The 72,089-nt window shown below is 39.6% G+C and overlaps 1 protein-coding gene across 2 annotated transcripts; it reads right to left on the reverse strand.

Annotated features, from left to right (window-relative positions):
* Positions 1 to 780: 780 nt before the first annotated feature.
* tbx3a (T-box transcription factor 3a) lies at positions 781 to 24,495 on the reverse strand. 2 transcript variants are annotated; one of them, XM_036580176.1, is made up of 8 exons: positions 24,365 to 24,495; positions 7,941 to 8,538; positions 6,799 to 7,066; positions 6,207 to 6,353; positions 5,123 to 5,199; positions 4,392 to 4,549; positions 2,924 to 3,555; positions 781 to 1,888 (listed from the first exon to the last, which is right to left on the reverse strand). In XM_036580176.1, the coding sequence occupies exons 2-8, from the start codon at positions 8,336 to 8,338 to the stop codon at positions 1,451 to 1,453; spliced, it is 2,118 nt and encodes a 705-aa protein (XP_036436069.1). In that variant the 5' UTR covers positions 8,339 to 8,538; positions 24,365 to 24,495; the 3' UTR covers positions 781 to 1,450. The 2 variants fall into 2 exon arrangements, with proteins under 2 accessions (XP_036436069.1, XP_036436068.1); XM_036580175.1 differs by lacking the exon at positions 24,365 to 24,495 and having other exon boundaries at positions 7,941 to 8,860.
* Between the last annotated feature and the right edge of the window lie 47,594 nt (positions 24,496 to 72,089).

A 72,089-nucleotide genomic window follows, 5' to 3' on the forward strand; every position in this document is an offset into this window, starting at 1 on the left:
GGTTAACATCTAAACCTCCGTCGTTGCATTGTAGAACGTGGTTTGCTTCTTTATTGAAATTCTGAAAAAGACTTTGCTGTTTAAAAAATGTAAACAAACTCTATAATTTACGGACCTTATAAAAAACAAGACACAGATGATCAAGAAAGCAGGCTTTTTTTGAATATTCCTTAAAACCGTTCAAGGAAAGCGTTTTTGCAGAACATTTAAAGAAAGAAAGGAAGTTATGATCAGCTCGACGCCACTGGTGCAATGTGCTGTCGCCTTTAATTCGTTTGAACAGAAGCACTTAAAACACAGACAACAGTAAAAGGAACGATGGCACATGATTGTGTCCGCTAGAAAACCTAGCAGTGCGGGTATACTTTTTTTGGGGTACATTACAATCCATAGAGGGACGTAAATGAGAAAATGTCATAAACAAGGCTAATACCTCACAAACTATTTTTTTTACACAGGTATATCAACAATAAATTAAGGACAGCTCCCCAAGAAGAAACAAACTCCATTATATTTACACGCAATATCCATATGAAATAATTACATAAATATTTTGTAGCTACAGTATATGTCACTATTTACATTATAGTCATTAGAACCATGTCCGTGTTTAGATTCCCTTTTCCCGATTAATCTCAATGCTGGATTCAGTGATGCAGTTCTTGTACCGTGGTAACCTACAGTATAAATGGGTTGAACCAATGTCGCCAGTGTGTTTGCTGACTGATTGGGGCAACTTTTGGACTTCTTATAACATGGCTAAAAACTTTGTCAACCTCATTCTGTTATTTTCTCAAACTGTACTTCCATGAGGTGGAAGTAAACCCGTTATGTAATATTGCAAGCACTGTCTCGCTTTCTATTCTCTATTTGGTGTGTATTTGGTAATCCAAAATAAAATAAAATAAAACTAAAAATAATACAAAAGAAACTGTAAACCGGCAGCTGTGACGTGGTCTTATAACATGCAAACCGCCTGCAGGAACGTCAGGCTTCCAAATCGTTAAGAACTAAACATTTCAAACACAGCAGTCTTTATGAGATAAAGAGATATCCAATAAACTAAGACCCTATGTAGAGTGCATATTAAAGTAATCCATTGTCACCCCAACAAGTTGACATGAAACGTAGGACAGCAGCAGCTTATTTTATCTGACATCCTCAGCCAAGCTGTTCATTTTCAATACTTCTATGGTAGCCTATTCAAATAAGGAGGGGAAAAAGATTCATTGTTGGTGTTTTAATTTAACAACAAAAACGGGAGACATACATACTAAATGGTTTTGCCTTGTGTATTACCAAAGTGCATTTGAAAATCAAACTTTTTTGTTTGTTTGTTTGTTTGTTTTTCCAATGTAGGTCCGTGTTGTAAACCCGCTTTCGCTAGAAGGGCGTCGTCGTACACAATCCGTATGCAGTGTTCGAGGGGGTCACTCGAGCCGCGGTGACCTCACGGGGACACGCTCCGCGCTCTCTCCTGCTTCGATTCGAGTCCACTGACCAGGCGTTGGATGCTCTGCAGCTCGCTGCTCGAGTCCTTCTCGTGCGCCGTTTTGGGCGACAGCGACACGGAGCCCGAGGACATGGTGGACGAGCGGCTGGTCACCTCCGAGGTGGAGTCCAGCGTGGCCGACGCGGGGCTCGAGGCCATGCCGTCCGCCTTCAGGTCGATGGCGCCGCCCCCCACTGGCGGCACGGCGGTGGTGAGCAGCGTGCTGTCCGGCACACCAGGCAGGGAGTACGGGCTGTACCGGAGGCGCGGGCGCACGGCGTTGAGGAACGGGTGACGGTGAACCGAGGAGGAGGCCGCGGAGGAGGCGGCCGCTGCGGCTGCCATATACGTGTAGGGGTAGGGGAAGAGGCCTCCGAAGGGGGACATTGCCAAGCCCTGGATGGAGAAGATGATGTGGAGAGAGATCTTTAGAGCAACAGTCCAGAAAGCAGTGTGCAAACCAACCATCCAAACAAATGCACATTAGATTAGAAGAAAAATTGTCGGTCAGGCAAAACGTGAAGTTTGCTTCTTTAGTTTTGCAACCGAGCTGCGAGGCTAATGCAGCTAACAAGTAATGGCAATCTGCGCTACCACATTAGCTTCAGAGCGCCACTCCAAAACCAAAGAAGTAAACTGACACCAAATATGCCTGGGCTATATTTGTATAAATGTATATAAAATTGGGTAAATTTGATTTTTTGCTAAACCATTGCTGGATATCCTGAAATAATTTCTACATGCCTTAAGTTTGACTGCTGAGTTGTTTTGACTTTTAATTGGAGTGAACTACCACATTACATGGCATTAAAACCTGTACAAACACTGTACTATTCAGCAAAATGAACAAATCGCCGAATCACAGCCTGCTAAAAAGGACAATAGCCCTGTTTCATGCATTCACCTTTTAATTACTGCCAACAAGACATCAAGGCAGTGGCTCTCAAATACACGCACTAAAAACATCAGCACTTTGGTGTTTTGGAAGCCAGAACATTCATTGCCAATTTCCCAGGCATTTGTTACATTTTCCTTTGTGGATATGCTTGCAAATATTTTGGCCAAATATGTTCTCTCAAAAAGGACTTCCATTCATTAAGTTCGGGACTCTTTTAAGCACAACAAGCAAAACGTTAACAACTCTCCAACCATTATTGCTATAATGTCATTATTATAGCCATCTAAAAACAGACTAAACACAGACAGTGCTCTGAATATGCATGTTTTACTGTCGAGTGTAGCATGTTGTCATGATTTATTATCATGGCTATTAAAACACACTCTCAAGTCTCAAGTCTCAGTCACACCTTGACTTATCAAACTTAACGACAAAATCATATAGCCCAGTGGTGTCCATACACTAAATAGTCAGCACGTGAATGGCTAACAAACACTCTCGTCTCGAGCAAAAAGAATGAATGACTCATTTACCTGCGACGCCAAGACGTGTTGCTGCAAATGGAAAGGGAGACCTGGGCCTCCCGTCAGGTTTTGCGACGGTGACGCCATGCTGGCCGTGTCCATGGTGCTGACCCCTCCGGAGGACACGGCCGCCAGTAACGGCCCCATCCCCGCGGCCATGTTGGAAAAGGCGCCTCCCATGTTGAACTGGCCAGGATGCAGGAGGAAGGGGTGGGCGCCGCCCAGGTGGTTGAAGAACTGCTGGCCGGCCAGGCCCGGCGGGAATCCGAAATTGTGCAAGGGGCCCTGGTTTAAGTGCGCGCCGCCATCCGTCTGCACGGTCAGCGGCATATAGCTGTCCTTGCTCAGAGGCCGGGGGTCGTCCGCTTTGCTCTGCTCACGTGCCGGACTTTTGAGATCTTCCGCCGAGCGCGTGGTGCTGGAGATGACCGTGACGGGGCTCTGGCGCGAGTCCGCCCTGCTTTTCTCAGTCCGCAGGCGCGCCGCCGAATCGCCGTCGCCGAACAGGCGGCCTTTGCTGAGCGCGGCCTCGTGCTCCTTGGCGTCGTCGGTGGTGGTGGAGATCTTGCTGGAGTCCGGCCCTTCCTTCACGTGCCCGTCTTTGTCGTCGTCGTCGCTGTCCTCGTCGCTGTCGCAGAAATCTGTGGCAGGAGTTGTGGGAGAAGGAAACATGTCACGTCGGTGTGAGCGTGAAGTTGATGTTCCATCAACATTAGGCTGCTTAACAAGGTTACATCTACTGCTTCAGCTTGTTTCGCGCTTGTTATAACCTTATTAATCAATGGTATAATTAATTAATACAAAACAGTAGCTTGAACAGTAGAAAGTGCTCTCTCTCTCTCTCTCTCTCTCTCTCACACACACACACACACACACACACACACACACACACACACACAGAACCTTCCTAAAGTTTTGGGAAATTGTCTATATTTAACCCACATATTATTATAGGGTTATTAACTTATATTTTCTATGTATGTTTTATTACACACATATTATACAACACACATAAATGTACATACTGTGGAAATTGTATATGTTTAACTGATATTTTATTACAGGTGCAATAACATAATATATATGTTATACATGTTTTGTAACATATGCATTACACATTATAACGTATTTTTATAATAAATTAACTGCAAAGAACGATAAAATGACCTGTAAATATGATGATATAATATTATATAATGATATATAAAATGTTCTGGACGAAAATGAATTGTTTTCTAAGCTACTATCGCCCCATCTTAACTTACTATTTTGCATTACAACAGGCCTGCATTAGAAATTAGACCACTCTCCTTAAACTCATTTGGCCTATACACACACACACTCACACCCACGTGTACAAATATTAGGAGTCATTTGGCATATCGTTAGCTGAGCAAGTAACAGGTAACACAGCCTGTAGCGGTTTGTTATTTGGATAGGGATCAGGGTGGGCTCGGTGGCTGAACATTAAGGCTACCTTTTAAGTTGGGCTGGCCCACAGTGGACACCGCGGGGGACGAGGCCTGGCGAAAGGACTTGAAGGAGGCCTGCTCGCCTGAGGAGTCGTCGGACGTGCCGTTCTCCTTCTTCTGCTGCTCCTCGTACGATCGTATGGATTGCAAAGCCAGCTGTTTCCTGCAGCCCAATCGCGACACACACGTTTAAAACACAACGCTGCTATGCCCTGTTAGCATCACGTGCATTACTCTTCACAACACACACAGTTATTCTATTGATTCAGTTATTAATGCATATAAAGTCTTAAGCACATTACTTAAAGCTATTTATCTTTGTAAAAGGTGTTTTTGCGTGTTAAATCTCCATACAGCATCACAGCAAATGCAAAAAAAATGTAAATACAATATATGTTTTAAAAAAGGAGAAGTTGTCTTATGAACTAGTTTGAAAAACAAAGTTTTGTTCCAGATTTCTCCTCAGTGCCTCCAGATACCGTATAGATGTTTTAAATCCCATCGCCAGCACCCTTGATTTAACGAAGTATTGATAATCCAAACTAATGAACAATAGCTAATAATAATACTGCCACCAGGAGAATAACGAGCATGCATTCGTACAATTAATAATTATTGTATTAATGTTGTTTGTATTTGTTGTAATATGTGTTCAGCAAATAAATACTTATATACGTAGTTTTATAACAATGTATACATTTCCTATATAAATATACATATGTTTTTTTTCTCTCACCTTTTCTCTCTTCTTCCATTGCCAGTATCGCGAAAGCCCTTTGCAAATGGATTGTGGTCGATTTTCAGCTGTGTTATCTAAAATACAACGAAGAATAAACAATGAATTAAAGTAGCCTGTCTGTATATTTATATATTACCCACACGAACTAGTCTGAACAAATCAGTGTGACCACAGACTCTCCGTTTATTTACACATTTAAACATGAGCACTGAACGGCACCTGTGAGCCTAATGATATTTGACCAAAAAAGTGACGCTAATCGCACTTAAGTCTTTTCAAACGAAGAAATTCTGACTGCACGACTCTCTGGACGATGTTTGGCGCAATGGATATCATAGATTTGTTGGTCTACAGGGTTTTTTTGGCCAAGATCACGCCTGTATTGAGTTATTGCTTGGACCTTTTCTCAATTAATTTTTCACAGTGACCTAACCTAGGTGGTCTGGGGAGCTGCTTCCTCCACTCATAAAAAATACGTTTACATTCACAGCTTCGCAACACCCCCACACACTCACCCACCACACACTGCATCTTATTTAGCTCTGACATGCAACAAACTGTTTTGCAGCTAAACTATCAACCTAATGAATAAACAGCTGGTTCACCTGAAACATATTCAGCTCTGGTAGGAATGAAATCACTTTCTCTTAACTATGCTCCCGTCCATAATCTGCTTTCCCTCCCCTTACTTCCCTCTTTCTCTCACTCTCTCCTACACACACACACACACACACACACACACATTGCAGTGCTGGGATAGTTTGCCAAATACTCGACCTCGTGTGATTAAACATAATTAAGATAACCTGTAAGACATACATTCTTGAGATGTCTGCCCATACTCTGAAGGAGGGCTTTTATGATCGTTTGGGTCATACAATGGAGCACAGACTTACTGTGCACAGGAAATCAAAGTGCTCTCAACGATTTCACCATCGCTGTACAGTATATGCAGCTATACTAACACTTTCATTATTGTCAATGCAATAGTATAATGAACTGTAATCCATTAAAAACATGGTGTTGGATTCATAAACAGCAAAAAAACACAGCTCAACACATAAAGCACGTCTTGACCTACCTTGTCGTTTTGGTATGCAGTAACAGCAATGAAATCAGTCTCGGGGAAAACGTAAGTCCTGAATGTGCTGTAAGGGAGCTTCAGAATGTCGTTGGCTCGCACGATGTGAAATCTTGGCTGGTATTTGTGCATGGAGTTCAGAATCGTCTGCAATACAAAGGAGAGCTGCTTTTTAAAGATTTTTACAGTAGCTGACAGATTTACCATGCAAGACCATTCTACCACCAGCACCCCCCCCCCAAACTCCTCATCGTGCTAACAAGCTGAGGCCTAGCAGGCTTCATTCAGCAAAGCTTTTCCACTCGAGTGAAACAGTGAAACGTGAGTAACTTTGGATTCCACTAAAGATAGACATTTCAGTCAAACTTTACAGTATTTAATATACGGGATTTTACTGTATTTGATGTATAATTAAAAAAAGTACTTGGTGTATAAAAAACGTGCCACCAGTTCGTAGGCGTATTAAAAAAAGATAATGAAATAAAAAGTGAATTAATAAACCAGAAGGCCACCACTAACAATAACAACAACATCAACAACAACAACAACAACAATAATAATAATAATAATAATAATAATAAAAGCCACTTACAAATCCATGCTTGTCGGAGATATTGTTCGTCAATTTAAGTTTGTGAAAGTTGACGACTTTGGACATCCACTGCTCGCCAGTGGCCGGACTGTCGGGGTGAATGTACATCCGCTTTGGCATTTCGGGGTCAGCCTTGCCTGCCACCATCCAGCGCGAGTTGTGAAATTTATACCTGCAGTCGTCAGCCGCCACGATATCCATCAACAGAATATATTTGGCTTTCTTATCCAAGCCAGTGCACCTCACTTTAAACGGAGGAAACATTCGCCTGCGAAGAATGAGAAAAAAATAATAAGAATAATAATAAGAAGAAAGTTTTGAATGATCTTCAGTAACCTGTTTGTTTTTCGGGGAAATATCATTAAATATCAATAAACTATTTGAGTTAAACCTAAATGGCCTGCTTATGTGCATGGTAAAAGCATTAAACCATAACAATATTTTGGCTTGAGTAGGCCTAACCCTCATCCTCTACCTGTAGAGCATTCTCAGACTCACAGCACGACCGAGCAAAACAGCAGTTTAAAAGTCAAACGATACCTAATGCATTTCTACTAAATTAAATTCATTCGACGCTAATACAAAGACATCAATGATTAATGTCCTCGAAATATATATATATATATATATATATATATATATTGTTAACTCCACATTAAGGCTGGTGTGATTTTTAACCCTTTAATATTTCCAAGCAAAAGCAAACGTGAACTGTACTGAAAATAAGTCCTTTCTGATAAATTAGGTCTACGCAGTGCCTGAAGCAGTCGTAAAATATGACTGGGTTAAATTGTTGCCATGGGTGAAATCAAACCAACATTTATAGTATAGGCTGGGCTGTGTTTGAACGTTGTAAAGATTACATCGACATGCTAGGTGCCCATATACAGATAATAGCCCACATAATAAAGTCATTCACAACTAAGCCTGGCTTAGCCTAATCTTGTGTGCTGATAAGTGCTGAACGTAAAGAAACCCTGAAAGTCTGAGGCACCCAAAAGTAAAGGAACTCAAATCAATAAATCAATGCAGTCAGTCTCCGTGTCTATTGATAACTCCAATCACGACCATGTCAATTTCTGAACTGGCCCAATTTTTGTTTGTTTGTCCTTTTTTTGACCCCACAATAACTCCATGTTTACCTTCCTGATTTCGTGATAACCATTTCTGTGCCGCACTTGTGGAAGAGTTCCCAAAGCTCCTTGGCTTCGAGGTGCACTTTGGGGTCGTCTTCCACCTCCTCCTCGGGCTCCAGGGTCTTGAGCGGCCTGAGGTGCGCGGCGGCGGCGGCGGCCTGGTGGCCCAGCGACGAGAAGTGCAGGCCGGTCTCGGCGGCGCCCATCAGCTGCTCCATGATGGGCTTCCCCAGCGCGCCCGGCAGCGATAGAGAGCCGCTGGGCGGCAGCGCCAGGGCGGGGAAGAAGGGCGGCTGGTGGCCCAGCATGGCGCTCATGGCAAACTCCGGACCCCGGTGAGGTAAAAACGGGTGGTATGCCATGCTCGATCCTTGTATGACTGGATCTCTCATCAGGAAGCTCATTCAAGGCCAGCTCGCAGATACGTTGTGCCTTGAAGGGAACGGCTTCTACTTTAGCTGCTGCTCGGATGGTCAGAATCCAGTTTTTTTTCAGAAGTTCTCCACAGAAAAAAAAATCCTTCGCAAATCGGTAAGCATCCACCGGCTTCGCTGCGGAGCAGGCGCGTTTCGCTTTATTCGTTAGACGGGTTCCCACGAAGTGGCTGCAAGAGAAAACAAGAAAAGGCCATCCATTAAATCTTCGCTGGTAGAGTTTGTCTTCAGAAGCGTCGGCGTGTGAACGGAAAGCGAGGAGCAGAAGAAGAAGGAGAAGAAAAAGGAGAAGAAAAAAGAAACCAGAGCGATCGCGCGAGTCAGAGCGTTTCTACTTGACGTCCGACATTCTTCCGCACGCGCCTTTTGGGTCTCCTCGGTTCGCGAGTTCGGACTCTTCCTCACGATAATTCCCGAGCTCCGGCCCGATCGAGGCGTGCACCTTCACGCGCGCGGACACTCTCTCCTTCTTGGCCGTTCTGTGCGCACGCACATTTCCGTGAGGGGAGCGCGAGGCGAGGCGAGGCGAGCTGAGCTCCCAGCAGCACACGAGACGCTCCCGCCGCTTCTTCTGAACTCCATAAAGCTCGCTGCGGCGCGGACGTGTCGACGCGTCGCGGGGACGCTCGCCTCGCGTTGATTGGCTCTTTGACGCTTTCGGGACCAATTGTGGGCCTCCGTAGGCGTGGTTTTAACAGGTCGGGTGGAGGGGAGAAGACTTCAGACTTATAAAAAGGTGTTTGGAAAGTCCGCGGCTGCCGCGGGAACGGCGCTGCCTCGCTGCGTGGCGTGTGAACGGTGGCGACGTCATTAGGGATGGAGGGAGTGCGGGGACGGGGGGAGCCGGCGGGAGGAGAGAAAAACTAAAGCGAAGCGAAGCCTCGGCCGCAAGAAATCACTGTCTGCAGCGTCACGGCTAGGGCCCCCCTCTGCTTTGTTTTTCAGCGATTCAAAACACTTTACGAAATAAAATTGACAAAGGTTTAGCAAATGATTAGACTAAATCATTCATTTCAGATAACAACTGCCCAAAATGCACGATTATCACTAAGCAATTTTTTATGCCGATGGTTGAGTAATTTTTTTCTTTAATTATAACACGTATATTTCGTATCTATTAAAATATATTAAACAATGACTGTGTTGGTGCTGGTAATGTCGAATTTTTTTTTTCTTTTCTTTTCTTTTCTTTTCTTTTCTCCCCACCGATTTTTCATTCCAGAATTTGAATACTACCCTTTTGTCGCATTTCTGTTATTGTATCATCATCATCATCATCATCATCATCTTCTACCTTTTTTCTCTCTCCCTTTTGTTCTTTTGGGCGAGTGTATATTTGAAAATTACAGAGCTGCGCGCGCGTCCACTGCACGTTAATGAGTTTTGACTTTGCAATCATTAAATGGGCAGCCGTTCAAGAAATTACCGAATATGCTCGAATTCGGACTTCTTACTGTATTCCTGAACACGTTGAGCGAAACAGAGCTGACTCAGGACTTGGTTCAGATTCTCTTCGGAGACCCCCTCCCCTCGGCGTCCAATTATATTAGTCTATTCTATTCTTAATATTCTGACCAGCATCTGTTTACACACGCAGACCTGATCCACAGCTAGAATGTCACAAACGCTGTTTGAACTGGTACGCAGCGACTATATCCAATTTCTGCAAACTCAAGTCGAGGTTAGGTTGTGTGCACATGACAAGTTTTCTGTTTAACGTTGGAGACAAGCACACATGGCCGGATTCATTTGCACGTAAATAACAGCTGGTTGTGGCTAGTCGTTTGAGTTGAGAGGCAAAATTGGACGATGACCTAAACATTCTCTCTTGCTCCACAAGAGGCGGTTTTCATGCCGAGGCTACTTTGCAGATAGCACTCATCAAACCAGGGCCCTCTCATATCACAAACTAACCCTACACATTTAAAAAACATGGTTCTTTCAGGTTATTTAGTAAATGCAGTGGTTCTATTTAGTAACATGAGTTGTAGAACCATTTGCAGTGCTAAAATGGTTCTTTGCATGGTAAATTGCTTCTTTAGATTGATGGAGAATGTGGTGTACATGGTTCTGTATAGAACCAATTTGAAAATGGTTCTATATAGCATCAATTACAAAAGCAGAACAATATTAATAATGTAAGTTTAAAAATCCTTCACTTTTGTAAAGGTTCTAGAAAGCAAAAATGGTATTGATTGGTATAAAAGCTTATAATTTAACCTTTGAAACGTTCTTCACCCTCACTAATTTTCAGCCATCCTTATTTAGGGATCCAAGTGTGGCTCTGCTATGGTATCACTCAAAGAACCCTTTGTGGTACCTTTTTTTAGAGTACAAAGAACCATTTTAAGGATGTATTGTGTATATTCACTCTTACGCTTTTCATACTTTTCTTATTTTTTACAAGTATGTCTTCAGAGAAACAATTACCAAATACAAGTTCAAAAACTGCACTAACACAATTGGAATGAAATGCATCGCTGTAATAGTTCCTGTTATCTTTGACGGCTACTTTACTGGCCTTCCAGAGAAGTTTACTTGCAACATTGTATGCAAACTTGACCACACATGCGGTGAGGAATACAGCCTTCTTCGTCTGTGTAGCTGTGTTTGTTTGTGACCTCTAGCCTGTTGTAATTTCATGGCTATTCTTTAGACATCTACCCCTATTAGCAGAACATTCCAATTTAGCAGGAGGTGTCACATGGAAGTGTTGACATAGCAGCACCCTCTCATTTTCAACATCCACCAGGCTTAATTAAGTAAACAACCCTCAGAGAATGGTCAATACACTGTCCAAAGTTTTACAGGGTTAAGGCTCTCTGGACTCTGAGTGGTTATAAAATACCAAGCCCAACAAGGCTGATTGATGAGAACTGGTTGTCGATGTTCCATATATCTGTGCTGATGCATGCATATAAAAAATCCCCCCACATCCTCTGTATTTAGAAAAAGTATAAGACTTGGTAATTAATAAATATGCATAGCATGTAAACATCAGCATGTCCAAGATTTGCAACATTCCATACTAGTTCCTGACCTAAAATTTTGTTAATTTCTTCATTTGCATACTTATATGCATTTGTTTTTCTCCATGCTGGCTTTAGTTCTCAAGATCTCACCCTTCTGTATAATTCTGTCTCACACGAGCTGGAAAGACTGGTCTCAGTAACCAAATTTGGTCATTTTACATATCACTAGGTAGTTTGATTTAACACATATTTGGATAATTAACTTCCATTTCTCAACAAATTGAGTAGTGTGTTCTTTAAAATTCAACAAACTCTTAACTAAAGGTTCCTAAATGGTTCTTGGCTTGGACCTACTGCTTAGGAAAATCCTTTGATTCGTATAGAACCTTATATTATGTGGAGGTCCCTAAAGTTTAAAAGACCCCACATGATGTTCTTTAAGGTTCTAAAAGGTTCTATATTGCACATATCATTTGTAAACATCTTAAGAAATCACCTACTGAAAGTTTCCTCAGGGAGCCAAAAGTGGTTCTCTTAGGTCATCGCTCCAAAAAACAGATTTGGCAGCTTTATTTTTATCAGTGCTCACTATTGTTTAATGATTTTGTAGAGATTTCCAAAGAACCTTTCAGTGGATGGTTCTTTAGGGAATATTTTTTATAAATTAAATATATAAGGATGAAGAACCTTTTAAAAGTTAACATAACCTCCACACTATGGAAAGGCTCAGGGAAGAAGCAGAAGAATAGACTATTAACGGAGGTTCCGGGCTTTGGCCTACTGTTCTAGACAAATTATTTAATTGGTACAGGTATGTACTTTGGTTGTTTATAAATGTTAAAGAATCACCATACAATGTAAAGGTTCCTTATCGCATATCTTTTGAAAGGTTCTTCAGAAAACCAAAAGTGGTTCTTTGATGTCATGGCTCCAAAGAAACCTTTTTTTCATCTTTTTTGAAAGAGTGCTTGCTATTGTAGCTGGATTATACCGGAATAATTATGAGCTACAATGGCAAATGCAAGAAGACTATGCAAGTCAGTAATGGATGAATGATCAGGAGGCATCACACTAGACATCAGAGCAGGTGGGTCAATAAGGAATGGGCTGTGAGTTATGGTCTCTGTAAAGTCACACATGTACACTGTGACTTGTGTGTACCACCCCCCCATTGACATCCACTTCATCGTCTTGTCTCTAAGACATTGTAATGACAGATGCTTTGTGAGTGCTTAGCCCTACCCGCATCTCCTTTACTTAAAGCATATCAATAATTGGGCACTGATTAATGGGCATTCCAAATGTAAATGGAGACATTGCAGTGAAGCTGTCCACAGCACTGCCTGCAACATGATTCACTTTACCTGTCAATGATTCAGACCTGTCTGTCATTTTTATGCGAGTCCTCTCATGCTTTCATCACTTTGTGCAATAACTTGTTACAAGTATTGATGAAAACTATTTTAGTTAATTAGGGGATGTGTTCATTGACTTCTTTTCAAAGAGATCCATTGAGGTCTAAGAGATGTACATGGCTAAATAGAGGCGGGGAAAGCCCACTCAAGCCCACAGTTGACTCAAGTTGACTCAAGTTCTTCTTATTTTAAATTACTTTTAGGCACTCTGGCTCAGAAGGCGAGCATGAAACCTTCCCTTTTTGATTATGTGACATTTGAAACTTTCAATGAATTTATTAATATACTAAATAATTATGCTTTTTTATTTTAGACAGCAGAATAGCAGGACACAGTGCTGTCCAAACTTCTTATGTGTGGACTACTTCTATGGGTGGATCGCGCTAAGATGATTGGCCTCCAACTGTGCAGTGCCTACTACAGCTTGTGGTACTTGAACATGTATGTACATTGAAGGGGAATTCTTCAGATTTTTCAAAGTTTCTCAATAATTATATAGTTAAGATGTAAACGAAGTCATTCAGAGTGGTTTGATGTAAAATGATTAGTTCTGGAGAGTCATAATTGTTCATAGTGATGGTGATAGAAACCAGACATCTGAAGAGGTTAACACCTCTGAAAAAAGTCCCCAAATAGAACTTTTTTTTTAAATTACCACTTTTTTTTTTTTTACCATTATCAACATTGCATATATAAACTCAGAAGATGTGTAGGCTTACTGTTTTGAATAGTAAATAAAATGGCTATAATTGCATTGTTGACATCACAAGATCTGGTTCTTATCACCACCACTGTCAAGAAATCCCCAGCTCATATCAAACTAATCAAAAATCTGTATTCCCTGTATAGGCCACTTGTGTTTATAAGATATCTCAATCTGGACTCTTATGTTATGACCCAGATACTTAGCTGCTTTTTTTTTTTCTAAACAAGGGCAGCTGGACATACATATTTTCTGTGATAGCTCTGTGTCAGTTGATGCTAATCTGCAAGTCAGTTGGCACTGAATCAGGAGCCCCTCCTTTCACAGTCCAGAAGGTGGCACATGCCAGACTAGGAGGGCATGCCTATATCAGTTAATATGTGCCACAGAGTCATCTTGAGTTACACTGGTTTGGTATTTATGTGACAGACACCTTTGAAATGGAGACTTGAAAGAGACTGTTAAGGAGACCACTGCTCTATGGCTTTTTCAATGACAGATTTGTTGATTGCTGTGTTGCAAAAGTATAGTCCTTTACCAATAATCTCTTTCCCAAAGTTCCAGGTTTATCATCCGTTTCAGCCATCGAGCAACTCCCTTTTCAAACCGTAAACATAAATGCCACCAGTTATGCTCAGAACCTTGCTGATAAATGAACAATGTTTTTGATCCCAGTGCCTCAGGAACCAAAACACAAAGATCTGGGGTTCATTTGTTAGCATGGTAACCCTAATTATAACAGCAAGCATACACAGTGGTGCATTTTTGTCTGCTAATTGTATGCTTCCATTCCATGTGCTCTATACCATAGGTTCAAATGGCTGTGTTTATTATGCAGGATAGAGGATCATACCACCTATATGTTTAGTCTGCATTCAATTGGAGGAGCAGCAGACCCTTATACTGTTCCAGGTAATGACTTAATGCTGCAAACTTGTTCACAGTGCCAAGTGCCCCTTTATTCGTTTTAAGAGAAAATCTTGGGCCTCTTGTTGTTTCCTTGTCTGGAGGCCATATGACCTGGCAATGGGACAGGGCTAGAGCTAGAGGGCATGCTAGATACAATACATGTGAGCCCGATGTATGCTCAAGTTAGCCTAATTCTCAGTAGTAAATAATATAATCAAAAATAATGGAAGATTTTTAGATCAGCAGCCAAATGCCAGTGTCTCTCAGAGCTCACCAGCTCATCTATTATGTTTGAACCTAAAGAAGCTTTGGTTTCCAAAATACAGTGATGCAAGACTTCTTATTTGTTATCTTTTTATGGGTCTGAGACTCACTGCCATTTTATATATAGGTAAGGTATTCACTTTACTTCTAATAATGATGATATATGCTTGTTTTGTGTGCCCCCCCACCCCATTTCTCTCTCTCCAGACAAAATAGAATGACACCTTTTTATATTTTGCTTAGAATTGTTTCTCTAACAGGCTCAAAGAAAATGAATTCTGGGTTTGTTGCTAATGCCAGTGTGTTTTATCATCACTCATATTTTCACTTTCAGCAAATTTCCTCTGAGTTAAGGGCTTGATGAGTGTATTACGACTCTCAAATGGTGCAAATTACCATGTATTTTTCAAGAAAGAAGGCCAAACCTTCTGCTCCAATTTCATGTGCCATAAAATCCTCTGCAAGCCTAATGTTTCAAAAAATTCCCTTGTTCCAAAATAAAAAATAAATAAATAAAAAAACTTTTATATACAGATAAGGCCTAGTGGTGACTTGCATAAACATTTCAGTGATTTTTTCCTTAAGTTTTCCCTTTATCTTAAAGCTGTGTAAAATCCAAGCAACTTCAGGGGGGTTAAGTGGAAAGTGAAAAAAAAGTATACTGAGTTTTAGACCCTAATTTCAAGCGTCAGCACTTACGTTTTGAGAATTGCAAAATTGAAATGTAAAATTACAGGTTATATTCCTTAAACATTTAACTAATCTGTTTCTGTGGCAAGATTTCATCAGTATTGATGTGCAGTTCTGAAGAGGCTAGTTTTGACATATTTACAGGCTTTATTTATCATAGCAGTAGTATTAACTATTGTACTCTGTCTTCATTGCTCTGACTCAAACGTCCCCCACTGGTTCTGCTAGCAACTTGGACGGTGTTCGCTTGTCATGTCACAGGAAAACTGAAGTCACTTCCATACATTTTCTCTCTGAATGCTAAGTCTGTTATTTGGAAACTGGACATACTCTCTTATCATATGGCCTGAATCGTGTGTGGCTGCGAATAAAGTTGTCCAGCGACATTTGAAACTTCTGTTCAGTCTCATACTGAAAATAGCGGCTCTGCAGGCAAGTAGGAGCGAGTAAGATGCGGTTGGCAGTAACTTTCATTCACTGAAATTCCCACAGATGTTTTGCATAAAGGCGTTGTGCAGGCATGGGGGTTGGGTGGGGTTGGAGGGGGGGCATTGCTGGAGCTTCGGCTGAGTCTGCTTGGATGGAGCTTTTCTCGGCACCTGAATGTTTCAAGTGGTAAATATAAACACGAGCTGTAAAGTCGCCCGAGTTTTCCAACAGACTGGAGATTTTAAGGAGGTGCTGAGCAGGCCTGACCCTTTTTGCGTCTAGTTCTTCTTCTCTGGATAGACTTTCTCTTTGCTTTAATTTGTAAAATTGAAGGCGGATAGAAGTGCCCTCTTTACAATATTTACTGATAGTCTTTCTGGGCGTCCTTATTTTAGTCGAAGTCGCTATTTAATATTTAATAAGTGAACAATCCCGACACAAAACTCCACACTCAACACCAAACTCGGACGTAGCTCTTCCAAGTTTCGATCAACTGGGCAGACACACGCCCCACACACACACACACCACACACACACACTCCTAATTCAGCTAAGCAATTAAAATCCGATTAGAAAACATCTTGGTTTTCAGACCAAGGCAGTGAAAAGCCCATAACCTTTCAGCGCCGGGGTCATACCCTAATAAGATCCATTGCCCACACCGAGGCTGCAGACCTTCACAAATGCTCCTGGCGACCGACCGTGACCCGGAGACCCCATTTGACACACATTACATATTAATTGCTCACTGTATCAAAAAGAAGGTGGTATTCCAGTTAATTAGTCGAGAAATGAATAAGTTTAAATATTATAGGGTGTGCAACCCCCACCCCCTCTGCCACAGCCCCCTTTGGTTTGTTAGTGGGGATTTGGGGTGGATCAGCTTTTGTCTGTGTCAAATGAGAAGTGAGTAGCGTGGTGCCCATGTACAGTGTCGTTTTGGGAACTGGCGACAGCTCCGGTCCATGGGAAAAAAAAAACTTAAAGGAGCTCATTATCTCATTTCTCTCGCCATCTTTGGGGAGCCAGCCCTAATCAAGAGTGGCACAAACCCGCATAGTTTTCGCCTGCCTTGCGCAAATTTGCGCGCTTGCTCTCTCTCTCTCTCTCTCTCTCTCTCTCTCTCTGTCTCTCTCTCTTTATATATATATATATATATATATATATATATATATATATATATATATATATATATCGTTATTTAGGTGTTAAACGTCTTTATATTTTGTTGCATTACTCGAAAGTTACTGAGTAATGTTCAAGTTTAAAAAATATTCGTTTCAGTCTGGGTTGCAAATTTAAAATTCCAGAATTACTTTGTTATTGTTGTAGCTGTTGATTTTTCTTTTCTTTTTTTTGCTCACAAATCTAACCTGTTGCTTTCTTACTTATCCTCCCTTTTTCTCGTGTCATACTTCACTTTTAATCATGCTTTGTTTCTGGTTTTTCTTTCTTAAATAATATTGTTAAGCACTGTAATGAATAGCAGCACTAAGTCTTCATAAAGCGGAGCACCACGTTTCAAATTAACATTCTCACACCGAAACAAGGATACAAACATACTACACAATGTTGACCACAGAGCTGATAAGTGTTGTTGCAGTGCAAGTTTTTTTTTTTCAACAAAGCCGCCAAACTGGCACCGTCAGCAACGCTGAGCAGTAAGTTACGAATTTCAAATGATACCATCTCAAAAATGAATTCTTACACCCCAATCAAACGTAGCCTAAAGACTATTCAAGAGATTTACACCTGCCCGTGGTGCCTAATCACACACACACACACACACACACACACAGCCTCGTAGCCTCGTAGCCTACTGGAGCCAGGTTGTCTGGAACCCGTGAGCCACTTTCGCTCTAAATCCGGATTAAACGCGACGAAAACGACCAAAACGCTGCTCTCGCTCTCTCTCTCTGTCTCTCTCTCTGTCTCTCTCTCTCTCTCTCTCTCTCTCTCTCTCTGTCTCTCTCTCTCTCTCTCTCTCTCTCTCTCTCTCTCTCTGTTTCTCGCTCTTTCTCTTTCTAGGCAAAAAACCCGAAACAACTTAAACAGTAACCCCAAAGCCGCGAGTGGTTCCGTACTTTGTCGGTCCATTACTTTTCTTTCTCTCTCTCACTATCTCTCTCTCTCTCTCTCTCTCTCTCTCTCTCTCTCTCTCTCTCTCTCTCTCTCTCGTGTGTGTGTGTGTGTGTGTGTGTGTGTGCGTTCACGGCTCTCCCTCCTCCGTCTCCGCCCCGCAGCGCGAGCACCAAACGCTTTCCTCGTCATGGCTCGGAGATTAAGGGAAGTCCAGTCCGCGGCGGCTGACCGGGCTGATGACCAGCACCGGCCGGATTTTAAAAAAGGCCGAATGGACAGTCAGAACTAGTGCAGTGATGCACAGTCTTATTCCGCGGCGAGGGAGCACGTGACTCTTCACCGCCAGCCTCAGAACTGAGGTGTAATATTCTGAAATGGAAATGTATCACTCTTCAAAAGCTCAACAGGCTCCAGCAAACTTTTCACAAATTATATGATTTTTTTGCATTTCCTATTTATATATTTAACTGTATAATTTGACCCTTTTGCACTTGTTTAATGGGAAATTTAAAGAAGTGCAATCCTAAATTTTTATACGTTACAGAAATAGAATTTTAACTATATTTGGTGTCGTACTTCTAATAGTAATGTGAGTGAGATTCATAAGGGATTATTTTTTTTTCATAATATATTTTTGTAGATACTATTCACTATAAAGTTGTGGAATTTCTTGTTTTCTACTTCTAATGATTGTCATTCTAAAACCCTGTTGAACATACATGTCACATCGTATTAAAGCATGTAGAGGTTAAAACTGTTACTCTTCACTGTTCTGCGCTAAAATGGAGGCTGATATTCTGCAACTCAGATGTTGGAGGAAGAAAACAGACAGAGTCTTCTATCCAAACGCCCGCTGGATGCCAAATGGGCTAAATGATTAAGCCAACAGATTGCTTGGGCTGGAGGAGCTGAGAGGGCTTCTGCGCCGATTGATTATGAGTTTTTATTAGGTTACGTGTCTGTGCGGACGCCACTAATGGAGGAATTTTCACTGTAATTTAATTGCAACGAAATATTTCATCCTTTCGCCCAACGTGACACGAAAAAAGAGCAGCACGCGGCCTTCTAATGAGCACAGTCATAGCGTGATAGGTCAGTTATAACATGCTAAGTTATATATTTGACCGTAAGGTGCTCTTGTTTCTTCACGGGAACTTCTAGATGAATGTTGAATTTGTAACTCTAGGCTCTACTAATACTGTCCAAACTACTGGACTCTACAGATGGTCAGGTGCGCTCTAAATGCCTGTCCATCTTTTCAGGGGGTTCGGTGAGGGGTCAGTCCTCAAATCCTTTAACGCAGTGAAAACAATTAGCGGGATTAGAATGAACACGGAAAGGCCATTAACTCATTACACAGCCAGACTGTAATCCTGTAGAAGTTCAGCCTTCGTTAACAAAGCAAAATACATGTTGACATCTATCTCCTTACCATACGATGGAAACATCCACATAACAACAACAACAACAACAACAACAACAACAATAATAATAATAATAATAATAATAATAATAATAAAACATGTAAATATTTAAATAAATAAATAATAGGCAAACTACAGACTGTTCTCTTGGATAGTAGCAAATTAAAAAACAGCACACATTATAAATTTCTAAAAGTTTAAAAATAATTAGTATTTTATACATTTCTTTCAATACATATTTGTATATTTGTACATTTGTAATTTGCTCGAACGTTTATGTATTTTTTTAGACGTTGAAAAATTACAAATTAATTACAAAAAAATGGAATTAGAGACTTCAAAATAATTAAACAGTTACTTTGATACCTGCACAGCACCTTCAATGTATGACAGTATATATATATATATATATATATATATATATATATATATATATTGCTGTCATAAATTGAACGTTTACGTATATGTACCTATGTATAAAGTTTTAGCAAATGTCCAACCACATTTTAAGTTGCAATTATCGTATATTTGCTAAATTTAACATATTGGGGAAAAATGTCAATTGTAGGTAAAACATATCATTTGAGCGAGGTGTTCAAACTTCTGCACAATTTTGTACATGTGTACCTATCTATCTATCTATCTATCTATCTATCTATCTATCTATCTACCTATATCTGTCTGTCTATCTGTGTCTCTCTATCTCTCTCTCTCTCTCTCTCTCTCTCTCTCTATATATATATATATATAAAACATTTATTCATCAGTGAGTCATTTGCCAAATGCAGTGTGTCATATGCATTTCTTAAAAGTTTTGTAAAAGAGGAAAGAGCGCTTAGCAACAGTGGGTGACATTTTTACATTCACTAGTCGAGGTTTTGTCCTTGTTTACTGTGCTAGCACTGACAGTACGTGGTGGTAACAGTGTACAGTTTAGATGGTGGTTCCCAGCCTCGTTGCCCTCAGAAGCATTTCATGCTCTGCGTGAACATAATTCACTTTGACATGGAACCGGCAGTGTGGAAGTCTCTGATGTCTCCCCGTAATTATAATGCATCAACAAGTTTCTCTCCTATTTGAGAAGCCCTATGTGCTGATATATAGCTTGTTTGTGCCAGATCTCCAGATTGGTTGACAGTCACCTTTCCTTGACCTTTTGCTGACATTTCCCAACATATATGGCACGCGCTGCATTTTACCACTTAGCCATTGCTATTAATTGCTTTCATTTTACAAAAAAAGGCTCCAAAAAGGCAAAGACATGGCTTTGTGCCTGTTTTTTAACATTATCCCTCCTTACTGTGGAATTTTAACACACACAAAATAACGGTGCAATGTTATTTCCCAAAAATGTGACTTCATTCACGAGAAAGGATGGTTTACTGACCGGGCCGGTGCACGGGGGCATGGGGGGCGAGGTTGGGGTGGGGGGGTGGTCAGACCACTAGGCCTGAGGCGGCTCAAAGACGGGGGACACTGAACTGCATATGCAAAAGTTAGATAAACGAATAGGTCTTATATGGAATGACTAAATAAATGAAATAAAAGTCCCTCAGCCTATACACTGCCACTACATTTAAAAAAGAATAAAACCAAAAGTGTGCAGGAATTCAGTTGTAGAGGAAATAACAGGCTATTGCACTTAATTAAAAGAGAATTAATATTTTTGTTTACATTACATTTTTTCCCAGCTCTGTTCACAGCGCACATAGACAAACATGAGCTGTTTATTGGAGTTTTTTTCGCAGGTCTCGCATTTTTCGTCATTATTTTTTTTTTTGTCTTATCGTCATGTAATCGGGGATGGGGGTGGTGGGTGGTGGAGGGCTTCTAAAGACACTTGTCCCCAGAGGCCCCGCGAGACCGTGATCCGTCCCTGTCCACGCAGACATCATTTAAGCGATGTAGGTCTTTTTCAGAGAGTGAGCTTCTGGTTATGGTTCGTTCATTCATTCATTCATTCATGCATTCAATTACGCACTTAATTGAGTTTTATATCTAGAGTATATTTTGCATGTGCACTACAATGGATTTTTTAAACTGGAGAAATAGGGAGATATTCCATCTCAGAGAGGCCAGTGTGGGGATACAGAGAGCACAAAGAAAGCACTGATTCTCTAAAGAGGCCTGCCGCTGCCTGACAATGCCCAGGTCCACTGCCTCCAATAAAAAAACATTAGGAAGAAAGGAGGAGGAAAAAAAAAACACCAAATGAGATTTGTTGTCGAATCCGGCGAGGGACATCAATGCTAAATTAATTTCTGCTTGTTGGATTTGGAAGACATTGTATGGCGAGCAATCCAGAGAGAATAGACGAGCTTATCAAGAAGGTCTGGGGAATACTGATGCTCGGATGAGTCTTAGATTAGTGTTTTTGATAAGACTTGCTGTTTATTTTATTTTTTCATCTCCTGTCTTTATTTTTATTTGTGTTCGGCTTTGCTGGCCGGACAGATGATGAAAAAATAGTCAGACATCGTTTTCAATTCAAAGTAGGCCTATCACGTATTGTGTTTAACTGTGTGTACTTGTATAAGTATTTACCTATTGATGTATTTATACAAGTATAATACATGAACATTATTTTTTTCAATTTTAATATATATAACAAAACCTGCTGTATAATATTTTGTGAATCCCATTCTTAGCGCAGATAATACTTGTTGATCATTACGAACATAATGATCTGGGTTAAGTCGGATTAACGTGTTATTTTCTCTCGCGTAATTCGTACGTGATGAGCAGCTTTAAAGCTGTGCTTCGGTCGTGCTTGAGCTTTTTTTTTCTTGTAAAAAGTCGACGCCTCCGTGATTGGTGCTGTAACGAGGTAGTCTGAAGAAATGAAGCATTCATTTAGCTCAGCGCTGCTTTTAACTTCGTATGTGACTAAACCCAAAGCTCCACGTGGTCTTTGTGCTTCTTTACCACTTACAAAGAAAAACAACACACATGGTTAGACAAGTATTCAAATTATAAAAAAAGTTCCTGAGTGATTCAGTGTTACAGTTACAGACCACTACAAGTTAAACCAATGACCAAAAAACAAAAACAAAAAAAAAAAACACTGAGCTTTCCACGACGCCACAGACCATTACATACAGCAGCCCTCTGCTTATTTGCATATTTTTTTTCAGTACAGTCAGTTTTATTTGTAAATTGTTTTAAATACAGTCTTCAGTTTCCGCTTTCATGTCACACCACAGGACTTTCACCAGCTGACCTAATTAGGTTAATTACGGTCTGCGATATAATGAAGTCTTCTCCTCTGCCCGTGACATTTATTCGAAGGCGTTTTCCAGGGTGTTTCATGGACAACTGTTGTGTTCTACACCGCTGTCCATTGCGAAACGTTAGATTTAATTGTCATTCCTTCCACCGCAGTCATAGTAGCAACGAGGACATTTGAATTTACTGCTTCTGTGCTGAGGACCTTCTCAGTGTCAGTAGGTTACACAAACCACATGGTTGGTGTGACCAGAAACATGAGCCAGACATCATTCCTGAAGCTTGTCCCTTTGGGTGAGGGGAGGGGGTGCTGGTTGCGAGATATGGACATGTAACTTTGCCATTTGTTGAGCCCATCTGTGTGTCTGCTGTATGAATTGCAGCATGAAATATTCAAGGTCCAGTGAAAATTGATCTGATGATCTGAGTAAAGACACCCCCCCTCCCCAAACCCTCTGCCTCCTTTCTCTTAGGCCATCCAACTCACTAATCACCAACCAAACAAGCAGACATTTGGCATCCATGAGTGACCAAGCAGTGCAAAAGAGCCGAATCAAGGTTCTTAGAAAATGGACCTGTGACACATACTGACAGTGTCCCACTTCCAGTGACTGTGCACATAAATATGGATTTTTTTTTTGCCCCAAATATGAATTGGGTTTTGTATCATTATCTCTAGTATCATCAGCATGTTAGCTGCTTTCAAAAAATGTAGAATGAACTGCATGTATGGGTGCAATAAAGTATTGTCATGTTTACTGCTGTTTGACTACACTATTCTGTTGTCACCGATACATTTTAACATCAAAAATACAGTACAGTGCAAAAGTCAGAGACCATCTTCCTTTTCTTTAATTTCCAGTCAAAATGGCTACTAAGCAGAATTATTGTGTTTTATTCATTTAATGTTTCTGATGAGATTAAATATATCCGACTTACATAAGGAAGGGGATAGTAAAAAAGTGGAAAAGCAGGAGTTTCCAAAACTGGAGTTATTAAAAGATTTTATCCAAAGACCTCCTAACAACCGTGTGATAGACCACCAAATCTGTTAGTCTGTCAGATAAACCTAAAGCTTTCTTATCTGAGAGACATGAGGAAATTAAGGTCCACTTTTGCTTTAGTCCACAGGTGTTTCTGTCCATTCTTCCACTGTGAGAGGACAACTCAATGCTATGGGCCAGAAAGGATGTGTAGCTGTCAAGAAGCTCTTGCTGAGAAAAGGAAACAGGGAAAAAAAGAAGCTGCTCACGTTCTCAGAACTATGGACTGACCACCCCAGAGCCCAGACCTTGACATCAGTGAATGTGTTGTTTGGGATTACCGAAAAAGCAACCAACTTCGACGACTGAACTTTGGAGGTGTGGAAAAATATCCCTGCATTTCTTTGAAAACTTGAAAACAAGTCTCCTTAAAAGAATGGAATAAAGGCAAAGGGTGAACACACTAAATACTAAAAAAAATATAATATGTTTAGTTATTGAGGTTTGTAATTTTCTGTCAAATATAATTTCCCTGCTTTATTTCCTGATGCTGAAAAATGAAGAACTTATAGTTAATGTCTGCTTGACTGGACATTAAAGAGTAAAGGTGATGTTTGCACAGTACTGTACAGATTAAACTTCGACAACATCTTAACATACTATGATATAGATATGCTGAAGCACACCAAGACACACATGTGCATGTTAGTACATACGCAGACTAACTCAACAGTGCCCCAAGCCCTCTGGCAGCGCAGACTGGCCCCTGAATCAAAGAGCTTATTTCCATGAGCCTATTTCACCTGTGTTTCTATAACGTAGCTCTAAGACACAAAAACGCAGAAGGTAGCTCCTCCTTCATCTTGCACACCAAACATACAAATTCTATTGTCCACCTACCCACTGTTACGTGCTCCTTGAAGTGTCTGCAGTCCTCCACCTTACCTTCGGAGTGCGCAAGGCACTGCACCCGCACTGCAGGCAAAACAATCTGAGGAAACTGGGAACAATCATAGGCAGGCTCCAGCGAGCTGCCATAAAAAAGCACACGGTTCCTCGCATCCAGTCCACTCTGTGGCCTGATGAAAGATCAATGGCAAGACAGGGCTGCTACTGCACCCTCCAGAGCAGCAGGAAGCAACCTAATAAAAAAAAGAGGGAAAAGCCTCTTTTGTGTGGCAAAGATGTTTTACAAAACATAGCTAATAAATCAAGAAGATGTCTGATGAAATACTGGCTTGTGTATTGTACTGTCTAAGATGGGAGGCCATGTCTAAGCAAAGTTTCTATATAACTCAATGGATGAAACATTAGAACTGTTCCTTTTTGTATGTGAGAAGTGTTGGTCAGATTGTTGCAGTGGCCAGCGCAAACATGCAGCGGCAGACAAACAAATTAAGTTACCTCTGGGCTGCTACTGCTGGCAGACGCATGGCCCCGTTGCTTCAGCCTACAAAGAGGAGGGGTGGATGAGATCCCCTACACAGCTTGCACACTTTGGTGTGGGCAGCGGGCAGTACTGCTCCTGCTGGATGGAATGTGCTACTGTGGGGAATTTGGGAAGCTGTCTTTACCCCTTCGCAGGGGAGTGTCGCAAAACAAACCTCAAAAAAAAACAAAAAAAAACAAAAAAACACCTAAGCCCACCACTCAGCACCACTCAATGTGTCCACATCACGGCTTATGGATTCAGCATGAATACACCTGTTAAATGAAGCCTGCCACATTACAGAGCTCCAGACAAGTCACAATCGACCTCTCAACATACCTGTCCAGTGCCCAAATAACGATGTTATCAGAACTGTGGAGGAGCTCGACACTTTGGGTTGATCCCTGTGAAAGCACAACCTAAACCAACAGAATGTTACAATTATTCTTCACCCACTTCCACCAGCCGAAATCCCACTGTAACCGATCCACAATATTTCTGTTCTATGGTTGTAGAGCAGGACATATTTATTTGTAAAGTCCGTGGAGAGGCGACTATAATCTTTAGATTGCATTCCTGTGTGCTTTGCAACAAGTCCTTTGCGGCAGTATGTCAGGGTGAAGAACAGATTTTGTCAGGTGGAGACGGGGGGCTCAGAAGTTCATGCGCAGTTCAAGCAAGAGCATTCCACACAGTCTTTACATTTCCATTCAACCCCAGTGTTGCCCCCAACTCGTCCTGGTTACACACATACAACACAATGGTTAGACTTAAGAAGACTGACTTCTCCTTTAAAGACCACAGTGTCAGTGCTTTCTATTTCCCTTCATTCACTTCTGTTCTCTGTATTGAGAGACAGAATATGTTAGAAGGCGATGAAGCAAATGTAATTGCAAAACTACGGTGTGCTGCATTTATTAATTAAGATAATTTATTTGCTTATTTGTTTTTGGTTTATAAAATTGCTTAATGTCAATAAATGACTAGAAAAGTGCTGAAAACAACAGATAACAGATAATGAATTATGTTTATTCACAGAAATGACTAAAATATATTATACAATAAAATATTATGAGAGCATTAAAAAAGTTCCCAGATTTTTGCAGCTTTCTATTCATTTATCACAACAAATGTTGTCTTTTGGAAGTAGTTTGGACAGAGCCTGGGGCACAGAAAGCAAATACGAGTTAAAAAAAAGAATGAATACAGACATTACATAATATTGTACTGTGCAAAAGTCATCAAACACCCTTTGTTTATTTCATTTTCAGTCAAAATGGCCATCAAGTACAACTTATTCATTTTACAGGAGATATTCTAAAGAAGATTAGATATCAAATTCTTTAAAGATTTGAAAAGTCAAAGGAAAATAAGGGAAAAAGCATAAAATCAGGATTTTAAAAAATATTAAAAGATGTTACAGACAGTGCAACCAACTTCTAAGACTGAACTGAGGTGTTATTTTTTGAAAAACTAAAACAAGTTTCTGGAAAAGAATGGAAGCTATAATATAGGCAAAGGGTGGACAAAACAAAATAAAAAACATTGAAGGTTTTTCTATTTTTTTCTGTTAAATATGTTTTTCTGCTCTTATCTGCTAATATATAACTTGTACTTTATGGCTGTTGATGGCTGTAAATTAAATAAATGAAAGGTGGTCTCTGCCTTTTGCACATTAAGAAAGAAAAACTAAAGACAGAAAGAAAGAAAAAGAAAAACATGAATGACCATTGGGGCTCCTGTGATAGCAGGCACATGGGATTGCAAGCACCTGTGCATTGTTTTCCTCATGCAAATCCAGCACACAGTGTTACACTTGAATTACAATAATGTTCTTGCTGCAATAACCATAATTTGAGATACCACTGAAAGAATATTATTCTTGGGAGTTATCCATGTAAACAGGCAGAATTGACTTTTAATGATCTATGAAAGAATCCACTGGCACAGAGCCATGTTGAAACCCGGCCTAAAAAAAAAAAAGGCCTGATGGCAGACATCAGTATTCTTTACAAGCTAATTGCAAGAGCTTGGCTGTTTGAAGGAACAGCATTGAGCTTTAAGTGTACAGGCCAAACAGGCTATCCATCCCTCGATAAAAATGCCAGCTGATTGCCTCGCCATTTCCGATGGAAGATTACAGCTATAGAATTACTTGCTTTGTTTATGAAGGCATGCTGTTCAGGTCCATTTCGGAAGGACAATTAGGGAATGAATGCATCAAGAAGGCTCACCACATATCTCTTACGATGTAAGGAGAAATGCCATTCAGAGCACAGTGGTGACTTGTTTGAATAATTGATCATGCATAGACACCATCATTATCTGCTTCCATTAAGGCCAAGTTTACAAGAGTCCAAGACAGCTCTATCCAAATGGTCAAGTGGTGTATTATTTGCTCATGTGGTTTTGTTCACATGGATGCCAGATAATGCTGCAGTGTTATGATTAATAATCTGTGCGTAATGTTTTCTGAATTACCCATCACCATGCTGTATACGCTTCTCGGCAACCTCGCTTTCCAACTTAGAAATCGAATTGAAATCAAATCACAGCCTCCCACAGCATGCACTGGTCTTGCATTTGCAATTTTTTAGCCTTACTGAGGTGGCAGGCTAGGGCTATTATAACCAGATGTGACCGGGTGAGCATCTGTATAGTGCCATATCTTATCATTCACATCACTGTTCCAGCAGTCTCAAAGATGAATTTCCAGCCTCATTAATGCAACGCCACAGTCTTGGCATCGGGACAGGGAACAAACATTTGGGCTTTTGCGTGTTTCCAGTTTGTGGATGAATCCATGTAGTGGGGCAGGAGAGGCTGTGGAGTCATGTGGTGGTTAAGAGGCTTCAAAGGTGCCGTATGGATTGTGAAAGGGAAGGGAGAGAGGATTTAGGAAGAGTTAGTCTATAGAATTTGGGAGAATGAGAGTCAAATATAGCATTGAAATTGTTCTGATGGGCAGTTGTGATGCAAACATTTCACAGCTTGTGACATCCTAGATTTTTATGGTTTTATGCACCAAAAATGGTCATAATTCATTTTTCTATGACAATATCATTTTCTAAAATCCCCCTTCCCTTTAGAATTAAACAGGCTGTTTTTGTTACTGTGCCTTTAAGACTGGTTTATGTAAATAAGCTCTGTTCTGTTCTCTGAAACACCCTTATAATTTTAACTTTAATGGGCGGACTTAACCTGCTGTAGGCTGAATAGGCTATATTTGTAAATCTAATGGTTTCCATGACTTCACAAAAAACAAATAAATTCAAAACAAGCTGTTTTTAAAAAAGAGCTAAAGAGCTCAGTGACATTAAACGTGACACTGTCAAAGGATGCCACCTATGCCAGAAGTCAGTGTGTTAAATTTCTGTTCTGCTAGATCTGCCCTGGGCAACTGTGAGTGCCATTATTGTGAAATGGAAATGTCTAGTACAAACAACAGCTCAGCCCTGAAGCGGCAACTATGCAAACTCACAGAATGGGGTTTTGCTGAAGCATGTAGCACATAAAAAATGTGCTGCAGTTCCAAACAGCCTCTTGAAGCAACATCAGCACAAGAACTGTGTGTTAGGAACTTCATGAAATTGGTTTTCATGGCCGAGCAGCTGCATGCAAGCCAAAGATCTTTATTGGCAATGCCAAGCATTGGCCGGAGTGGTGTAAAGCATGCCACCACTGAACTCTTGAGCAGAGGAAATGTGTTCTCTGGAGTGATGAATCATGCTTGTTGCACTGGCAGTCTGATGGACGAATCTGGGTTTGGTGGTTGCCAAGAGAACACTACCTACCGGAATGCATAGTGCCAACAGTAAAGTTTGATGTCGGAGGGATGAAGGTCTGGGGCTGTTTGTCAGCCTTTGGGCTCAGCACCTTAGTTCCAGTGAAGGGTTATGTTAATGCTATAACATACAAAGACATTTTAGACAATTACATGCTTCCCACTTTTGGGCAACAGTTTAGGGAAGGCCCTTTCCTGTTCCAGCATAACTCTTCTCCTGTGTGCAAAGTGAGGTCCATAACAACATGATTTGATGACTTTGGGGTGGAGGAACTCCAGTGACCTATTGAAAGTCCTGACCTCAACTCCACTGAACGCCTTTGGGATAAATTAGAATGTTGACTGCAGGCCAAACCCTCTTGTCCAACATCAGTGCCTTACTTCATAAATGCTCTTTTGACTGAATGGGCATAAATTCCCACAGGCACACTCCCAAGTCTTGTGTACAACAGAGTGGAGGCTATTATGGCTGCAAAGGTGGGTGGGGTTCAACTCCAGATTAATATCCACGGTTTTAGAAGGGAATGTCCAACAAGTTAATGTAAGTGTGATGGTAAGGTGTCCACATACTTTTGGCCATATAGTATGTATAAGGCCCTCCCTGCCCACACTTATCCATATGCTGCATTAACCACAAGCTGCATTAACAACTATGAACAGACATAAAAGCTCTTATAAAATTGAATCTAATCCTGTGTCTCCATGACCAGCAAAGGGGAGCATTACAGGCAAAACTCCTTTCTCTCTTGATGCTTTCCCTTTCAGGACAAAAGCAATGCTTCTAAGAGTTGCACGGCCCTCTGATTCAGCAGGCAGAGTAGTAACAAGATAAATGTGTCAACAACAAAGAAAAAGATGCGTCTGTCTACAGTAAATCAGCAGAGCGTGGCAGCTTTACAATACACTAAAGCAGAGTGGACATTGATGTGCTCTTTGTTCCTGTCTGTTTGTATGCCACGACATTCACTGTAGCATTCACAGGCTTTAAAAGATTATCGAGTGTATAATTAGTTTGTCAAGTCTTGTGCAAAAGAGAATGGGCTCGTCGGTGGCTGCAGAACTGAAGTCGCAGCATTCCGCGATGGTTGAATCTTTGGTGATTGGAGCTCTTAACTGATGATCAAACATAAATCTAAACCTCATGGCTCCTCTCTCTCTTTCTCTCTCTCGGTTCATCCAGGGAGGGTGACTCATTTGAAATATTTACAGTTGAAGTCTGTCTAATTGCTGAGTTGGGATCCGTCTAATAAAATTATTCCTAGTATGGTGATGAAAACAGTTGTTCTTGGCTGCTCCCCAGCGCACACCCAGAGCAAAGCGTTAGTGTGGCAGTCTTTGCTGCACATGTGATGCTTAATTGCGACTCCTGCCATGCAGAAACTGGTTTCCGTCAACCCTTTCAAAGCTGCCTAAATAGGTGTCACTGCGAGGTTAAGCCAACTTTGAAATGGACGTCTGGCTTCCTCTCTGACTGTGAAATTGATGTTGTTATGATTGCATGCCCCTTCCAAAGGGTAAAAAAGAGATAAAGAGGGAGAGTGAGAAGAGGTTTGTGTGTTGATCTGGTAAGTGGATTCCCTTTGCTTGTGGAAGACTTTGCTTTAACTCACCTACACAAATTAATGAAATCAATGCGACATCCACCACCTTGATGCCATTAGTAAGGTTTGTGTCCAGACACAAGGCAGTCTATATAATCCCCTGATAATATACAGTGCAGTGCAAAAGTTAGATATCACCCCTTTGTTTATTTAAAAAGTTTTTCAAAGTTATTCACTTTTCAACATCAGGACAAAACGCAGGAAACAGATGCCACAAACAACTAAATATAATTTTTTTTAGTATTTAGTGTATCCACGCTTTGCCTTTATTACAGCTTCCCTTCTTTTTGGGAGGCTTGCTTTCAATTCAATTCAATTCAATTCAATTCAATTCAAGATTTCTTTATATAGTGCTTTTTACAATGGGCGTTGTTGCAAAGCAGCTTTTTGGAAAATCTGGGTCCATGCCCCTGATGAGTCAAGGGCAATGGTGCAAAGGAAAAGCTCTCTAAGAACCAAGACTCAAATGGAAGCCCAGCCTATCACAGGTTTTCCAAAGAAATCTGCAGGGATATCTTTCCACACCTCTAAGGTTCAATCTTAGAAGTTGGTTGCATTTTCACAATCCAAGTAATCCCAATTACATATTTTGACTGATCAGTTCATAAAACCTAATGCCGCATTTAAGAAGTCCAGTTTCGGTGTTCTATTGCAAATTTTCTTCTTTCTCCTCGAAAGAATAGAAGCTGTAATAACAGCTTTCCTTGAAAGATTCAGCTTCTTGACAGATACACATGCTTTCAGACTCACAGTGGAAGGATGAACAGGAACACCTGTGGATTGTTTCAGATTTGAAGCAAGAGTGGAGCTTGATTTTCTCCTATCTTTCAAAGATTAAAGCTTTGAGTGCTGTTTTTCTGACGGTGTCAGGTTTGGTGGTCTACCGCATCTTGCGTGGTTGTTAGGAGTCCCATTTTCTCTGAATCTTTCAATAATTTTTTAACTCCAGTTTTGAAAATTCCTATTTTTCCATTTACTTTCATTTGACTTTCCATTTTCTTGTGCAAGAGGATTGTATCTAATCTCTCTTAAAATGATGCTGATATTTCCAAATGCTTCTTATTCTCATATCCATACTAACAAACAGCTGTCATTTATTTATTTTATGCTCAAGACCTGTATAAAAACTTTTTACTGTTTACTGTTACTATGCTATGAAGATTAAACTACTGTTTTTTTGTTTTTTTAATGTTTAGTAGAAACGTGGTGGCTAGTTTGAAAACACTGAAAGGGACCATATAGTATATTTATATTGTATTTGTTTGTCCACTTTTAAGATTTGTGTGGTTTTATATACCTAAAAAAGCCTTAATGCATTTTTACATTATCATTTTCCACCTCTCTTTATCCCTTATTGTTTAACCGACTGTTTTTATTACTGTGCCCTTAAGACTGATATATGTAAGCAAGCTGTGTTCTGATTGCTCTGCATTGATTTTCATTCAAAAAAGCAGCCCAAGCTGAAACACTCCTTATAACTCCTGTGTGGATGGGCATGGCTAAACTGCCCTAAGGTTAATAGGTGGATATTTAAATATGGGTTGGTTTACATGACATCACAAAAACAGTGAATTCAAAATGGGCTGTTTTTGCAGCTTAGTCTGCTTGTATTGAGTGTGTGGACACGGGGAGTAAGTGCTACATTTTGATACTTATGACAACGTTTGAAAAAATAAGAAAAAAAAAATCATGAATTGGGTCCTTTAATACAAGAGGCAAGCTTCTGCACAGCCAGCATCTGTTTGTCATGTTATCACGTTAGCCCCTGTAGGAGCTCTACTGCTGCAGGCTGGAGACAGACATACTCAGACTGGTCAGTTCCTAATCACATTTGTTCATTAATTCATTTTTGGCCCTTTCTCTCTCTCTCTCTCTCTCTCTCTCTCTCTCTCTCTCTCTCATTTGTGTTTTTATGTATTTTGTCTTTCCTTCCCTGACCTGCTTTCTGTTGGCAAACCTTTAACCGGCCGACACTGACCTTTCAGCAGATGCCCAGAGATTCAGAAAAGTGTCATTTCCTTGTCATGATTCCCTAGTTTCCCCCTGCTGCACTGTTCCTGTAGGACCTATAACAGGACATAATGCAGTTAATGTAATGCATTCTCAGCAGCTTTTATAAAACTAAATTGAAACTTTTATTTCTTTATGCTTTTGCAGAGACCACCACTCAGGCTTGGCAAATGCAGACTTGCACATAAGAAAAAAAAAAAGGAAGAGTGGGGAGCTTTGAGTTACCGTGGCGACTGCAGACAATCTAATTGGTATTGACATCCTTGTCTCGGAGGGAATTTGACATCTAAGGGCAAATCATTCTATTTAGTCGCCTGAATACTCACAAAGGCGGGTCGGTGCAATTCGACAGTGCGCCATTCGGCTGCCGGCGCGCCCCAGTCCAGCAATCGATCCTAATCCGATTCGGGGACGAGGAAGAGAAAAATGAAAATAAAATCAAAAGCACTGTTAGGGCAATATTAACAAGGGAGTACAATCTGGGTGGCGGGCACCCGCACTAATGCACTTCTGCTGCAGTATTGTTAATGCACAGCCCACTGTAATTCCCCTTCTGTAAAGGTGCCTGCGCCTCAAAGAAATCTGCTGTCCCAGCTAAAACCACCAGTGGCTGCCAAAAGGAGCTCATTCTCTGAGAGCCACTGCGCGGCCTGGGCCTGCACTACCTTGGACGCTCTGATTTCATTATCCTAACTCCCCGGAGAACACATTTCTCTCTCTTTTTGTGAGAGTGGACCATTGGGGCTGGGAAAGAATGAAGTGGTCCATCATAGCGCAGAGAGCTTGCATAGAAAGATCTCTGGTCAGAAAAGTGGAGTGGCCTGTGAATGCACTCTATTGGGTTTGCCAGTATGGTGTGTTTCATTTTCGAAGGTAGCATGAAATGTGGTTTCTTTTTGGGAGGGCTGAGTGACCTGCTGGCAGATTATAAAACAAGCTTAGGACTTTAACTGTAAAACATCATTCATCATCTTAAGTAATAATTCCCAATCCTAGTCGATTCATAGACTAGAATACATATTTCTGTACTAATACCAAATTATCTGTGGGTGCAGTGAAAACATTTCACTTGCTAAGATCACCTAAAATAAGCCTTAAAGTATAGTAAGCCTAAAATATGTGTAAACACATCGCCGATAACATTTTTTAACATAGTTGTGTGCAAAACTCTGGGCGCCCTAGTCAAATTGCTCTGTTGCTGTTCTAAGTAAAAATAAGCGCATATACTCTACAGAGACTCTACAGAGAACACACCTCTGCACAGTTTATTATTGTTTATTGGCTGGATTTAACAGATTGGGGAAAAAATAAAATAAATGTGATAAGTGAAAAAGTTACGGCACATTTTATGTTTTATGTTTTTCCAGGGTGTTAAAATAAATAAATAGAAGCTGTGCAATAACATTTGCAGAAAAGTGCCATATTGACGTTTGTTCCCTGTTTGATATGTTATTTTTCACATGTATTTTGAGCAGGCGTGTTCAAACTTCTGCCTATGACTGTAGGCTTTTTAATTAGACCCTGTCACAGCTATTTTTAAAACATTAAATGTGGCCCAGTGATCTCGGGAACTCACTCTTACTCTTTACTCCCCATTGGGCCTCTCAGAGAGTGGCAAACAACCTTTCCAGTGCTGCTCTCTGCAAGATCTCAATTGGTAGGCCTATATCAGATAGACCCTTCTGGTCAAGACTGGGCTAATGTTCTCTGTTCTTGATAGGGTTTGATTTACACAGGTTGAACTGTAGAGCTAGTGTCTTCTGGTCTGAGGGGATAAACAGGTTGGCTGGTCTCAGAGGCCTTTTGAGTTGATCAGCTGCACAGATAGAAGCCCATAAACATTTGTCTCATGGCCTGTGGCTGTGTCTGCCTGGTGCCTGATGTTATCATTGAGACTAGGCTAAAGATGTGGAGACATTCCTCCTATTGGCTATTGACTGAATGAAGGCTTGTTTCTTGCTTTCAGGATTTATCAGGCTAATTAGGTGTCTGGTCAGTACAAGCAGACAGTGGTACAAATTTGGAGGAACATAATTGCTGTGCTTTAAAGTTCAGCAAATCAGCCAGCGAGTCTGACGTCATATGCTGGTGCTAAACTCATGAGATGTGGTTCCAGAGACTATAATGGAAATAAAGATTTCTCTAACAGTGCAAAAACATGGTAGTGCAAAAGTTATTATAGGTTATGATGCTGAAATAGAGAAAAATCCTTTGGGTGCCCCTGGTAAAATTACATCTCTTCTTGATTTTTCAGGTGAAGATAATAAACCCCTAAACATTCCAGGCTTATTACATACTAAGCCTTATTATTCAGTAACTAAAGGGGCTTCAGTGCAAAATGGTTGAGCCATTCTTAGGTTATAGAAATGTGTAATAAAACTTGTGGGCCCTGGCCATTTAAGGGGTTAACACACTCTCTACAATGAACAAACTTCTGCACATTTTAATACTCCATTACTGTTTATTTGCTGAATTTAGCATAATGGGGAAAATTATGACATAAAATGCTGACAGTGCAAAAGTTGTAGCACATTTGATAAGCGTTATTTTTTACAACGTTAAATAAAAAGTTAAAAATTGTGCACTGCAAATTGCAGAAAAATATAATATTTTTTATGTTTGCTCCTTATATAAGATGTATTAACTTTAAAAAAAACAGCAAAACGTAATAGATGCAGGGTATACAAAATGCTGCATAAAACTGAATTTTTTTCTTCCATCCTCAGGAAAAGGAAAAGGAAGCAAAGCAGAGAATGTAATTAGAGCACTTTTTGTACAGAGTAGAGAAGTAATCAGGGAATCTGAAAATTGCCCTTGTAAGGGGCTACTTTATACTTTAATTAGCAAATAAATGTTATTTGAGTGAAGAACTTGTTTGAGTGAAGAACTTGAAACTTCAACTTTAACTAGAGTACTTTCAGATGAGTATTAATTTGCTTGAGTAAAGAATCTGTGTACTTCTAGCACTATTGCTGAAGCTTTAAGCCTAAAGGCTTAGCTCAGAGCAAGGGTTGTGTCTAAAAGAAAATACCAATACAATGACTGTCCTCTTGACAGGCTTAAGGACTGCTGCCTTCTAAACCCAACTAAATGCATGATGATGAGGAAAAAATGCTACAGAACTTGTTGTAATTGGTCTAAAGTGGTGAAATTCTGTACAGTTACAGCTTGGATGAACTTATTTTTTGATGACATTTAAATATACATTTTATTTCCAGTCACATTTGGATTTGCTTTTGTTTTGTTATAATAATAAACTGTAAAAAGTGGAGCAGAGTGGAAATTGTTTTTTCAGGTTTGAATTGATGTAAAATATGGCTTATGTTGATCAAAAAATTTGCTTTGTGCGATTTAAAGTATTTATGAGTTGAAATAAATCAGTTAAATTGCTTGTTACCACAAATTATTTTTTTAAGTTGGACCAACAAAGCTTTTTTGCAGTGAACTCTCTTCTGAGCAGAAGACTAGACATAGATATTTAGATATAAGATAAACTTTCTTTTTAGAAAAATGGTAGTCTAAAGCGTAAAACTGTAAACAAAGTATAATGTCTACAATTATACATATTGTATTAATATCATGTTTGTATGTCATTGAAGAAAATATTAAAACAAATATTAACATTGTTAACAGAAACAAATATACAAATTCAGTATAGAGATTAAGTTTTGTTGCCTGTTATTATGTGATTGTATGATATTTTTTTTTCTTTCCAATGTGTCACTAACATTCTTAGTCTGATCTGCATGTTAAATATTTCAGCAAAATACTCAAAATACTCATCACAACAATGATAAATATGATGATAATTAAGAAGAAAGAGGAAGGACTAATAATAACTGTTATGGCCTAAGTCAGTGAACGATCGTATTACAGTAAAAAAGTATCAAAAACAATTCCAGGGCTGGTTAGTGCTTCTTACTTTTGTCCAAAAAAAAATCTATTTTGTGTTTAGAGTTTTGAGCTATAATTGACAGCTATATAATAATTGATATCTGATAGCTCCTTTTTGCAACTCAGCAATGTACTCAACACACAGTTGTTCCACAACTGCCCCACAACCCCCAAGAATTATCCTACACAGAGGGTACATGTGCCCCACTCTCGAATTTATACCAGTGGCCCAAAAACCGAGCTGTAAATGTATATCTAATCCAGAGGCTGAGGAAGAAGCCATTTCCCTGACAGAGCCAGGCCTTCTACCCTCCTCACCACTGCCCACAGTAGCACATAGCCCAGCCCCACGTCGTGCCTACGTTCAGAGGGCATCAGCACCAACAGCTCGAATATGCCAGCAATTGTTCAGACCAGGATTAGTTTACAGATCGCGTTACGGCCTTTTTTATTTCCATAGAGTCTGGTGGTGTGGAGTGTGGCGAGCTTACAGAGAGGGAGGGAGATTTACAATGCGCTGACTGAACGCAGCAGGTTCAGCCTGGGGTTCCAGACACAGACCCCCAGCCTGGGGCCTCATCTGAAACACACACTCCTATCATTCAGGCAGGTTTCATTCAGAAGGGGAAAAAAGGATGGTGTAAATATATTTAATTGCTTTTGTGTGTGATGTCATTGGTTTAAAAGTTTATTTGGGTGTTACAAGACTGTTGTGCGTTGGAGGGAGGACGAAACTGGTGCTGTGATGGTAAGCTAGTTTAGACAGTGCCTTCCATATTAAAATAACAGACATGTTGTGATTGTGATTTTCTGTGCATATTAACATTGACTACAAACACTTTATGTCCATTTTTGACATAAGGGTAATTTCTAGTGGGGACAGGGGGTTGTAAACCTCACAATAATTGTTATTCATCTATATATTACCTCAATAATTAATATGGATACTCATTAATTGATAGTAAAATGTGGCAGAAACATTGGTTTTACTGATATGATAAATATTATTCTAAATAATTTTAACTTGCAGTATTTATTTACAGTATAAGAGTATTACTATAACAGTATTACTAATATTTATACAATACATATTGATGGAAATATTATACTTTATTTTGATTTCTCTAATAACTGTGTAGTTACACATCAATAATGCCTGCGATAACAATGTAACCACTGGTAATATATTCACTGTTACAGATGGAGTGCAACAGTACAGCTAATGCTGTACAGCTAAAACTGCTGTTTTTCCAACAGACTCTTCTGATTGTAACAGGAGGTGTGTAATTACCTACATTATGACAGTACTTACACTGCATTTGCACTGGAAATGCAAATTTTCATAGCATTTAGCAAGCAATAGCACTACACTTGTGTTGTGACATGGTAATCTAATCAAAATTCTAACTTTTCTGTGTTGTGCAAATACTATCGCATTGCAGAGTGTTTTGAAGACAGTTTGGTTTCCATGTCACAACACAAGCATACAACTACAGCAAGCTAAATGTTAGGAAATGTGGCATTTCCTGTGTAGATGCAATGTTAGTACCCAAATGTAGGTAATTACACATGTCCTGTTACAATCAGAAAAGTCTTGAAGGAAAAACAGCAGTTCATACACATGTAATTAGCCTCAACATTACACATACATAATTATATAAGAGCAATTTATGCTGGTCAAGATACACTTTTGTAATTACATGAGCAACACATGGAAATGAAATAAGCTGTGCTACTGTAATCCATTGGTAATTGTGAAAACATCACCAGTAGTTACATTGCTGCTGCATGCATTATTAATGTGTAATTACACAGAAATTACAGACACAGCATAAAGTGGGGTGGGGTAAAATATCTTTGCTAAAGTTCCCATGTCAAGAACTTTACATTATGCTTTTCTGAAACATGTCACTATCAAACCCAGTAGAAATAACTGACCATGGATGGACTTACCTAAGGAGTGAATATATACCCTACTATATTCACTGAGAAGAGGATTGGTTCCATTGAAACTATTGCATTTCTAGTTTGGAATTCTTGTGGTGGCATTAGATTGTTATATTTTTACATATTTTCAAAAGCTGTTAATAGCTTTTGCCATTTCTTTCCTGTGGCTGAATTGTCCCTGTTCAACTCCTCCAATGTTCAACTCAAAGCTACATGCTTGACTTTTGATATGCTCATTTTAGCTGAGATCTACACCTCAGCAATCTGAGAAAAATCTCAAAGAAAAATAAAAGCCTCGGAGTTTCACTTTGGGAATGCTTACATATATACTTATGACCGCCTTGATATTTTTACCGTTGCTGAATGCCTCAGATACTTTTAATGCCTTGCCCACATTTCAGGCATTAAACCAACTCCATTACTCCTGACTTCCTGCTCTTCACTTTGTTTGCTCTGCCTCCAGCTCTCAGTGGGCTTGCTGCTGGCGCACTGAGCATGGTCTGCTGCCAATGGCAACAAACAAGGCGGCAAATTTCAGTGATGCTATCATCATGAAAAATGACCTCATGAACGCTTCCTCTTTACAGACCCTCTCCTAAGCCCTTCTGCATGAAACCAGAGCTGGATGCAGTTCAAACCTGTGTTGAAGAGAGAAGGCTGGTGGCCATATATTAGTGCAGCGCTGAAACTGTGGGGGGGTCTAAATAGCCTACCACAAATGCAATAGTTTGGCGTAGCTTTAGCCAAGTTTCCAGCAGACCATGAATCAAATATGTTTAGCATTGCAGGAAATACAGTTGTTAGGTTGATAAATGCAAAAAGTTAGTGTGGAAGCAGGTGGATGGCAGAATGGATGTCGTTTCATTTTGTTAGAGAACATGGTCAAAATGGTTGGAATCAGCAACAGAGAAGCCCATGTAATCTAATCCCTGCTCATTACCCTATAGGCCCTGCCAAAAATGACTCCATAATGATTCTCTTTTTGTAATATGATGTCTTAAAGATGAATCAAATATGCTTCATAGCAATTTTCTTTCCCAAGGAATACGCAGCAGCTGTCTTCGGCCTACTTAGCCATCTGGATGGTCAGTCCATGGAGATGTTAATGCACTTTATGATGAGGGGAGGATGAAACCTTTGACCTTCATAGCCCTTTGACCTCACTGGGCAATATTCCATGGGTTTCCTATAACTAGCATATGCTTACTAGTCCGATATGTTAAGAGAAATTTATAGCCACGAATCTGTCGATGGGGCCTTTTACCAGTATTGAAGAAAACAAATCTCTATGTTTCTAGAGTGCTGCTTTCTTTCTCAAGTATCAGTACTTATGTGTCATGGTCCAAGTGCATGCAAACGTGCCGATCCAGTCTCCCTCCTCTGCAGTGCTTATGAAAGTTATACATAGACACTAAAGTGGAAAATAAATCAGGATTTGGTGAAAAAAGGAGCCAAATTTCTTTATCCATTTGAGATGCTACAATGGTAGGCACAAAACTACAAAATGACACAGATTCTTCATGCATTTTCTCTCCTTTCAGTTTTCCATATTTCCTCCTTATCATATGTCCTCCGTGCACTGACATTTGTTCACCATTTCCCAAGGGCACCTCTCTGCTCTCTGCCAGGCCATTGCCTTACGGGTGGTGGGTGATGAATAGCACCAGAGCCTGCTTCCTTGGCTCCTTTCTCTAGAAGCCTATGGGCAATGACAGATCATTTTCTCAGGCTGAGATTTAATTAGAAACCCCAGTTCAGGACACTTTTGACCCTGGAGGCTCTACTGTGCGAATCACAGTATGAATTTCAAGTATATTCATTGCTGAACACAAAAAAACAACTTGCAAGCAAAGGTGGTCCCAGTCATTCAGCACAAAGTCAATTTTTCATTCAAATATTTGTGCATTGGTAAGAATGAGCCAGGATGAGCCAAGTAGCAAAAGCAAATGAAAGTGGTAGATGAAAATGTTGTGCTGTAATTGAATGCAATGTAAATCACATATTTACTTAGGTTTAAAATCTTTCAACTGGGCAGGGGTATCCCCCAAAAAGCAGAACATGCATGGCATAAAACTGAAAACTGTTCATGAACATGCAAAATAAACAGAAGTCAATGAACAAGGATTTATAGGATTTGCGCTGATAAGTCTTGTCCACACAATGTTGGTACAAGACACCCCCTATTTCATCTACCAGTGCAGTGGCCATTGACCTGATGACCTTGGGATCCTGACCTCTCACCTCTGATGTTGACCTCTTCCCTGGCCTCTTATTTTTTTGGTCTAGTGTCGCCATTGACTACCTGCCAGGCACCTGCTCTGAGAAATGAAACAGTAGGGAATGCATCTCCAGGGACCTCTTCAGCCCCTCAGACAACAGGCTAGCTCAATCCCTGCTTCTGAATGGGCCCTGAGTGGACCTGGTAAACCAATCTCCCTAATTATCTATTGAAAGAACATTCTTTTTCCTTTCAGAGTCATTACCCCTATTTCAATTGCTGAAAAGTAACATGGAGGGGCAAGAAAAAGAAAGGGAGGGCAAAAACCACTCCACAGATAGTGTTTCTGATTTCCTCCAAGGTTAATTGCTGGGGAGGGAGATGTAGGGGCGAGGGGCCCAGATGTCAAATATAAATTGGAATAAAGGTAAAGGGGAAAGGCTCAGAGGAGAAATTGAAAAATAAATGTGAGATTTTAGATGACACTTGTTGCCTGCATGAGCGGGAGTGTGAAAGGAGAGTACCACTGCCCAAATAACTGGACAAAGAGTCAAATCACTGGCAAAAGAACAGCTGAAATGTCTCTGGGATGCTATTTGCTGGTATGCACCTCCACTTTTCAGTTTTTAAGCACAAAGTTAGGGAGCTAATTTTATTCACTTTTGCATTTGAGGATGCACTCTGTACCATACATGTCCAAAAGTGTGTAGACACCTGCTAATCCAGTGTTATCAATGTTTCATTTGTTCCACCATTGCTGCATTAACAGCCTCTACTTTTCTGAGAAGGCTTTAAACTAGATTTTGTACCTCTCAAAGGTATTGGATGGTGCTCCATCAAATCACGTCTGCAATTTTTTGTTTGTTATGCTTGGTGTATTTAAACTCTGGAAATATTGCAGTGACACTCTAATTTCATTAGATTTTGGTTGGAAACCAAATTTTTCAAACGCTCAATGTAAAATGATGTAATCAGGCCTTTTTTCTTCTCCACAGTGTCTCCACTTCAGGACTTCAAGATATATTTGTGCCGCTTTTAAATATTTAATTATATCCGAATATATTCATGTATAAGTCAATATATTGAAATATTGATTAAATATATCATCGCTGTCCAATGAAACACATGCATATCCAAAATAGTAACTTTACAGGAGAAGGCAGAAACTTTCTTACCTTTTATTGCAAGTTAACGTAAAAAGTTTTTTTTTCCAAGTGATTTTGGAATATTTTTACTGGTCCATTCATCATGAATTTTTTGATGTATAAAAATGAAAAAAATGACAAAAATGCAGAATTTCAGAAGGCATGGAAAGATGATTTCACAAAATGATTTATCAAGGTTCTTCAGAATATTATGGAGAGTTATCTGCCTTGGTTGCCCCCATATGCAGCCGGGTATGTGGGATATGTGGATCAAGAGCAGCATGGTTGATGATGCTGTAGTGCTGTTCTCAGAAAGTGCTTCAGATCCATGCTTGGAGATCAAGAGGGGGGCAGCATTGTCAAGTGGAGAAGATAAGTGGTGACAGGATCTTCTTTGATTTCAAAATAGACCAAGATAAACACAGCTGAGACAGTATCACTCTTGAAACTGTGGTCCATTACTTCAATACTCATACGTAGGTGTTAGTTGGTGCCTGTGTGCTATCTGACCCATTTCCTTGGTACACCAAGAATCTTCAGCCCCCTTTGATGTGATGTTGAAGTGTCTCAAGAATCCATAAAGTACAGTGACCAGATTGCTTTCCCTGGAAATGGATCCATCAAGCATGCTTTATCGCTCAGACTTTCATATCACATCACCAAGAATTTGCTGAGGATTCCACAACTCTCCCACTGGCTGACAGCTTTGAACTCAACAGTTTTTACAGCTCATATTCTCCCAGGTCTCTCTGCCAACTACAAAAGCCTCTCTAAATCTTCCACCACCACATCTCCTGATGACTCCTTTCTCATAGCCTGTCCTCGCTTACAGAAAAATGCATATCATCAGCCATTGATTGTAGTGGTGTATCTTGTTCAGCATGATGTTAATAGTATTGTTCTTTTCCCCAGTCGTGTTTGCAAAATCTTTGCCACATTTATTATCCATAGATTCTACTGACATTATGAGATCACATTAGAAATCTGTTATTAAAACCTGGAAATAAACACCTGAAAGTTTCAGAATTTTCAGAAGGGTCAGTTTTTTATTCTATCCATTGAAACTCTCATTTGAAACCACCATTGTTCAGACAACTCACAGGAGGATTTGATCTACTCATCAGAGGATATTGCAAAAACTTGTGTAGCCCAGCTTGAGTGCATGCTGTCATTAAAGCAAAATAATGACATAACAAATGCTAATAAATGAATATAATTCATGCAAATATTTCAAAGATTCTACTTTTTACTCAAATTGTGTTGCTGACAATACAGTCATATGCCAAAAATTGAGCACCATGATTTTGTAAGTGAAAATAAGTACACACGTTCTCTACAAGCATTAAACTTTTTGCTAATTTTAGTTCACAATTTCTATTTTTTTGTTAAGTTTAAAATATTGAAAAAAGGCTAATAAAACATAAATTATAAAATGTGCCATAAATTTTGCACTGTCCACATTTTATGTTTTATTTTTCTCCACCATGTTAAATGCTGCAAACAAACAGCAATTGTGCATTAAAATGTGCTGAAGCGTGCTCTCTGTCGAAGACTTATTCCCATTGAAAAAATCAACAAAACTTTGGCCAGGACCAAAGGAATACAAAATATAAGTATTTCCACTTGTGGTCATTTGGACTTTTCGACCCCACTGTAGTAAAATAGATCATATCACAAATAATCTATTTTACTACAGTGTATTGTTTTGTTTGCGTGTATTCAAGAGTACTACATGCTTCAGAATGATTAGGAAAAATAAGCTTGCGACTATGACCACTCCTTGGGGGAAAGCATGTAAAACATCACAGTGTGCCATGGCGCGACCCCACTCAGTGCCCTCTTTGGCAGTAAACGGTAAAAGAAAAAAAATCAACAACACGAAACCGTCTGGTTGTTATTCACAAGCTGTGAGTTTTGCCACTGCCCCAGTGTGAAAGCTGTCACTAGCAATAAGCTGTAAATGTCCTGACTCTGGCCTGCCGGACAGAGCCTGTCCTTGGAGTGCTCGTTTGAAAGTCCATGTCCGAATGCGACACCGTCCGTGACACCAATCATCTCGGGCAGGCCTTAACGTCATGGCTGCCAGGCTGCAGCTCGACACCATCTCCCTAGAGGTTTCACAGATTCTGGTATGTCTCGTGTCAGAGGTTTCGGCGGCCCAGGCAGGTTAACGGTCTCGCCTTCCAACTCCTGGCAGACCAAGGCTCTACTTCCACTCTCCAATAAGCCCCCCACAGACAGTGGCTCCAGTGTCACGTAATTTGTCATAAATTGCTGGCCTGCTTGTGGACAAGGAGAGGTGTGCTGGGTTAGCAGGAAGGAAAGCGTAGGCTGCTTGACTGCAGCTTTTTAAGCCCCTGTGAAGTGCTGAGAACTGAATTTTGGAACCGCACACTTTGATCTCTTGTGGGTTTAACTGCTAGTTTTCATTGTTGAGTAATATTTTCATTAGTCAAGAATTATTATGAGAATGTGTATCAGTACACAGATTGCAGTATGTTTTCAATCAGACAAAATTTGTAGTAAAAAGAAAATGCGTAATTACTGATTGAGCTACGTTTTATCAGTGCATTGTGTGGGCATTACTTACCTGAAAGATGATGGAAGAAAACAGCATGTGCCTAAAACTGTATGCAACATTATATCTTACATTAACCTCTGTATTTAATAAGGAGATGGGCAGGTAAGATGCAGCCTTTAGCTGTAAAATGAGTGATGAGACTCACTGGCCTGTAATCTCCCCACATCTGTTTCTAACATGAAAAAGCCAGAGCTCTGTTCCCTGTGGAGTTCTGTGGAAACTTGAGGAGGCAAATTCAGACGGTTTCTCAAGTTACAAAAGGTCCAGTTTTCCAATCAACATAGCCGACAAAGATACAAAAGATGACCCCACCATTCAACTTTCTGCTTACTCATAACTGACATTTAAAATATTCTAATTTAAAGGTGCTCTGTGGTAGTTTTTTTCTTGAAATTGAAAAGACGAATCATTACTGAGTCAAGAAAAAAAACACTTTAAAGTATGCTATCTGTATGATGCTGTGAGTCACCCTGTAAAGCCTGGACATACTCAAAAAGAAGGTCTGGCTCGATGTTTAGGTCTCAAATGCATAATCAACATTATACTGATGAAGATAAGATGACAATTGTAGATCGTTCATTTATGTCCTCAGTAGATATGTCCTTCACCAAGTTTTGACTGAGTTCTCTTTGAATACTCCTGCTCACAGTCATCCGATTCACCTGCTGAGGGAAAGAGTCTGAAGCACAACCAATGTTACAAGTGTTCTTCCCCACATTGCATTCAATTTCACATTTCCACCAGAGAGGTCTCCAAATCCCCAAAACTTACATATTTTCTAGAAAATGAGTGATCATGCAAAACATATTTATTTTTTAAGCAATACTTATAGGATGGAGCTATTTATCATCACAGACATTTGCATGTATTATATTAGTCTTAATAATGACTGCAGTTAGTGAAAAATGTACCTTTGTCAAAAGTTATGAAGTTTACCTGCTCTTGGTTACATATCATGTGCATTCATGAGCGTCAATGACAGCTTGCAGCCTTTCATGATAGTTGTTAATGAGTGCCTTTATTTTCTTGGGTGGATAAGATGTTCACTCTTTGTAGCAAAAAGTCTTCAGGTTCTGTCATTTTTTGGTTGCCTTGTATGTAAAAGTGGGTCAATCATACTGAAGTCCAGGGACTGTGATGGCCTCCCCAGGACTTTCTCTTTACCCCCCTGCAGCCCCTGAAGAGTTGAAAGTCCAAGCGCCCCTCATGCACAGCTTCCGGGCTGATGTTTGCAAATTTTCTATTAAGAATTTTTGATAATCTGATAATCTGATAATATCTGAATCACTTTATTCCAGAAGTCTAAAGGCTTCTCTAGGTATTGTTTGCCATCCTGCAAGAGGGCTATTTTGTGATATGGGTGCAAAAATGCCTTTTTGTTTGGCCCCCATATAAACCATGCAGTTCATTTCTTTTTAGGCATCTTCTCATAGTATATTCTGAAACAGCTACATCACTTTGTTTGAGGGAAGCATTTAAGTAGAAGTTGCTTATGATATTTCTTTGCCTCTCAAACAATGTTTCTGGGGGTTGTCTCAGAAAACTTTCTTTGTCCTCCTGATCTTGGCTAGATATCCAGAATCACTCATTTTACTCTTTTTTATTTCCCTTTATTTCACTTTGAACAGTCCTGATTGGTATTTTAAAATCTTTTTATAACCTTTTTCCAAATGTTTAGTGTTCAGTTTCACCAGTCCTTGGACAGTTACTTTGCTTCCTCCATATTGAAGGATCTAGCTAAATCAATGCAGTTGCAGAAGGCACAAGGTTTCCCTAAGAACCAAGAAATACACTGAATATTTATACACGATAACATTAAAGGAAGGCACAGATGCTGATTCTTAACTTTTATAGTGATCACAGTGTACTTTAGTGTGAATTAATAGTCCCAACATACATGGTTATGTAAACTTTTGCCAAGGATATGTAAGTTTTTGACTGTGTAATTTCAGTTATTATTTAAGAGGCAGTGAAATTTCAGTCACCAAAAATTTTCATCCAAAATTTTTGGTTTTCAAACAGAAGAGAAACTTTTGACTAAAGAATATAGAGCGTAATAAAAATAATAGAAAAGTATTGATTAAAAACACTATTTGTTCCTATCGCTTAACATGCCAGTCAGTGCTGATGTGTTCAAACAACTTGAGCAGCAGCAGATTAACAGTGAAAAAGTCAGCCAAGTGGAACACAACATCAACACAACACAACATGTCAGTCAATATATAGAGTACATACATAGAACATATATATATATATATATATAGTATCCCAATTTTTGGGTTCAGTTTCGGCCAAGGATTTTCATTTTGGTGCATCACTAGTTATTACTATGTTAAATTTAAGCCTAATACATTAGGATGCAAATTTTTGTGATGCAAAAAGCATCATCAAATTCAGCCAGAGAAGTGTGTAAACTTATGGACTGTATCTTCATTTTTTGGAACAATGCCTTGTTATTCAAAGTGTTCAAACTTCACAGTAGAAGGAAATAAACTTTATGAAATTTTAGCTGTCTAATGTAACAGGTCATTTTGGGCCAGTTCTATTGGTCCATTCATCATAAAGTGTTCACATAAAAGAACAGCTGGCAGAGTGCCAATTAACAAACACAAAATGTTATATGCTGAACTAGATATACCAATGCACATTTTAGTGTCAAGCTCTACATTAATTGAATATATGTGTTCATTATACTTTAGGGAGGAGCATAAAACAGTTTAGAACTCATGAAATGGGCAGCCAGAGCAGACATTATACAAATATAAAGCACATTTGCCAGGATTTGTGTGTTTTTAATGCTTTTTACCCTTCTTTCATTTCCCAGGTTCTCTTTTGGAGCTCTTTCATTGGTTGCCCCTCCCAAAGCCTTTGGTCTCTTGAAGCCAGACACATTTCTGTTACGCAAAATGGTGCTGAACCAGATCTCTTTAAATGATTAAAGATTATTATAAGAGGCATTCAGCTCACTATCTCAAGGCCACTAAGTCTCATGACCACTAACTCACTCCTGTCAAGCTTTGTCCAGCTATGAAGTGTTTGTGAAATGTTTGCTAAATTCTTCCAAGCTAACTTGGAACAGAGCAAGGATAATATATCACCAAAGTGATATATTCTCTCTTAAAATTACATTTGTTGTTAAAAACAATGATTAAATAAATAAGATAACCAAAGCAATTTGTGACATATGACTTGTTCACTCTTTGAGCGCCATATATTGAAACACAGAGCTATTACAAGGCCTGAAGAATAGAGCAGAGGCATACGTACTAGAGAGGCAGGAATTGTTTTCCAGCAGAGCTTATCCCTGGTGTAATGGTATTTATTTTGGAGTAATTTAGATCATTTACGGAAGAATAACATTGTACTAAAATGTGAGCTAAGAAGGTCGGAGGAAAAGAAGAGGGCCGAAGGTTGAAGCATGACTGCAATTTGTTTTAACTGGCTGTGGAAATAAGCACGGCGAGCCTTTACCCCAGGCGGCTGTAAATCCGGTCCTGCGCTTAGGCAAACCGTCAGTAACCTTCCTTCAGCCCTAAGACTTCCCCCCTGCGTACACCTCCCAGGGGTGCCTTCAGCCAGAGAACTGGGGCTTTTCTTTGCTTTATTTGACATCCTTGTCCTAAGCTCCCCAAGCCCTGCCATCCACCCCACCTTTCCAAGAACGACACTCTGTTCGGCAGGCTTAGCTGCCAAAACTGTGGGAGGACAAGGACACTGCACAGAGACACATTAGAACAAATAGCTTCCTCTCGTCCACAAACAATGGTTCTGGGAAGCAATGTAATTCGAGCCTAAGGCCACTTGACCGTATCTATGGTGACGCTTTGGAGCTGACGACCCGTGTTGCTATGTCAAGTGTGTGTGGAGTGTGCACACCGTGGGTCAGTAGGTTTGTGTACATGGCATGTGTCATGCTCCTCAGATTTCTGTACTGACTGACACTGACATCCAGAGATTGGAGAGCAGCACGTTTCTCTGTGATGTCTGAGGTCTTCATGGTGAACGGTGAAATATTGTTCTTTGTATCTTGTGTGAGAAAAACACCAAATGTGTTAGGGAGGGTGGATGATATATTGACTCTCAATATACAATACAGGGCAAACGTCTGAGACTACCCTTCATGTATTTGATTTCCAGTCAAAACAGCCATTAAGGACTTATTTATTTTTCAGGATATTTCTCTTGATTAGATAAAAAATAACCCATGCGCATAAAGAAGTGGAAAGTCAAAGGAAAATATTTAAACAAATCAGAATTTCAAAACTGAAGTTCAAAAACTAAACCATATAGAGAAAATGGGGCTCTGAGCAACCATGCAAGACCTGGTAGACCACCAAAACTGTCACCATCAGATAAACAGCACTTAAAGCTTTTGTCTCTGAGACACGAGAGAAAATCAAGCTCCACTCTCACTTCAATTCTAAAAAAAGTTTCTGTACATCTTTCCACTTTGAGGAGACAAATCAACACTACGGGTCTGAAAGGATGTGAAGCTGTCAAGGAATCATTACTAAGAAGAAGAAAAAGCTAGAAGCTGTTGTTGTTTTCAGAACAATAGACTGACCTCCACAGAGTCCAGACCTCAACATCACTGAATGTGTTTGAGATTACTTGGATCGTGAGAGGCAAAAAAATACAACCAACTTCTAAGACTGAACTTTGAAGGTGTGGAAACATTTCAGGAGGCTGTAGTAAAGGCTTTCCTTTTTCTCATCAGTGAGAAATATCAGACCCATAGCATTGAGATGGCCTCTCACAGTGGAAGGATAGACAGAAATCTTGGGGATTTTCTCCTATTTCTCAAAGATTAAAGCTTTAAGTATTGTTTGTCTGATGGTGACAGTTTTGGTAGTTTACCAGATCTCTTCAGAAATATCTCCTGAAAAGTGAATTGAAACTTGTACTTAATGAAAATATATGTGTGAAAATGAGGGATGATCTCTGACTTTTACACAGTACTGCATATTTTCAATATCTGTTTAGAAATTTTTATTGCCCACATGGAAGATTTAAAGTTCCCCTCCAGGCAGAAATGCCACTGCTATACTCATGGGCAAGAGCCCATGGGCAAGACTCCTAATGCTGTATTCACTTACCACTGTAAGTGGCTCTGCTAAACAACGTCAAATATTTGTACATGACTGTCATGACTGATTTGGCTATTTCCCAGTTATCATCCTTACACTCATTACATCTGAAGTGCAAAATAGAACTAATTAAATGATTAGCAAACAATGTGGTGTTAATTAATGGTTAGCGTTAATGGCCCACGGAACCCATGCTAGTGCATCCCTACATGAAAGGTTTGTTCAGTGCCAAGTGTTGGAGCAGGAGTCTCTTCACACCTCCAGTTCAATGCTTGTGTTTGGTGCACCTCTTGGTCCGTCACCGTGCACTCTTCCTGCTAAACCTCCCTCCCTTCAGGGGCTGGATTTAAAAGCTCTGCTACCTCATGTAGTGCATTTGCTGAGAGGTCTGGGTTACAGCTACATTACAAAGAGCCACGGGGCTGCGTCGGCTGTGGGTCAGCTCACAGGTTTACTCTGGGGGCAAGGGTGTTAATGCTACAGGCTTTAAAGACCTACAAGATGTCTTCACTTACCTCAAACAGGCAACCAGGGTAAAAGCTGGAACTAATCTCTGCGAGAGTGTGCATGCTTTAACACTTGACAGTGTCCACTAGAAGGTCCCAGTGGTGGCTTTCACAGTGAATCTAGCATGCTCTTAGCAATCATGCGAAATCTGTTGCAGGAATGCGCAGCTATTTAACTACTGATTTCCATCCACACTCTCAGCAATAAGAACAGATGTGTGGTCTCACAAGACCGTGTCTTTACACAGTTTAAACTCTTTGTAGATCTGTGCTGATTAAGTTATTAGGTACAATCAGACAACACTTTAAAGGGGTTATGAATGGTTTAAAAAGTAGTGTATTAATGGTTATTAATTGGGTCTTAAATACCTTAAAGATTATTAACATATACATAAAAACGTTAATGACATTTTGCTTACCAAATAGGATCCTACATTCATCTATACTGTTTAACCTCAGATTTTGGTGATTATTTATCTTACTTTGTGTTCTCCGTCAGTCTGCATTATACCTGACAGCTTCATCAGACACTGATATTCATCAGATATAACTGTCACGGTTGCCTTTTTGCTCTTTATTAATGTACTTATTAAGGATTTTAAATGTGTTTATAACTTATTTAATAACCATGAACACACTCATTTTAAACCATTCATAAACCCTATATAAGGATAGTATCATTATAAAGTCAGTTATTTATTTAAAACTCACCTTTAAATTGTTTGAGAGTATTATTAATAAAGATAATTTCCTTATTGAAAAAGTATTTTCTATTCCAAATTGGTCAACACAGTTGTTTTTGTTGCATTTTTATAGGCACACTGATTTGAAGATGCACTAACTTGGATCTTGGTCCTGATGAGGTAAAAGCTTCATCTCCCTTTTACAACAAGCATTAGCTGCCTTTGCAGGCAGCAAAATGAATTGGGTGACACTGTGCTTGTCCATAGCAAAAGAAAGTAATGAAAACAAATGGAGGGTTTCATTCCCGACGGAGCTTGAGGAGGAACTTAGTCATCAAGCTAATTTTATTCTTGTCTGGCCGAGAGACTCCATTTCCTTTGGGTGTTTTTACAAACGCCGGACTCCAAGTTGTTGTATGATGAATACGGCTGCCTGATGGCCGGATGGCAGATGCTGGACCTGTAACACAAGCCCAAATTCTGAGCCCTTGCATTTGGGCTGATTCAGTCATGGCCAGAAGTCTGAGCTGAAATCAGTTTGCTGGTTGATGTTGAATTATTCGTCTGTTACTGCCATTTAGAAACAAAACACAACCTGAACTTGTTTTGTCTTAAAACTGGAATGTTGTAGTAGTAGCCACTGTAGTTTTGAAAGATTCAAATCATATGATTCAGTTCACTGAAATGATGTGTTATTGAACTGTTCAGTGTTTCAGGAGAGCAGCACAGCATGTGAAAAGTGGCATCAGTGAACCTTTATAAAATGATCTTGATTTGTTCTCCTTTTTGTTTTTTAATCTAGCTTAATTCAGAAGCTAGCTAGATTTGAGTGCTTAAGGACAAACAATCTAATCATTATTTGCTGAACTATATGTAAATGTAGTGGCCTTAATAATTCCATTGAAGTAAAACAATACATATTTTTTTAAATTTTTATTTTATACTATCACCATACTTGTTGCATTAATACTCAATAACAATTGCACTGTCAATAATTATTTCACTGTTAAATTTAAAAGGAAACAAAAGGGGTAAAGTGTTGAAACCCATTTTTTGCACTGTTTAAGGTTCTGACACAGGTGTTCTGGACAGAAATTGTACATAGTCCATGGTCCAACCCACACAGCCTTAGCCATAGCACTGCTGATAGAATGGGACACTCTGAAGCGGCCCCATAATTGAGTTTAAGGTGAGGCATATGTCCAATTCTAGGTGTCAGCTGCAGTGTTATAAAGCCCCCCCAGCATTGGGCTGTGGAGCAGTGGATCTATGTTCACTGTAGTGAGGGAACTCCATGCAATAGCTTCAGGATGAGTGCTGTGAGTTCTGGATCACAAATGCCAGTGTTATAACTCTTCTTAGAAGAGTAAAGACTGTTACTGCAGTGAAGGGTTGACAAACTCCCTATGTATAATCTTGATTTTGAAGGAAACATTGGATGACAAACTTTAGTGTCTATGAACTTTAGAACATATATGGAGTCAAAAACCTTTGATATTTCATGACACAGCTACATACCTAGCGTCTGTTTTACATCCTGGCATCATTCCATCACTCCAGTATTGTTTGTTTTTTTTTGTGGTCTGACACAATTGAATGATATGGTTTGCTAGCTATAAAGGCCCCTATGAGCTGAATTGGGCAAAAACATGAAACAGAATGCTAGCACAGTTGCTACTTAAAGCCCCACTCATTCTCAAAGCAACACTGCTGGAGTTGGGCTTCATAAGGTTTGCCCATATAATTAAATCTGTTTTTGTAATGCCAGTCCCCATAATCTCCCATTATACTGCACATTATGAAATGTTTTAAAATAGCCTAGTTCTGTTACCAAGAGATCTGTGGAATGAAATTCTTATTCACTTTATAGTCATGTTTTTGAAGCCTCCAGGTAAATGTGGGTCCCCCCTTTAAAATACAGCAAACAAAATTGGGTAACACTTTACTGTAGGGTACGGTTCATGGTATTACATGATACCTACATAAGCTTCTCATGATAACTGACATAACCATATATAAATACGTGAATGACACCTATTTGAATAAGCGTTTATAAACATTTATGTAGGGTTATGTCAATTGTCATGTCAAGCTTATGTAGATGTCATGTAGCCTTATGAACAGTACCCTACAGTAAAGTGTTTATGGGATTACTTCTGTAGGCTATGATAGACTGACTTCTTCTAGGTTCGCATTAGTGTTTTATAAAACACTTAAAGTAAATTGTTAATGTACAGTACTATGCAAAAGGCAGAAACCACCCTCAAATTATTTAATTTACAGTCAAAGGATGGTCTCTGACTTTTGTACAGTACTGCATGTCGCAACTTTGGCTATAATTAAAAAAGCTAGCTGAACGCAAAGAGGTTTTTTTGGAAACTCAAGTTCACCCTTTGATTTGTCCAAAGGAATGACCCGTCTGTGAATAGCACATCACTAGGTTAACATCCAGGCTACAACAGAATGTACATTTTTGCACACTATAAAGTCTGTGCAGATGCTGCTAAAGGAAAATTCTAAAAGTAGAAATGCAGCTGCTACCACACTCAGCACCAGAATCAACTTTGTCTTTTGAGTAGTGAGTGAAGCAGTGTTGTCATGACCTACATTCTGAATTAGAACCCTTCACAAGGCACTAGTAAGTAGTTACATTCACATGTACATAGTCGATTTTAACCGTGGCTTTTAGGATGCTCTGAAAAGTCTGAAATATTAAGTTTATCTCAAACTTATGAAAAGTGCACAGCATGCACCCTTGTGGGTATGCAATAAATATCATTTTGTGTTCTTGTTGGACCCATCAGCAAAGCAATGTGCCATGTTTTCTCTCATTTCCCCATTTCTCTCATAATTGTGTTTCATTAATTTGCATTTTTGGAGTCATTTGAAAGTAACACAATGAGATAGGTAATCAGATAAAAGCCCCGCTGGATGAAAAATTCATTGCAACCCCATAAAATTCTCATTTCACCCGAAGTTGGACCAGATGGATAAGTAAAAAGATCTGCATCACTTGACAGATACGTTGAGAATGTTCCAGAAGGATCACCAGCCATTTATTTTTGCGGTATTTTATTCTCACTTTGTGGCAGCTCCACAACTGGGAATAGTCCATGAGGGGCTTTTGGCAAGCCAAATTACGACTCCTCAGAGCAGTGTCACCACACTTCTTTATTCGCAAGTGTGGTTATGGTTTATTCAGGGCAACCTTTTTCAGTCCCAGTCTAGATCTAAACAGGAAAATGCTTCAGCTGCTATTCTCGTTGATTTGTTTGCATGCAATCACATTGCATAGAAAGGGAGGGAAAAACAGTAAAAAGCAATTAATACATGAAACCGTGGGGGAAAGTGGGCTGTCTGAGGGGAAATGTACTATTCTCAGAGCTGCTTAAAAACGCCCCAAACACGAAAAAGGCAGCTTTTAGTGTGGACGCGGGCATCCCAGCAGACACTTTGACGGACAGGACAGCAAAGCCCAAACAAAAGCGGTTTACGATCAGCATAATCAATGTGACATTAGCACACGCATAATGGACGATGAGAAGGAGGGGGCGGTAAGGGCAGGCGCTGGAGCATGCACTTAATAAAATTCCAACTGGCAACTTGTTTCTCGCCGATTACCATTTCCGGACCCTTTAGAGGGCTTTTTTTTGCCTCTTTCTTTTTTCCCCTTCAAGAAGGACTTAACACAATCACAAGATCTCCGTAGCACCCACTTTAAAAGCTATCAAGCATGCATCTAAATTCTCAGCTGACACCCTCCTGCTCATCCACTCAATGCTGTGTTAAGAAGGCGGCCTTCCTCCCTCTGCATGTTAATCATAACACAGTAAACCTCTGGCCAAGATTAAAGCTATCACGCGCCTCGAGTGAGACACACTTGAAAAGCAGAGAGTGGTAATAAAGTGTACTTTAAATAACAGACAAGGACTTTGGGTTTTTTCAAAGTCTTTTTAAGTTTTCTCATGATCTACAAACCAATAGGTTAGTCATGAAGTAGAGACTGACAATCTGTTGGCTTGCACAAGATACTGCCACTTGTGTGTGCTGCCATCTTGATGTATAGGAATGTACTGTTTCCTGCAGGCCTCACTGCATTCAAAGCAGTTCAGAATTACTGCCTCGGTAGGATAACTCTCATGTTTTTCTCTCACTTATGCTCAGAGGTGGATATGGCCAAGTTCTGCTGGGGTATCCCTAGATGCTTTGCATAATGTTTTCTGAAAAAATTAACTGGGACAAGTTTATGAAATTAAGTTTTAATTCACAACACTAAAGACTAATTTTATCTAGCCTTAGCAGGACTGGAAGTGGGCCAGAACCTTGCTCCAGGAGTAAAAGTCGAGGTGGAACAGCATTCTGGCTCAGATCTCTAAAACTGTTTTTATCCACCTTATTCCTGTGACCCATGATGCTTTGAGTGTCTTATGGACAGAACGTAAACAGATAATATGTTGAATGCTTATAACATCTTAACATAATAAAAAGTGGAATAAATCTTTATTGTTGGGATGCTCGGATACTTGTGTGCTGATGTTTGTAGCTTAATTGATCTGTGAACAGAAACATTAAATTCTGGGAGTTTGTTTTGGTCAGAGCATCTGATTTACAGGCTACAACAAGTAATTTTATCAAACTTTTTTGCGTTTACACTGAGAGTCAGGCACAGGCAGAAAACCATAAAGCAATGCCAGTACATAGCAATGCCTAAAGTACAATTCTAAACCAGTGCTTCGATAATGTTCCTTGTATTTTTACTATGGTAACTAGCTACGTTAGAATCAAGCTAAGGTTAGCTTGGTGCTATATGAGATTTTTACGTCAGTTTAAATATCGACATTTTAGCTCATAATAGACATTAGTAACATTCTTTACTTTGAAGGCCTCGTTTTTTAAGTAGGCCTGACGCTTTATTTAAAGGCTTGAGGTTGAAGTCTGTCTTTTATTATTGTAGCATTAGTCTGATAGCCAGTTAGCTTTTCTGTAATGTCAAACTCTTATTAAAACAACCACTACTGAATCCTAAATACTAAACTTCCTCTTTCATCATGTGATCTCGACTGTCAAAAACATTCCAGTTACTTTTATATTAGATACATTTATATTAGCTCACAGTGATTGGGTGACCTTAGCAGGCTAGCTAGCTGGGTATCAGTCATTACGATATCTTATATTCATGTTGCAATAACTATCATGCCAAATTATAGTGGACATTTTAATCTGAGCCCATGGCATGCCGTCCCACTTCAGCCCTTGCTAATGCTATACAAAATTGTCTTTAGTGTTGTGAATTAAAACTTTGTTTCATAAACTTAACCCAATTCATGTTTTCAGCAAGCGAAGTGTTTTTCACAAAATGCGCAGAGACCTCAGGGAGAAAACAGGTAAATAGCACAGCTTTCCCCATTCTTTGCAATTCTGACCTCAAGGCTGTAATGAGGCAGCTTGGGTCGGCACTGGATTCACTCGGTGGAATTGTTTATTTATTCCACAACATTGTAATTTGAAGGTCTAATTCACGCTAAATCAATTTTCTGGAGGGGTCTCAGGCTGTCGAGAACACCCCAAGGTAAACGATAAATTTTACCCCATTCTGTCCAACAAAGAGGATGTGCAATGGCATTCACAAAGGAATAGTGCGCGCTGAACAAAATACGCTTGCCAACCTTGGTTGAAAAACCATAGTAACAGAGAGGAATAAGAGTGTGCCCAGTAAGGCCGCGAATGGACTGAGCCTTATAAGCTCTTGAAAAGCAGATTGAGAAGTAAGTGTTATTACACATTATTTCTCTTATACTATTAAAACCAAGGTGAAATACATACAAAAAAGAAAGGCCCGTCAATCATGTAAAACGGTGCATTGTTTCTGAAACCTTTTTTCTCCAATCTTCAGATCAATATTAAGAAGTCTATTTGCTCCACCTCTGCAATGAGAACATTCAGCTAACACTAAGATATGTGGCCCTAACCCGCATGTCCCTGTTTAGATATCGTTTCTTTGTCATCTTCATTGAGCTCAGAAATACAGGCTAGGCCTAAATGATGGGTGGAAAGCTTTACTTAAGTCACACTGTCTCATGTCCTTTATTGTTTCATGAAATGACACAAGCCATTAAACCTATGGTAGTTAAGCATAACAGATAGCAGAATAAATAGAAGTTAAAAAAGAATTATTCTAATAGTATATGGTTTCATCATTATTTGCCTGACATAAAGTGTTATTAAAGGGCTCATACCTTTAAGCCTCATCCACCAACCATTCTAAAGAAGAAAGTTCTTCTTAAAACCCACTTATGCAGTTTTCATGAAGATTCTGACATTCATCAATGTTCTCTTATTTGAAATTTGTTCTTTGGTAATAAAAGAATCTAAGCACACTCAAGAACATTAAATCACAAAAAACAATTCTGCAGTTTAAGAACATGTCATGAATCTGACATAGAGTTTTTCTTAAGACATTTTTTGAAGTGCAAATTTTAGAAAAAGCTTAGGAGGATATTGGTGAATATTGATGAATTGGTGAGGCCCACTCCTGAAATTTTCCTTGCTCTGTGAAAATATAGTTGATGAGTTGATTTAGTATAAGTATGAAAGTTGAATATAGTATGTTAACAAGTCTCAAAACACACCAATTGTTCCCCAGTCTATATGGTCCATATATGGAAACTAAGCAAAAACAGCCCTTATTGAATTTGTTGGTTTTTGTGATGTCACTAACAGTACAATCATAACACTACCAAAACTACACCAAATGTTTCAGTGGTGACTATTTTGGTAGTGACAATTTTAGCTAATTTTGAGCAGAACTCAACATTAGTAAGTACTTTACTAGTTAACACAGCTTTGACCAGTTGTATACACATAAAATCATAATATTTTTCATTAAAACTCAAGAAGTTTATTTACAAGTTTATTTATAAGGTTACACATTTACTTTCAGACTTTGGGAGACTGTTGAACAAAAAAGGAAAGGTTGTAAATGCTCATGAAAGGCTGTAAAATGGTTATGCAAAAATGTTTTATGACTGTTTTTGGTACATAAACCCACACAAAGAAGAAGATTTGGTATGATATGGTTTCATTAAAGGGATTTTCACCTATATTTTTTTTTGTCAAAATACTGCACAGTTCAGTTTGTGAGATCATGCAAAGTATTTTGATGTGAAATTATGTATTGTAGCAAAACTTACTCTTTTTTTTTATTTAACAAAGGTGGTGATAGGAATTGGAGGTTGTGATAGCCATTTTTGTGCTAACTAAAACAATCCATGAAACCAAGAACCTACATATGTTTTTATATGTAAAAAAAAAATGGATTTCTTTGCCTTACTGTATCTTGCCTTTACCCCCTTGTCATGAATGATTAAAAAAAGTTTTGAGCCAAAATCTTGTCTCAAAACATAAAACAATGTCTCGGACATCAACTTATTCATACCAATTTCCTACCTCTCTTTCTGTGAAGGAGCTTGTAAAGGCATTGAACACATCTAATGTGTGGTTCCTATAACTGTCTATGTTTCTCTAGAATGGCACATTTCACATCAGGCCACTCTGAAGGAATTTTGTTTAAATGTTAATGATTCAATTATACAGATATTGTGAAAATTTGGTGGATTTCCAGTTTAAAATCTGCATGAAACAGAGGTCAGTTTAGTTTTCACAGTCTTTGTTGTAAATTTGTAAGTATGCTCACATGGCATGCATGCCAGCAAGTGTCCCATGGTGAGATGATCCAGGAAAAGCCCATAGTGGCCCACCATCAGCTTCTGTTTTCCTTCTCAGCCTGCCATGTCTTGAAGTACAAAATCCTTTAAAGCATCTGCTGTGGCAAGACCATGGTGTCATAGTAGAGGTCAGGAAGAGGGCGCCACCCACCCAACACCCTTCCTTGCCCATCCCGTTTTCAACAGCGAGTTCAGTGGCAGCTCTCTGGTGTGCTGAGACAGGGGAAGACCCTGGCCGACTGACAGCTAGAGCCGAGCAGAGTTGAATCAATTAAGGCACATCAAATCAAGAATTCATGCACTCTGAAAGTGACAAATATTGGCTGGGACTGTCAAAGCTGTCAGCCCTGTGCTCTCCTTCCCTCCCTCTCTCCCTGGTGAGCTCTGAGCCTCCCAGACATTAGCCAGCGAACTGGAACTCTGGGTAATGGTGTCAGGATGAGGCCAGGCTGTTTGTCATCTCATGAATGCCTGGGCATTAAAAATTTTTGGTGCCCCATTTTTGCTTCTCTTCTGTGACATGTCTGATGGGTTCATTTGTTGTTACTGGTTTGTGTAATGCCCCAGCAATGCTGATTTCAACTATGTAGATCTTGGAGAAGAATCAGCTTGTTTTAATGACCACTTTACTTGTGGCATTTTTTGCTCTATTACCTGTTATTTTTTGAGGCAAGGTCTTAATTTTGTTACATATTAGTTGATGGTTCAATTAACATTTGCATTTACTTTTACATTTGCATCATATTCATAGTGACTTATTATTGAATCAGTCACAGAGCATTACACTGTAAAAAATCTTTTATCTTGTTGATATGCAAAAAAATTTCACTGTCAAAGTACTGTGAAATTGGTCAATACCTCTTTTTTTACACAGACCAAATGCATGTAAATAAATGATACATATAACATAACTTCCACAATGCCATAACATGTAAAAAAAAAACAAATTATCACTTTGATTTGACAGACAATTGTGTTTATTTTCATGACTATTGCTTTTATTATTATGGTAACATACTGTATTTTGGCAGCCCATCTGCCGTACATTCCCTTTTTTGAGTGTACAGGCTATATACATTTCTACATTTATGATATTATGAGGTACATTGCTGAGGTAAATAAGCTATATTCACTGATATATAAGTGCATTTCACATTAATTCAAACAGTTTCTAAACATGTGATTCTAGCTGCATACTTAACTAACTAAGATGTTAATTACTTTTTTTAAGTAAAAAGAAATCTTGTTGCATGTGACTGTATTTATGTATGTTTATTTGTATTTATTCTACTGCTATGTTTTACAAGCAAAAACAAACTTACTGCCAAGTACTTTCCAGTATGGATTTTCTAGTACCAACTTAACAGTCAGAGACCATCCTTCATTTATTAATTTTCTTACTTTTATTAAGTTTTCAACATTTTTCTGAATCAGCAGAAAAGTAGGAAACATATATTTGACAGAAAATGACATGGAAGTCTCAACAACTCGTACTGTAATGTGTGCAGGGATTGGACAGCAGATTAATGTCATTGTGTCATCATTCTCTTTATTCCAGTAATAATTTTGTTTATATATACAAAAATATAAAATACCATCAAAAGAAGATATTGTAAAGATATTTTTTTAAAGATATAAAGTTATACTCTGAAGTTCAGTTGCATTTTGTGCTTCCCATGATCCAAGCAATCCAGAACAAATTCATTGATGTGGTGATGAGGTTTGAGCTCTGGGATTCTTTGTTCTGAGAACACCAGCAGTCATTTATTTGTTTTCATGGTCTACTATGTCTTGTAGTTACTTAATTTGATTTTTCTCTTCTGAATTATCTTATTTCTAATCTCCTAACAAATACCACCTAAAAATAAATAACTTGAAATTAATACCCATTTTGAATCAAAATTAAATAAATGAAGTGTGCTATCTGACTTTTGCCGTCAGAGTACTGCAGCACTGTACATACACACAAATATATTCATGTACATATAACATAATAATGTTCTTTAAACATTGTCAAGAGGGCTCTGTCAGAGTATGATGCATCTTAGGTAAAACCAGCCACTGTTCCAAGCCTTTTGAGACCATATGGGGCAACTGATTACCCCACTCCAGCTCTGTTTAAAATCCATTCCCATCGCCGTTTCTGTCATTTCTCTCAGCCTTGCTACAAACACATAGCAGCCACTTGATATGTTTGCATGGGGATTTAGGGATGAACATTAGCGTGTTTTCAGAGTGAACATCTGGTGGGGGTAAAAGGTTACAGTAGGGATCCCAGCCCTTCACAGAATTCCTTCCATCAGATAAATCACCAACAAGTCACTGTGAACTGGGGGTGGATGAGAAGGAGGGGGGCATTAACTCAATCCTGCCTGAGCACTCTGAACCCAGGTCCTCCGTCAAACTGCCTCTCGGCCACTTAAAGTACAGAAGTGCATTAAGCGAGCACAGAGGCGCCCATTCATTCCGGACAAAATCGCTACCCGCCGCTGTCCAGCATGATGGGGCTGCTTCTATTTTCTTGTCGGTGTCTCTTAGTGCTCTCTCTTGTGCATTGGCACTCTTAGTAGTGGAGGGAAAGTATGTTCAGACATGTCAGGAGAAGTGTTCTCCATCCGCTAATGATGCAGCTGACCAGTGGTTCTCCACTTCAGAGGACAAAGCTAGAGCCTTGCAGTTAGGCTGCTGGAACTAATGCTGGAACGCTAATGTGGGTGAACACTTGCCATCAGGATAGTGCATGGCACCTAGGGAACGCTGTCATTATGGAGGGACAGCTACATGAGGCATCGATGACTCAGACACATGTCAGGAGCTGTAAGCCTTACAAGTTGGCTCTATGGTGGACTGTCACACAAAATGCTGTCAGAGCCGCCATAGCTCACAAGGCCTCATGGTGTCTTTGTGTCCAATGCTTGTTCTTTAAATGAGAATGGAAGTACTGGCCTATGCTTTCTTACCATTGTTTAGGTGACCTCACCGCATGTGAGGAGCCAGAATCAGGAAGTGTTGCAGAGCAGCAGGAATAGCAAGATGTCATTGCCTTGACTTGCCATGACTCATTTGAAAGCAGGGAAGCTGTGGGGTGGCACACGGGGGCACACTTCACACCCTTCGATGACTAGGAAGTACTTGACAGCTCTTCTGGCTTGACTTCTCCACTTCCTTCCTCTTACGTAGGTTTTGCATCAATAAGCCCCCTGCTCAGTGCTGATTACAACTGTAAACTCTCTCTCTCTCTTTTCCTTTTTCACTCTCATCATACTACCCTCCACCCCCCACCCCAGCCAACATCTCTGTTTACCGCTCTCTGTCTGCTACTTCCTGCATTCCCTCTCAGCTGGCTAATGGCCCATACTGAGTTTCAGTGCCTGTATATCTACCACATTTGTGATCTATAGCAAGTGACATTTCCACTCTCTCTGTGTTCAAATGCAGGGTGAGATGAGATGGCAAGCTAACACAGAGACATAAGAAATTCCGTGCATTTTTTTCTCAGGACTTTCTGCACACAGAGGAGACGGTAGGACTACGTATGCTCCGTTCCCTGCATGGAAAGTTAGCCATGCATGAGTTAACTCTGCATCTCTTGACGTTTTAGTTGATTTAGTGATCGGCGCCTTGTCCTTATGTGCTCAGAAACAACTGCATGGACGCAGACAATAAATCTGTCCTGGGATCGGTGGAAACACAATATATATGATAACACATGGATGACAGGCACATCAGACAGGGACAGACGTATGATATTGCCTCTGGCGACGTCTGTACACCATAATTAGCCAGAGGGTCTGTGTAAAAAAAATAAATAAATAAAAAAATGATTACACTGCAAAGCAAGAACAAGAGGATAAGGTGTCCTCTTATCACCAAAGAGGACAGCGTAATGGTTCCCTTGCTCATTTAAAGTGTGTGCTATTATTTACATTTGCTTTTATTACTGTAATATTGTCTGTGGTCACATTCGACACTGTGGTTACATGGGTGCACATAATGTAAGCAGTACTTTGGCGCAGTCCATTTATGAGTTGCTGTGGCAAAAACTTTGCATGCTTTTGCTCCGTTGGTGCCACCCTGCCAGTCCCCGGCTATATTGCATACTGACAATAACCTGCTAATGAAAGACATGCACTCACAGTGGAACAGATGCAAGCGGTCACAACCTTGGTCTTTACTGGGACGAGGAAACACGATAACATTTGTGGATTTAAGCCTCATTAATTTGTTCATCTCAATAGTAGGCTCCACGGTACATCAAGCTGCTGCTGTAGAGCTGTAAGCTGAACATGTATTTTTGTGGAAGTGGATAAAGAACCGAAAAAACAGCCAGGATTAATCCCAAGAATCACAATGTAACATTATCCAAGGATTTCCTGGTTGTTTGTGACTAAACTAAACAACATCTTCTAAACAATACAGTGACCAAATGTGCTTCTAGCAGAGCACATTGAAACGGTAAGCATAGTGAGTGCTTGCTGGGGCTTTTAGTAGAAGTGTTGATGGATATCCAAGTCCTTGCTCCCCTCAGAGTGATGCCCATGTCCGCTGGCAGGCTACAGATCTGCCTAGATGAATGAGGTAATAAGGCCCCTGCCAGGAGTTATGCCTGACCCACTGAGCTGATGACACGCAGCACAAGTGGGACCCTGTGGGACTGATCGCTCAATCTGCTGCCCCATCCCTCCCCCACAAGACCTCCTGCCCAGGGCTTAGCAAACAAAGCCTGGCCTGCTGAGAGGAAATCAAAGCCAGTGGTTCTTCCCCCCTTCCCCAACCCTCAGCTCTCACTTCTGAAGGCCAGTTCCTTGACTTTTGGCTGCTTGTTGGCTTGGCAAACTGGAATGTGCTATCTTGGTCACCTATTGCTTGGGTGCATACCTCTAGAGCAGGATCCACCTTGTCCTGGAGGCATGCATGATAGTGAATTGAGCCCAAAACTAGTCTCAAATTCATGGACGTTCATAAGGGGCACACAACGAAGCTATGCCCCAGCCTGATGAATGGCATTCCTTGCAAGGCTGGGGGCCACCACTAGCTGCCATGTCTGGAATGGTCGAGACTGGCGACATGGGCCAGATAGCGACAGAGAGGCCCAAACAGATGGGAGTGGTCTGACAAATTACTCCCATCCCCAGCTTATGGCTCTCGCAAGGACCCCGGGGCTTAAACCGTGGACTTTCTCTGAGCAGGGCAATTTATTTTGGGTGTCATTAGCCAATCAATCACCAAACTTGTGCTTGTGGCTTTGAGGGTGTTGCCCAAAACATGTAAAGGGGCAGCATTTCAGACTGAAGCAGGGAAATATCAGTCGGGGCCAACACTCCTTGACCAGTATATAACCTCCTGTCATGCCACACCCCTTCCCAGCTCTAGCCTGCTGTGGATGCTTTCTGTTTGGTTTCTCTGACAGCCTGGATTTTTTGGCTGCCACATTGTTTGGCACTGTAATTTGCAGTGAAGTGCTAGCTTTTCACTTGGCTAAGCAATATCTTATTTTCAAGGCAGATTTTTGATTTTCTCCAATCATGCAAAGGGAATAGAAATGAAATGATTGTTTCTCATTGCTTGCTTTGTGCATTACATGAAGGGTTTCCATTTGCGACCATGTTAAAGCTGAGCGACAGGAAGAGGGACCAGGCTAACACATCATAGAAGCTACTGAGTGACAGTGACAAGCAGCAGACTTTAGTAGCCGTAGCTCTTGCTCACCCCACTGACTGATGCAACATGACACAGTGTGCAAATGCCAGACAGAACAGGATCTTTTGTTACCTCTCTGGTCACACTAAATCAAAAAAATTTTCTGATCAATACATTGTCTCTCAGTATTCTGCATCAATAAATCTTGTATTCTGATATGAGAAGTGATCTTCAAGCAGCAGCATTTGTTAATTTTTAATCTTATGCATGGTTAGAACCAGATTTTCCCAACAACCACATTGCTTTGACTGAACAGGGTTGAGATTCGAGAATGAGTTTTTCATATATATATATATGTATATATATGTACAAAGAACACTGACATCAAAATGTACAAACTTTTGAGATGATTTGGGAACTTTACCCAAATGTTTCTTAAAACATTTGTGGAGAAAGTGCCCTTGATTTCCAGTATTAGTCCTTAAAGGAATACTGAATGCTTATATGGTTCTTTGCATGGTTAAATGTTTTTTCACTATGATTGAGCTCCTGTTGTGTATGTATATTTAGAAAAATGGTTCTATATAGTGACAAAATGATTCCACTATTGTGTTTTGGTACTACAATCAGAATGGATCTTTGTACAATGCCATAGAAGAACCAATTTCCTCCTAAAGAAGAACCTTATGGATGGTTGGTTGGTTGGTATGGATGGTTCTTTAGGGAATCATTTGTGTAAATGAGTTGTATGAGTGTCAAGAACCTTTTTGGGAAGACCCATCAAATTGGTAAATAACCTTCACATTATGTGTTCTTCTCACTTACAAATCTCTTTTTTAAGCATGGCGCAGTGATGGACAGTAACTAAGTAAATTTAATTTGTTACTGTACCTAAGTAGTTTTTTCATGTATCTGTACTTTACTGAAGTATTTTCATTTTGGGCGACTTTTTACTTTCGCTCCATTACATTTCAAAGTCAAATATCTTACTTTTTACTCCACTACATTATGTGAAATCTGTTGTTCCTTTTGGCTTTTGTTTGTATAAAAACGTAACATTTTTCAAAGTCAAAATGAAGCATGAAGCAAGCACACCAATCAGGGTACAGCGCGCACTTTGTTGAGCTTGTTTTGACCTGTTGGACATACCTACCCGGTGCGAGCATACGGTTCTACGACGGTGTCTTAGGGCCACTGTTCATAAAAATAAAAATAGTAGACTTTGAGAATAATGTCGTAATATTTTGAGAAAAAGTCGTAATATTTCGAGAATAAAGTCATAATATTTTGAGAAAAAAGTTGTAATATTTCAAGAAAACAGTCATAATATATGGAGGATTAAGTGGGCTAACAGTAGGGGGCAGCCATAATGCGCTGGGGTCTCGGTTGCTGTAGTGGTGCACCGGCGCTCCACACAGTCTTGTCTCTTTGAGGATTGATCATTTTGATTATCGTTTTCACTGTCTGTGAAACTTCATGCCCTCTTTGAATGGCACGGAGGTATAGCCACCGATAGCCGTGTAGACGACCTTGCCTGCGATTCTCCTTCAACAAAACAGACAGACAGTTTCCTCCGAGTCCGTCTGGCTCTTTATTCTAAATAAACACAGTTTTCTGCACAGCCATTTCAGTCATTTCTTTTACTAATAACATGCTGGTGCTGATGTGTCAGGAGAGACAGGGAGACTGAGTATTTCTTTATGGGTGAAATCGATATGAAAGTATAACTCCACCAACTCCTCAATGCCCCTCATTTTAACATGAAGAGGTGCTGCCTTCCCTTTGCAAAGACTTTGGCCTCAATATTGCGACCTTTCCTGGTATTAATGACACTTTAATGTCGTAATTCTACAACTTTTTTCTCGAAATATTAAGACTTTATTCTCGAAGTCTACTATTTTTATTTTTGTTAACAGTGGCCCTAAAACACCGTCGTACGGTTCAACATCAGTGCAGCAGCGTAAAATTTTGCCTATGCCTACATAAATGATGGAACTGACTTTGTGTAAATAGGCCACAATATAGAAATATGTACAGATATGCAGTTGTGACTGGCATGTGTCTTTTTCCTGAATTTATACAAACACTATTTCATGTTCATAGTAAATTTGTTTTTGCTAGTTTATGTTTATGAACAGAGACCTACAGATGCAATATAGTAAAGAAAAACTCATTTGTGAACCTGTGTTTAAAGCAAGTTTTTATTGAACTTAAACTTGTAACTAAGTTGCAAATAAATATCAAATTGAAACTTTGCTTGTTTGCAAAAATGTATTTCATAGCCACTTGGTTCTACCTAATGGAAATTGTTTGCCTTCAATGTTTTGTGCTTATGATAATTTTAATGGACATCAGTGTCAGACTAATTAATGACATTCTATTAAAAGATTGGTTTACCAGGAGTGACACTAGAGTATTTTCACATAAAATGAGTTAATGAAGCAAAAGTCTTGTTACAAAAATAGTAATAGGACATTAGAGCCATAATTAATCTTTTAGTAGTTTTACTTTCGATACTTAAGTACATTTGAAGGCAAATACTTTTGTACTTTTACTCAAGTGGAGGTCTAAAGGGAGGACCTCTACTTTTACTGGAGTAATATTTTACCTCGGGTATCTCTACTTTAACTCAAGTACATGATTTGTGTACTACCACACCACAACTTTAGGGAACCAAAATAGTTCTTCTATGGCTATTCTGTGTTGCAAAGAGAGTACAGTTGAAGCATGTTATATACATTTTGTGATACACTGTTAAAATCTGAGGGTGCCATATAGGTTCTTGGAGCCATGCCATAGAGGAACCACTGTATAATGTAATACTGTAATGGTACTATGAAGTCTTTAAAATAAAGACTTCTAAATGGTTCATAGCTTGGACATACATGGTTCTAAGAATAGACAAAATGAACAAAACTCATTTACAACAGCAGTTCTTTAAAGAAGCATTCATGAGGTGAAATGTTCTTTAGGAAGCCACAAGTGCACTGCTACACAGAAAGTATTTTTTGGGGAGGGTAGAAGACTATTTATGAACCTTTCCCTCAATATTTAAAGTATCTGTGTGATAAGATCACTTTACAATTTATTGATGCATTTGCTGTGTTACTGGTACCCAAATTATGTGTCATAGCAAGATGATTACATTGTTCTTTTTTGTGTATCACAAATTTTTTCTGTGATGTTTCTCTGTAGGATGGTTTGGAGTTGCTTGGCCAGCTCCATAAACCTATATTGATTGACCTACTTTGCTGTCTGCAAACTCCCATGATGAACCTTTTTTTATTAATAAGGCTTGACGCAGCACATCGCAAAGTGCAAAGGCCACTAAACTTTTTGTATAGAGTGTCTCATGTTTTTATGTTACTTATTTAAAGGCAAATCCAACATCTTGGTAAAGCCTTTCTGGGGGACCGTTATTTACAAGACAACTTTTTTTTTGAAGATCTATCCTTCCAAATGAGTCAGAGACAGACGAAGGAGGCTGAAAGAGGAGCAGCTGCATCATGACGCTGTCCCTATTAGTCCTCATAACTGATGACTGCGTCGGGAGCCGAAAGACAGAGAGAGAGGCAGAGAGAGAGAGAGGAGAGAGATAATGACTGAAAACGTTGATGAATGCTGTCGAAACCGGAGATGCTGTGGCACAGCTGGGGTTAAATCGAGACAGGTTCAATCAAGATGGAAAGTGATGGCTGGGGAGGAGGGCGAAATGCGTGTTGCATCAGAAAAGGGGGAGTCAGATGGATAGTCAATGAAGTAGTTAATCATTTTCTCTTGGCGGTTATGGATCTAATATGTGCTAAAAGGCCACAGAAAAATGAGAGAGCTCAGGGATCAAAGGCAAGTGTGGCAGTAGATGAGACAAGCAACGCTGAGTGATGGAAAGCAGGTTAGATACAAGAAAGCATACTCACGTTTATTAGAGACTAAGTTAGTTTGTACTGTGCTGAAGCCACTTCTTGATTTGTTATTCAGCTGAAGTAAAGGGACATTTTATGGTCCACAGATTCACTTTTAAAGCACTGGCTGCCAGCACTTAGTAACATGAAGAGGGTTTATTTTAATCTGGTTTGTTTGCATGTTTATCAGTTAGAAAACAGACTTTTTGGAAAAGGATTAAGCAAATGAGCATGTATAATACGTGCAAAAGTAAGAGACCCCCTTTCTTTTATTTAATTTCTAGGCAAAAAGGCCATTGGATGCAGGTTCTTCTAAACTGCCAGCATCAGATAAAGAGAACTTGAGGGTTTCGTCTTTGAGATAGAAAAGAATATCAAGCTCTGTTCTTGCTTCACATCTGAAAATCCTTCCACTGTGAGAAGACAACTCAGCATTATGAGTCTGACAGGATGTGTAGATGTCAAGAAGACATTACTGAGAAAAGGAAATGGAGAGAAACAAAGATATTTGCAAATCAAACAAAGAATCTGCTGGTGGTTTTTTTTTTAAACAATAGATTGATCTAAAAAGAATCCAGACCTCAATAACATTGATTGTGTTTGGGATCTCTTGGCTCATTAGTAAAAGAAAATGGAACCAAATTCTACGACTTAACTTTGGAGGTGTGGAACGATATTCCTACAGACTTCTTTGTATAACTGAAAGCAAATCTCCCGAAAAGAATGAAATTCTGTTTTATTTTCTGTTTATTATTTGTTTTCTGCTTATTTTCCTTATGCTGAAAAATGTATTCAAACTTGTACTTAATGTATTTAATTTGTACTTAATTTGTACTTACCTGTTTTGACTGAAAATTATATAAATGAAGGGTGGGCTCTGACTTTTTCACAGTACTTCAAAATTACTAGGTAACACTTTTTTTTGGAGTGGTCCTTCGTAGATAATCAATAAACTCTTAATAGATTTTCAGTAACACATCAACAACATACCAGTGAAGTAGCAGCAGTGAAGCATCTGAATATATTGAAGTAAATATCTTGTAAATGTACTGTTGATACATTACTTACATTAACTAGATGTATTGTTAATATGTTACTTCCCTTACGCAAAACCTAACCTTACCAAACCTTACCAAAACCTAATCCTAACCCTGGCCCTAATCCTAACCCTAACCTTAACTTCAACCCAAACCCTAATTCTAACCCTCATATGTTTTTGGACATTTAACTGACAGTCTGTTGAGCGTGTGTTTCATTTAAAAAGGACCACTCAAAATAAAGTGTCCCCAATTTTTATAATCTAATTCCAAAGAAGTTGGGACCCTGGGTAAAATGTAAATAAACATAAATAAAAACAGAATGCAACAATTTAAAAATCTCATAGACGCATATTTTATTCACAATAGAACATAGAACACATATCAAATGTTGAAAGTGAGACGTATTACAATTTCATGAAAAATATTAACTCAGTTAGAACTTGATGGCAGCAACACATCTCAAAAAAGTTGGGACAGGGCCATGTCTACCATTGTGTGGCATCCCCTCTTCGTTTAACAACAGTCTGTAAATGTCTGAGAAGTGAGAAGACCAATTGCTGGAGTTTTTGGAGAGGAATGTTGTCCCATTCTTATCTGATGTAGGATTCTAGCTGCTCAACAGTCCTGGGTCTTCTTTGCTGGATTTTTTGTTTCATGATGTGCCAAATGTTTTCTATTGGTGAAAGGTTTGGACTGCAGGCCAGTTCAGCACCCGGACTCTTCTTCTTTGAAGCCATGCTGTTGTGATGGATGCAGTATGTGGTTTGGCATTGTCTTGCTGAAATATGCAAGACCTTCCCTGAAAGAGACGTTGTCTGGATGGGAGCATATGTTGTTCTAAAACCTCTATATACTGTTCAGCATTAATAGTCCCTTTCCAGATGTGTAAGCTGCCCACGCCATAGGTACTAATGCAACCCCATACCATCAGAGATGCAGGCTTTTGAAACTGTGCTCTGATAACAAGCTGGATGGTCCCTCTCCTCTTGATTCTGCAAGACACTGTGTCAGTGGTCTCCAAAAAGAATTTCAAATTTTGATTCATCTGACCACATCTGTTTTCCATTTTGCCTCAGTCCATTTTAAATGAGCTTTGGCCAGAGAGGATGGCAGCATTTCTGGATCATGTTGACATATGGCTTCTTCTATGCATTATACAGCTTTACCTGCATTTGTGGATTGCACGGGGAACTGTGTTCAGAGACAATGATTCTCCTGAGTCCATGCAATGATTTCCAGCGCAGAATCATGCCTGTTTTCATTACCGTCTGAGGGCCTGAAGATCACTAGCATCCAATATTGACCATCGGCCTTGTCCCTTGCAAACATGGATTTCTCCAGGTTCTCTGAATCTTTTGATAATATTATGTAGATGGTGGGATATCCAAAATCTTCACAAGTTCATGCTGAGGAACATTTTCTGAAATTGTTCCACAATTTTTAGACAGTTTTTTGCTGATTGGTAAACCTCTGCCCATCTTTGCTTCTGAGAGTCTCTGCCTCTCTAAAATGTTCTTTTTATACCCAGTCATGTGAGTTAGTTGCAAATTGCTCCTCCAGCTGTTTTTAATTAGTACCACTTACTTTTCCAGCCTTTTGTTGCCCCTGTTCCAACTTTTTTGCAATCAAGTTCTAAATGAGTTAATGTTTTTCATGAAATGGTAAAATGTCTCACTTTCAACATCTGATATGTGTTCTATTTTCTACTGTGAATAAAATATGCGTCTATGAGATTTGCGAATCATTGCATTCTGTTTTTATTTATATTTATTTACATTTTAATCAGCATCCCAACTTTTTTGGAATTGCCTTATATAATAACATATAAATATCCTTATATAAACATGCCTAATATTTTTTAAATATTAATGCTGATCTTCAGTTTATGAATATGAACAGTGTCCATGTCTATGAATATGTCAGTGTCTTAAAAGTGCTTTGGAAGTACTACTTGCTAAAGAAGAACCACTTTACCTTTCAATGGGTGATTCTTTAAAGAACAATGAAAAAGAACCATAAAGAACAAGGTTCTATACCAATTCAAGGTTCAAGGAACCTTTACTGGAAAGAATGCTTAGAAATAGATGAGTGTCTGCTAAATGCTGTAATGTAAATGTAATGTACATACACATACAAACATATGAATAACTTTGTGTATGTCAGCGAATGGGAGCAAGTAAGTCTATGCGCGTTTATCTATTTATGTGTTGAATGTGAGTGTGGGACAACACATATTTATGCCTGTGCACCTTCTATGTCCTCTAACGCTACCTTGGTGGGTTTGAGGAGCCTGAAAGGCCCACTCATCTCTGCCTTCACCTGTGTCACATGTGCCTTTAAGTGTCCTCAAACACCGGCCTTGCCCTGGCCTGGCATCTCCTAACCTGTGGCAGTGAAGCCCACCCTCATTCCTCCATTCCCCAGGACACCTGTCACTCACCTGTCTTCTCCTTCATCAAGCTCTGATGGGCCACAGCCTGTGCCCCCGCAGAAGCTCTAGACCATCAGAGCGAGAGGCGCTGGGCTGCCCTCATTTTTTGGGTGCGTGTGAGTGTGTATGTATGTGTGACACATTCATAGGTGTTGACTGACAAAGAGGTGATGTGGCACAGGTAGAGAGAGTGCACACAGATATCCTAAAGGCGTGTCTAGCACGGTTTAGCATAATGCTCACATCCTTGTCCAATAAGGTGAGTATTCAGGACTTTTGTCCTCAAAATCATGTTTTTATTCACATTGCAATATGTGAATAATATAAAAATACATTTTCTCTATATACTAGGGCCTTTCAGCAACAATTCATAATTAATTGCTTGATTAATCACATTCTTCTATGTAGTTAATCATGATTAGTCATATTTGTATGCTTTATTGGGTTTACATGAACTAAACATTATAATCATGTGAACACAGGGTGAACATGAAAACAAGGTGAACACAGCTTCTAATTTTCATCACTAGTGTCCACTGAGAGCAAGAGTGGCCGCATGTTCCGACTAATGAATGTATATTATCACTATCAAAAAAAAAACAAAACAAAAAAAACAAAAAAAAACAATTTAACTTTGTATTTTTTTATCATTTCTACATCATTTGAACACAACAGCTGCTCTTCATGCCTTTGTCATCAGGAACAGACCAATAGAAATGCTACAAAATTATTTGAAACAAATCCTCTTTTCATTAAGAACGTTTTTGCTTTCTCCTCTAAAGATACTATATTGGAGATCATTTTTTTTGGCCAGTGACAATATATAATATACACTCACCAAGCATTTTTTTAAGGAAGACTATACTAACACTGAGCCTCCTTCATTGCATGGATTCCACAAAATGTTCTTCTTTGAGATTCTGGTCCATGTTGGCATGATTGCATCATGCAATTCCTGCAGATGTTTTAAGTATGCTTTCATGCTTTGTGACAGGGTGTATTA

This window comes from Colossoma macropomum, unplaced genomic scaffold (genome assembly GCF_904425465.1).
Source record: "Colossoma macropomum unplaced genomic scaffold, Colossoma_macropomum, whole genome shotgun sequence".
Taxonomy (NCBI): domain Eukaryota; kingdom Metazoa; phylum Chordata; class Actinopteri; order Characiformes; family Serrasalmidae; genus Colossoma; species Colossoma macropomum.

Bases quoted from the DNA above. Each gene is read 5' to 3' on its own strand.
- tbx3a (XM_036580176.1), bottom strand. From the start codon at position 8,338: ATGAGCTTCCTGATGAGAGATCCAGTCATACAAGGATCGAGCATGGCA. The intron at 6,354-6,798 runs GTAAGTGGCTTT...TTTGTATTGCAG, and splicing joins TCTCCGACAAGCATGGATTT to ACGATTCTGAACTCCATGCA. The intron at 1,889-2,923 runs GTAAATGAGTCA...TTCTCCATCCAG, and splicing joins AACACGTCTTGGCGTCGCAG to GGCTTGGCAATGTCCCCCTT.